Source organism: Pseudochaenichthys georgianus, chromosome 9 (assembly GCF_902827115.2).
Source record: "Pseudochaenichthys georgianus chromosome 9, fPseGeo1.2, whole genome shotgun sequence".
Lineage (NCBI taxonomy): Eukaryota > Metazoa > Chordata > Actinopteri > Perciformes > Channichthyidae > Pseudochaenichthys > Pseudochaenichthys georgianus.
The window spans coordinates 20,161,452-20,233,540 of NC_047511.1; the positions used below are offsets into that span (position 1 = coordinate 20,161,452).

General features: G+C 43.9%; 1 protein-coding gene across 1 annotated transcript; it reads right to left on the minus strand.

Moving 5' to 3' along the window:
- Positions 1 to 24,168: 24,168 nt before the first annotated feature.
- tars1 (threonyl-tRNA synthetase 1) lies at positions 24,169 to 44,544 on the minus strand. The gene is made up of 19 exons (XM_034091078.2): positions 44,291 to 44,544; positions 43,443 to 43,520; positions 42,713 to 42,903; positions 42,040 to 42,163; positions 40,687 to 40,814; positions 39,875 to 39,992; positions 39,730 to 39,794; positions 36,948 to 37,026; positions 36,070 to 36,216; positions 35,327 to 35,425; positions 32,764 to 32,930; positions 31,924 to 32,086; positions 30,439 to 30,576; positions 26,535 to 26,612; positions 26,350 to 26,450; positions 25,880 to 25,984; positions 25,652 to 25,724; positions 24,864 to 24,978; positions 24,169 to 24,746 (listed from the first exon to the last, which is right to left on the minus strand). Exons 1-19 carry the CDS (start codon positions 44,348 to 44,350, stop codon positions 24,598 to 24,600), a joined length of 2,178 nt encoding a protein of 725 aa, XP_033946969.1. The 5' UTR covers positions 44,351 to 44,544; the 3' UTR covers positions 24,169 to 24,597.
- Between the last annotated feature and the right edge of the window lie 27,545 nt (positions 44,545 to 72,089).

Consider the following 72,089-nt stretch of genomic DNA (forward strand, 5'->3'; position numbering starts at 1 on the left):
CGGGCGCTCGCCAGCTACTCCTTCTGCTTCGCAGGAAGACGGTAGTACTAACGCCGTTAGTACTTAAAAATCGACCTCGCCCTTCTCTTCCCGGGAAAGTAAGGTAGGTCCAATTTTTTAAGCTAGCAGCACACCTGTTGCTAGCTCGCTCCCTCTCTACCGACACCACGGTAGCGAGGACGTTTTTTCTTTTCTCCTCTCCACGGAGGGGAAAAGGATTAAAAAGGAGCATACTGTCACACCAGTCAGTATTCTCCGGGAATAAAAGACCCACACCGTCCTTTTTCTCCGGATTAAGGACAAGGTGGTAATATCTTTTTCTCCCGTCCCACCTGTCGAGAGCGGGCCCTCTCCACGCCACGAGGCGACCAAGATGGACGCCCCTCTCCCTCACACCAGAGGAGTCAGGGACTCGGTGGCTCGACAGGTCTATTCGTCCTGCCTCGGGCTGGAACACGCCCGAGGCGCGATCGACAACCCCGGCTCATGCGGACATTGTGTCCGCTTCACCGTTAAGAGCCTCCGCCGACGGTTAGCAAGACAAGCTAGCCTGTCGGAACAGGACCCCCCCATGTCCACGGACCCGCCGGCCGGCAGTCAAGACATGGGGGCTTCCGCCACAGAGAGTGAACCCCTCTCCGTGTCGGTCTGGGGCTCACTATCTGCTATGGCTATAGAACCGGAATCCCGCTCCCTGCCAGGCCGGGACCCGGTGACGGCAAGACACGCGGGAACGGTTTCCCGCGCTCCACCAAGCTGGGGCTCCCGGTTAGACCTCACCATGGTCTCACCCGCGGAGGATGTCCTCGGGCTGGACTACGAGGAGGACGAAGAGGAGGACGCCTTGGCGTTCCTCCTTTCCGAATCGGATGAACAGGAAGAGGACACCTTCATGTCACCGGCTCAGGCTGCAAAGCCTGAGGCAAGTGCTGCTCTCCCGGGCGATAGCACACCAGCTTCGCCCGGTCTGAGCATGGACCTGCAGGCCGTGTGCAAACGCACTGCGGTCAGACTCAACGTTCCGTGGCCTGAAATGGCCAAGGAGACCTCCAGGTCCCGCTACGAGGGGAAACACCTTCCCCAAGCAGCGGGCAAAAAGAGGCAACTCCTCCCGGTCTTCCCGTAAATGTTGGATCAACAAGGTCCCAATCCAGGGTGCCTCCTCCCTAGACTGCGACGGAATGGAGAAGCTTGGCCTGCTCCGCATGCCGCCCATGGAACCGCTGGTAGCGCCTCACCTTCTACCAAAGGTGGGCCCATCACCAAGCAGGAACCCCACGCTTCCAGCAAAGTCGGACCGTTTTCAGTCAGCAATGACTGAAAAGTCCTACAAAGCTGCAGCGTTGTCCGCCAGGGCCCTGAATGTGTCCTCGCTGCTAACCGCCTACCAAGCGGAGCTCTGCGAGGACCTGTCGGGTAACCCGGGGGCAGCCACTCTGGACGAGATGGCAGCGGGCACGGACATTTGTCTCTGTGTCCAACGCTGCACCGTCCAGGCCAAGGGCAAGGTAATGGGGATCATGGTGGTGCAGGAAAGAGCGAGATGGCTCAACCTCACCACTCTCCCAGACCGGGAAAAGGAGGATGTGCTGGATATGCCCATAGTTCCCGAGCAAATTTTCGGCTCCGCTCTCGCCTCCATGCAAAGGAGGTGTGAGACGAAAAAGAGGGAGGACGAGGCACTCCACCTCTGCCTCCCTCGAAGGGTCCAGCCGCTGCTTTCGCAGCAGCAGTAGTCCTCTGCCCAGGCTGCCTCGAACTTTGCTCGGTTTAAAGCACCGAAGACGCCGAGGCAGCAGCCCACCCCGAGTCCCCAGCCCAGGCTGGAGACAAGGGCAAGCTGGCCTAGAAATTCTCCGGTTCCGGCTGCAGCCCAGACTCAGCCAACCCAGAATTTCGGCCAGCAGTTGAGGAAGAAGAAGCGAGCGGCGTGACAGCCCCTCCTTCTTCCCTCCGTGAATGTGTTCCCGCCGCCTCGAGAGATGCCTAAACACCATCCTCAAGTCCTCACAAACACATGTCACACGTTGATTGATTCCTCTGTCATAAAACATTTGCCGCTGACGCATCCAGGCATCAGACCGAGGGCGCAGCTCAAAAAGATGAAAAGAAAACCAATAAACAGCCCGCCAATTTTTTCCCCTTTTGAGAGCAGCTACGGCATCTCTCAAAAGGCGGATTATTGACGGGTCTGTGAAGGCACCACCGCCACGCGCACGCGCAGTGCCGGCTGGGGCTTTAAGGGCACCACCGTCACACGCATGCGCAGTGCCGGCTGGAGCTGTAAGGGCACCACCGTCACGCGCATGCGCAGTGCCGGCTGGAGCTGTCAGCGTGACATCTCAGCTGGCTCTAAGGAGCATACAGCAGGAGATACTCACGACATCTGCCTGGGTTTCTCAAAACAGTAACACATTATCTGTTTTCACAAGCCCAGAGAGAGTCAACCCATATTCTGGAGAGAGAGGTTATCTCTCTCTTGGAAAGAAGGGTTTTATCTATAATGCCCGCCGAGCAGAGTCAGATTACGCAGACAAATGTCCTCGTAAAGCACCCGCTCAACATGGGTCTCATAATAAAACTAAACCCCGCGCGCCATGGCGTGCGGAGAGTATTGGTTATTATGTAATGCGTAGTGGCACTACACCCGACTTTTCTAGTGCGGGACGCGCCTACGGGTGCTGTCCTTTCACGGAAGGTGGTCACCACGGACGCATGTCTGACAGACTGATAGGGTATTTACGAAGGTCGCCCGGTGAGAGGTCTCTAGAACAGAGACCTCCAGCGGGCACACGTAAATCACCCGGAGGTTTTAGCGGTGTTCCCCACCCTAAAACGCTTCCTACCTTCTCTCAGAGGACACCATGTCCTCGTGAGGACAGACAACACGATATCGTGTATGAACCGCCAAGGGAGGTTGGGTTGTCTCCAGTCACACACACTGGCACACAAACTGATCCCTTGGAGCGGCAGACGTCTCCTCTCTCTGAGAGCGACACAGGTACCAGGAGTGATGCACCTCGAGACAGAACTACTGTCCAGAGGTGCACCACTCTATGCAGACTGGACTCCACATCCAAGGATCGTGAGTCCGCTGTGGGTGCGTTACGGCGGAGCCGCATTAAATCTGTTCGCATAAAGAAAAAATGCTTAATGACAGCTGTTCTGTTTAATGCACGATTTAAACGCACTGTTAGGCGGGGACGCACTCGTACACGATTGACCTCCGGGTCCTCTGTACGCGTTCCCACCCCTGGCTCTGTTACCCCCAACTCTGGCCAGAGTGAAGGAGCAACGCCACACACTTACTCTGATGTTTCCACCCTAGCCCGCAATATACGGGCTGGAGGGGATATATCAGCTGTTGTGCGGGCAGTCATGGCAGTCCCCACCACGCAGGGACAGATTGTCTCAAGCGGAGGGGGCGATCCTTTACCCAGGCCCGGAGCGCAGGGCACTATGGGCCTGACCCGTGAGTGGTACAATCTGAATACAGTGGGACTCCCTCAGAAGGTGATAAACACTATTCAGAGTGCGAGAGCTTCCTCCACCAGGTCTCTTGACGACTGTAAGTGGAGGGTGTTTGAGGAGTGGTGCCTTCAAGAAGGACACATCTATTTTCAATGTCCTGTCGGGGTGATTTTATCATTTCTACAGGACTTGATCGAAAAACACAGAGCTTTCTCCACGATCAAGGTGTACCTGGCTGCTATTGCTGCATGCCATGTGGGCTTTGAGGGTAAGACAGCTAGCCAACATCCTTTGGTTTGCCGTTTTATGAAGGGAGCTCGCAGGCTCCTCCCTGTCTCCAGGTCGCTGGTGCCCTTATGGGACCTGGCAGTGGTTTTAAATGGGCTCAAAATGACCCCATTTGAACCCCTGGAAGGAGCTGACATGAAACATCTGTCACTCAAGACAGTGCTGTTACTGGCCCTGGCATCCGCCAAGCGGGTCAGCGATATCCATGCACTGTCTGTACATCCCTCATGCACTCAGTTCGCCCCAGGGCAAACGAGAGTGTTGTTGAAACCCAACCCTGCCTTTACACCAAAGGTGGTTGGTTCGTGTACCCCAATTGACATTGAGGCATTTCCTCCGCAGCTGGTTTCCTCCGGGGAGCAGCAGCAGAATCTGTTGTGTCCAGTCCGGGCTTTACACACATATATGGACAGATCAAAAGAGCTTCGTCTTAATGACCAACTCTTCGTGTCCTGGGCTAAACCTCACAAGGGTAAGCCTGTTACTAAGCAACGACTATCCCACTGAATCGTGGAGGCGATTGCTTTGGCCTATACGAGTCAGAATCTGCAAGCACCTTCGGGTCTGCAGGCTCACTCGACTCGGGGCCTGGCTACATCCTGGGCTTTGTTCAAGGGTGTTTCCATCCAAGACATCTGTGCAGCGGCAAGCTGGTCTTCGCCGCTCACTTTTTTCCGCTTTTACAGGCTAGACGTCTCCGCTCCAAGCGTGGCCCGAGCAGTGCTGGGCACCTTGTTGAGTCGGGACTCCACCTGTTAAATTCTGGTTGATCGTGATCTTCGAGATAAGCTCGTCTGGCAATACGGGAGCTACAATATCCCATAGTGAGACATCGAACGGAGTGTTATGAATAGGGTTGGGTACCGAGAACCAGTTCCGGTTCGGAACCGGTTCCAACATTTCGATTCCAACGGCATCATTTAGAAATGTGAATTTCGGTTCCGCTTTTCGATTCCTGAGGAAATGTTTCTCTCCGCTCTCCGTAGCCTACTGCATGACTGCAGCGGGGCGGGAAATGTAGCGTTGTATCTACATTTCCTACAGTGTAACCTGAGACCAGGGCCGGCCCGTCGCACTGGCATTATAAATGTTCGCCTAGGGCGCCAGATCTTTGGAGGCGCTGCGCTGACAGCTCTGGGAGAAAAAATAAATGTTTTGACCGTTGGTGCTCATCCTAATTTTCGGCCTTGATGTAACAACATTCATAATTAAGTAAATGTAACACCCTTTTCATCCCGGTTACACTTTTATTTGCCCTGTACGATGGGCGCTGCAAGTGATGAAAATGGGGGATGTTGGCTTATCTGGCAACCGCAGCTCATAGCCAAAGTGCGCGTGAGCGAGGGAGAAAGGGAGGGTGCACTGGAACCGGCGCTGTTGTTATTAGCATCTGGTGCTAGCTGCTCTAACGGAAGAAGAAGATGTTTCTACAATGATGTGGAGGGAGAGTCCTCTCCAGTCAGACTGAGAGGCTGATAACTTCAGCTCAGTGAGGTAAAGGACTCTGAGTGTTTAGATAGTTCACTTTAGTCTAAGTTATCTCAGTGGGTCTCAAACGTTTTGATCACAATTTACGTAAACACATATTTCCAAGGCACTCCTTTATAATGATTGGGATAAAACAGGTTTGAAATCATTCCAATGTATACTATAGGACAGTAAACCAGACATATCGTTTTAAACTGGAGAGATAAAAAAATATGCATAAATAAAATAGTAAAATAAGATATGAATGAACAACAAAAATAAAATGCGTTACATGTAGGCTATTTGTTATTTAATTATTAAAATGTAAACCGATCTTTTTCATATGGGTGTTTAGAGTTGTACCCCCTAGATCTAGTCTCTAGTAATTCTGCGTGTGCACCAGATTGAAGCATTTTACTTCAAAAATGTTCAAACATTTCTTCCCGGTATGCCTGAGAAGGCAGATATGCTTGTTTTTCTCAACAAGAACTGTTTTTAAAAGTTGGACTGTTGCACTGTTGTAGCTTCAGTGGTTCTCAGGTTACAGTTACATAGCAGTGAATATAAACAGACTGATTAATGTGAATATTACTGTAAACTAACCTGTGTAAAAGTTTCTCGAATAAATGTAATTTTTTTGGTGGAAGAAGCATGTATCATTTTTTTACCCTGCCCCTCAAAGAACCGGAATCGAGAACCGTTAAGAACCGGAATCGAAAAGTAGAATCGGAATCTGAATCGTGGAAATTCAAACGATACCCAACCCTAGTTATGAATGAGAACTATAGGTTACTTACGTAACCCCAGGACTTAGAGTAACATGAAGTGAGATGTCTCACCAGACGGCCCTCCTTGCTATGGTGAAGCGAGAAGAGGTGCTTATTTTGAATGACGCATGCGTCGTGGCGCAAGCTACTTATAGGGGGTGGATTCCCCTGATGTTGACGTCAAGATCACCAGCCAATCAGGATTGGCGTAATGAGATTGATGCTTCTGTTTGCTCCGCGATGAGGCGCATCCCATAGTGAGACATCTCACTTCATGTTACTCTGAAGCCTAGGGTTACGTAAGTAACCTATAGTTCGCGGGCGAGAGCCGGCTCCCGTCGTTCACTATATGATCCACCCCTATACGATCCGCCTCCTTGCTGCGGTCTGCAGCCAGACTCTATTGGCTTGGTGCGGTTCATTTGGGTCGGTGTGAACACAATCCGAGACCTCTTAAGTGAACTAAACAACCGGACTCTGGTCCGCTAAGATAGGTGGTCTCGGAGCGCTTGCTTGCGAACTCTGGAGCGCTTCATTGCTGGTGTGAACGCAGTCCGCATCAAAACATAGGAAGCGTAGTATTTACGTGTCACAAGAATGCGGATATCTTCAAAATCTTTAGCGAAAGAGTCTTTCAAGACATCCGCGGTTGTTTAGTTAAAGAGTGAAGCAGAATTAAGTGTTGAACAGTGTCGTGTAAAGTAAAAATTCTCCGTAAAATGTTTTTTAACGGACATTGTCTGATTATATAATCATATGCGCGGGCCGCTAGTGTCTGTTAATCTCCAGATTAACAGCAGCATGAAAATAACCTGCCGATGCTCCATGGCGGAGGCTCCGGTAGAAATTGCCGGGATTTGCGTTTTTACCCCCTTAATGTCTGACCAATGGTTGAACAGCATTTCCGTGCACATGACTTGTGTTTAAAGTGTATAGTCCGTTTGAGTTTTGCCCGTGTGAACGCAAACCGAACCTTCTGAAAAATGAAACAATGTAACAAACTGTCGTCTGGTGCGCACCAGAAAACGGACTATTAGGTGTGAATGCACCCTCTTGTTGGCTTGCTATACATTCAGGTTTCCAGCCCCTTCATTGACTACAGTAGGAGAAGCCGCAGTCTGCTGGCAGCGTGTGACTGAAGCGGCTTCATCCTTCTCTCATCTCCCCTCTAATCTTCTGTTTGCTCAGCTCTCTGACTTGTCAGGGTAGTTTGTTTAGGTCTTACGCCCGTCAATACAGCTGTATTCCTCTTTCTCAAGGCAAAGATCATTTGCGATAGATTTTCAGGCAGAACATTTCCTCAGCCGCTTTGTAAAACGATTAAAGAGTGTTTTACCTGAACAGCAGCAAAGAAAACATCTTAATGCTATACTGAAAATCTGCAAGTTCCCTTTTTTGTTGTGACTGCAGCAGAGAAGCATTTTCATGCACCTTTAAGTGCAATATGCTATTCACTGTAAGTGTAATGTAATAGTTCTCTCTTGCTGAGAGTCGGAAAAGAAGAACAATACCACTAACGTTTGTGAGGTAAGTATATCTGGTCTACAGTCGGTTAGCTTAGCATAAAGACATGGGGAAAAGGCTAGCTCCTCTATACAGTTTTAGATATAAAGCCAACTTGGCCAATAAGTGAAAACACATTTAGTACAGAAATCATGTCATTTAGAACAGGGTCTCCATTACATAATTTGTCTACCAGACACACTTGATTTTTCAACAGTTAAATGGCCCATTCAGTATGTCATAATGTTTTTTAACAAATTAACTGTAGTAAAAAAGTGGTATGTTTAATCTGTAGAAAAAGTTAATTTAAAAACAATTTATTTTTAGATGATGTGTTGGACTGAAGCAGCACACTAATGAGCTTTAGAGGTGCCAGCTGATTTTTATGCTAAACTCTGCTGGCTCTTGATTCATATTTAACATGTATACACACATTAAGGTATCATTTATCCCATCTCAATTTCAAGAAAGGGATTACATCAATTCGTTTTCCAAAACGTCTTTGGCTTTAATGTGCAGTCTTCTTGATATAATGTAAACAGAACTCTAACATAAAGTATGAATTTAAAAAAGGTGAAACTCAGTACGTTTATGTTGGCCTCTGTGGTGTAAAAACCACTAATGGTGTGTGGTTATAGTTGTGCTGATTTAAATAATGGCAAAGAAAAATGCAGAAATATTAACAGCTGAGTACTTAAACAGGCACAATGAATAATGAATGCTAGGTGCTCACTGACCAGCCCTGCAGCACGGCACAGAGAAAGACAGCGTTGTTTCCTCCGTCCTCGGCAGCTAATGACTCACTGGAAGGTGTTGCCAACAGACAGAGCTTGACAGTTTATTATTTATGCTGTCAATTCCCAAAACTAACCTTGGTAATTAGGGGAGGTGATTCCGGACAGATGTGGAGCGAGGGACAAAAGACCCTCTTGTTTGGCTCTAGTGAATACAGCCACCTCTCCCATGACAACATTTAAAAGCAGGCCTAAAGTCATTGGCAGCTCCAATGTTGGCTGCTCCACGTGCTGCATGAAGTCACATTTCTTCATGCCATGATGTCACTTTTGGGTGGGACGTCACGTCAGGCGACATGCTGTTGACTGCAGAGTAGTTAGCAGCATTTCATCAGTTTAGAAGCTGAAGATCGCAATTCAATATTTTGCCAACAGTGCAACTATAAATACAAGCAGGTGTGTGAAGCAGTTACAGTGACGGGTCTGTAAGCAAAGAGGTACAGGTGCTATGTCAACACCAATATACCTGAGTGCAGACGGGACACTGAACTACTGTAACTGCTTTACTGTAAGCAAACAATGTTTCAATTCTTAATGGATGGATGACTGGATAGATGGATTGATAGATTAAATTATGTAGTTTATTTAGTCGGGAAATGATTGTGTTACAACAGCAGCAGGTTATCAAGGCATTATGCAGTGATACAAAACAACTAATACATATATATGACATAATCATAAGAGACAATGACAACTTTGCAGGCAATTAAAACATATTTTATTCAGACATGCAGGGCTCTATGTCATCAGAGTGCGCCATTTTACAATTAAAAACTCAATGTTCTGTATTTACAATAACACCTTTACAGCAATAAAAAAAAATGTATTCCCAGTATGGAGTGATATACTTTCTTTGTTTTCACTTTTTGAGACAGCTTTATGTTTTCCTTACCATATCATTGATGGCACTGCCCCTTTTTGTCTATTAACTGGATCAGCTGGAAACTAAACATCATGATGAAAAAGTGTAAAAGTCTTTGCATAAATATGTGCATAAACCAAAATACATAAATAAATGGACACATAATGGTGAATAGATGTCCAACACCAACCACTTTCCTTCATTGACATTAAACTGTGGTCATTGGTCAGCCTGACAACCCCGGCCCGGCCTCTGCTCTGTGAGAACTGTCTGACCGCTGACAGTAACTCTGTTTTCCCTCCTAACACCACACACACCACAAGCTGTCCACAGTAAGATTCGGGTTGTTCAAATGTCCAGACATCAGTCACACTCTCAGGCTAATACTGATATTATTTTTATTCCATTATCCAATCCCTTAAACCTTTAAAAGAGGGAACATCTGCACGTTGAACTACTGTATGAGCAGAAATGTGAAAACATTTAAAACTGAAAATTACCATTCAAGCTTTTCAAGGTTCCATATTTTTTTCACGAAACAAAGAGAACCCTGATGCTTATTCAACACCAGAGATCAGTATTCATAAAAATCCACCCACACTGCAAATTCCCCACACTGATTATCAAGGCAAAGCACACTCAGTCAAATGTAACAACTCCATTGCTGACATCAACCAATAGTGTTAACCACAGACTGGGCTAATCCTCCGGTAACGTTACTAACATCAACATCAGTTATTGACTTTTCCCCACGTCAGCAGAGAGAGTGAGTGGAGTACATAGCTGCCATAAATACTCAGGCATTATCGTCAGAGGCAAACACTGCCAGGAGTCATTTTGCTTTCTCTAGTTTAATGACAGATGACCTCAAGCCATTTATAGGCTGTTAAGGACCAGAGTTGGGTGTAATAATATTACTTTTGTCGGTAACGGAGTAGTGTAACGCACTACTTTTATAATTCAGTAATCACACTACAGTTACTAACATTGCCCGACACGCGTTACTTACTAAAATCAGTCATCATCAAACCTCAACAAACACCTGCAAAGAACACATGCTAAGGTGAAGCTAACGCACAGCTATTTGTTGTTTGTTTATATCACGTAGTCTGTTCTTCTTCTCTGTTTTCCGGTTGTTGCCTTTTTTGAATGACGAATACACACTACCGCCGCCTGCTGGTAAGGAGAGTTATTGCCACTCACGCATGCGCAGTTCGTACGTGCTAGGCTGAAGTCTTTGCGGTGTCTGGTTCCAGTGCAACACATGGCCAAGATGCAGGAGAACACGCCGACGCAACAGCGTGAGCAGAGATAGACTGCGCAAAATATACAGATAGCAGGAGACGGAGGACAGCCATGATAGGAAAACATTCAGGATCTGGATCTGGACAATGGAAACTGAACTAAAGAGAACATTTGACACTTTAGCAGTCTGCGTGATCTGCCTGCAGGGAGGGGCGTGTGGGCCGGCCCTGCGAGTAAAGTAACGAGTTACTTTATGTAGAGAATAACGAAGTAGCGTAATATATTACTTATTTTTTTAAAGTAATATGTAATATATTACTTTTTTTTAAAAAGTAATATGTAATATATTACTTTTTTTTAGTAACGACCCTATCTCTGTTAAGGACAGGCTGTAGCGGCTTAAGTTAATCAGAGGTGCAGTGTAGGCTACGCGCGGTAAAAGCAGAAGACATGCGATTGGTCAGGGGGGAAGGTTTACAGACAAAGACTCTGAGCAGCATGCTGTAAAGAAGTACATTCCAGGTGTGATCTTATATCTAAATGAACTGAGGCAAACCCTTAAATGAGTTGAAAAACATATGTTCCAAGTGTGGTATTAAAGCATGAGGCTGCATGATTTTCTTTCATCCCCAATATTTGGTTGATTATGGTCTCTGCAGGAGATTTGTTATTGGTTAACGATTTTTCTCTTCTTTTTTTTAATCCTTGTTTTGCCCTTTTAAAAAAAAGCTGAAGTTTTGTATCTCCAGCCTTAACTTATAATCAATTATCTGCATCAATTAACTTATTTCTTGAATAACCTTCAGTTGATGTGTCTATAAAGGGTACACAAAAACGTCAGAGTCTCCTGAGCAGAAGCTGTTCCTTTAAGTGGGTTGTTTTGTCCAATGAACAGTTAAAAAACAAGATATTTAGTTTGCAATGATATAATATAGAACAAATAAAATCACAGGAGCATTAACAAGCACATCTTGGCATTATTGCTTGCTCAAATAATAAAAAAATCCATTATAAATGTATATTTGTCTATTTACCAACAGTTATTAATCATGCCGCTTTTAACATTTCAGCAATCTGCTATTGCTATGCTAACCAAATATAACTACATGTATGTTAGAGGTGTCCCTCGTACTGACCAACCCACAAAGAGTCTGACTGTTCAGTCTATTGTATTATTTTTCAACGTCTTTCATAATGTAGAGCATTAAGAAGTTACATTTGGTTTTAAATATAAAGTGTATTTTAGTTGTTAGAATTTGTTTATTAATATTGCATGTCTCTGGTGGGAAACAGATTATATTTCATATACATGGGATACAACAGAAGCTCAGATGTACTATAAAACCTGGAGAAACAGGGGGTTGGGGATTGGAGAGGGGGGGGGGTGTCTTTATTCAGTCTCCAAATGTATTGCACAATCTGATTGCACAGGGGGCCCTTCACTTAAGGTGGGGTTGTGTTGTGCTTAACCCGGGGATCTAGGCCTGGATATTGACAGCTTTGTGCGATGGGGGTCCGCCCCCTCATGCTCTGCCTGTGTTTTATCTCCCCTCTGACAAAGGAAGAGGCCCTGCAAACAGCCACCTTCACACCTCTCTGTGCAGCTCCACTGAATGAGCTCAAGCACCTCTCCATTCATACGTGGAAATATACTACGCACAGAAAAAGTAGTAATGGTGAGCGTGCAGCCCTTTCTCCTCACTGTGAAGAGAATCAAAACCTATGCTAAGACTCAGATTTGAAAGAAGCAAAAGCACAGGCTGCTTTTCTGTTACTGGCATAGAAATGTTTATAGGTTTTTCCGAAAGGGCGATTGAGGGGGGAAGCATTCGACAATACGCCCGAAAAAACTCCAGCAGCTTGGAACCTTTATGAAAGTTCCAAATATGAATCACTGCACTGCGGATGCCAGGCGGGCCTTTCCTGTGTTGCTAAGAGAGCCCCTTGCACTGGAACAGGCCGGGCTGCTGGGGGGGGGGGGGGTTAAGTGTTTCGGATGGCTGTACAGTGCTGCACGCTAGATATGACTTGATGCTCCTATTCCTGCCCTGCAGCATGGGTGGTCTGTGCTTGATTTTATACTGCCACCTATTAGCACCATGAGCCAGTGATTTATGCAGCTGTCAACTTCAACTTCATCTGCTCCGTCAGCCACTGGTGAATTGTGGGTATGCTGGCAAAGCCTTTCCTCTCTGCACCTCCTACTTTGGGGTGAAAGTAAACCACCCCTGAGAGCAGAAAGAAGGGAAAAAATGCTGTTGAGGAGAAAAATACAATTTAGATAAATAACAACCGTGCATACCACTGAGGCCTCCTCTGTGGAGAACTTCCAGTCTAAACATCTGGCTGGCTGCATGTAAGGAAAATACTGTGTTTGAGTTAAAGCAAGGTGAGAAAGGAGGAATTCATGGTCGCAACAGTCAACTAACAGCCAAACTGCTTTGGGATCACATGTAGAAATATTAAAGGCAAGTGCTTCTGGGAACAGTTCTGTGCACGCAATGGGAAAAAGCTGTATTTATGGCAGTACATTTTCTAAAAGAGCATAGGTATCGCAGCTGGATATTGTGCTTGAGGAAAGAATCGGAAAATCTGTTGAAAACTAGTCGATTAAGTATTGAGTTTTGCATCAGGTCGTACATTATGAAGTGATGGAAACTGTGGCTAACAGCTCTTATTCGCGGGTTAATGAAGAAAAAGGTGTTATTCCCTGTGGGCAGAGCAGAGTAATGGGCTTTGCCTTGGTCATAATGAGGCTGCTAGATTCATGCCGGACTGGTGCTGTGGGCCAAATTCAACAAACGCAGGCATGAAAGAAAGGTGGACTGTCCATATGGGTGATTTACAGTATGCAATTATTTACCATAAGGAGTATATTAGCAACAACAAAGAGCTTTTGGCTGCTACTGTGGTGCTGAAGGCACTGCAGTTGAGATTAAAATGTGGATTTGTTGAAAAGACATTGAGGTTTTAAAGTGTCAGGGGCTAATGGCTTTTACTGCAGTTGCAACCAAAGAATGTTAAACTGTATTAAACACCTGGTAAAACAATACTTGTCACAGTGAGTGTGTGAGAAACGTCATGTTGGATAGATCGGAAAGGAAATTCTTAAGATGTACTGGTCTTGATTAGAGATTCCCAAACTTAGACCCGAGGGGTTACAGGTGTTAGAGGATGAGTGGAAAGATGTTGGAGTAGCAGAATTAATGTATTTTTTTTTTTACATATATCCACATAGCACCTTCCACCGACAGTCAGTTATGGCACCGTAAAGCATTCAACCACATAGGTACCAAAATAGCTAGCAAGAGAGTAAATAAGCTACAAATTGTTAGCTTCAATTGTACAGATAAATTGTTAGAATAGTAGGCTAAAGTAATAAAAACAATATATATTGTGAGCCGTATGATTAAACAACTGAAAGTAAATAATGTAAGCAAATTTAATTATCTACTGAACTGATAAGCTAAAGTGTATGAATACAGTGTATTCATACACTTTACGTTTTGAACTAATCTATGGAAATACTTAACCTAAAATAATTGATCACTATATAAATAACTACAAATAGTTGATAAATAGGATCCAGCTGATGGAACTCAAAATGGTGGTGGGACTGCAAACCTAACTATTTGAGAAAATAATATAACAATATTTCTTCAAATGGGGTTAAAGTACATCACATAAAAAAAGGATCATGATTTGAAATGTATATGACATGTCATCAGTTAGACCAGATTTCTGCTACACACTGTAACAGAGAACCTGTCAACTGCTGCCACAGATCTATCCTCTGTAGTTCTCATTCATAACACTCGATGTCTCACTATGGATGCGCCTCATCGCGGAGCAAACAGAAGCATCAATCTCATTACGTCAATCCTGATTGGCTGGTGATCTTGACGTCAACGTCAGGGAATCACCCCCTATAAGTAGCTTGCGCCACAACGCATGCGTCATTCAAACACCTCTTCTCGCTTCAGAGCACATCTCTACAGTAGCCGGACAAGCTTAACGGTCCACAGACTGAACCCAAATATAACCATTTCGGTCACCGGGCGCTCGCCGGCTACTCCTTCTGCTTTGCAGGAAGACGGTAATACTAACGCCAGTTAGTATTGAAATCGACCTCGCCCTTCTCTTCTCCGGAAAGTAAGGTCGGTCTGATTTTTTCAAGCTAGCAACACACCTGTTGCTAGCTAGCAACACACCTGTTGCTAGCTAGCAACACACCTGTTGCTAGCTAGCTTCCCCTTACTACCGTCACCACGGTAGCGAGGACGCTTTTCTTTTTCTCTCTCACGGAGGAGAAAAGGATTAGAAGTATATTGACACACCAGTCAATATTCTTTGAGAACAAAGGACCCACACCGTCCACTTTTCTCCGGATTAAGGACGGGTTGGTAACACTTTTCTCTCAACGACGTACCTGTTACGAGCGGGTCCTCTCCACGCGGCGAACAAGATGGACGCCTCTCCCTCTCACACCAGAGGAGTCAGGTACTCGGAGGCTCGGTCATGCGGCTGCGGGTTGAAGATAGCAGGCATAGACTCACACCAGGTCTGCTCGTCCTGCCTCGGGCTGGAACACGCCCGGGAGGCTATCGACAACCCCGGCTCGTGCGGGCATTGTGCCCGTTTCACCCGAAAGAGCCTCCACCGACGGCTAGCACACCAAGCTAGCTTGTTGGAACAGGACTCCCTCATGTCCACTGATTCGCCGTTTGGCAATCAAGACACGGGGCGTCCGCCGCAGAGACTGAGCCCCTCACTGTGTCGGTCTGGGGCTCACTAACAGCGGCAGTTGCGGATCCCACGCCGTGTCAGGCCGGGACCCGGTGGCGGCAAGAGACGCAGTAATGGAGCCCCACGCCTCACCAGGCGGGAGCTCTCGGCGAGACCTCACCATGGTCTCACCCGCGGAGGATGTCCTGGAATTAGACTACATGGGGGACGAAGAGGACACCTCTGAGTCCCTCCTGTCTGATTCGGATGAGCAAGAAGAAGATATCTTCATGTCATCGGCTCAAACGGCAAAGCCGGGAGCGATGGCTGCTGTCCCGGGCGATAGCACACCAGCTTCGCCCTGTCTGAGCATGGACCTGCAGGCCGCGTGTCAGCGCGCTGCGTCCAGGCTAGACATCCCGTGGCCAAGGAGACCGCCAGGTCCCGTTACGAGGGGAACCATTCTCCCCAAGCAACGAGGACAAGGAGGCAATTCCTCCCGGTCTTCCCGGAGATGTTGGATGAGGTGTCGGTCTCGTGGAGGGACCGACCCTTTAGCAACAAGGCCCCAATCCAGGGTGCCTCCTCCCTAGACTGCGACGGTATGGAGAGGCTCGGCCTGCTCCGCATACCGCCAATGGAACTGCTGGTGGCAGCCCACCTCCTACCGAGGATGGGCCCGTCACCAAGCAGGAACCCCACGCTGCCAGCGAAGGTGGACCGTTTCCAGTCGACCATGACTGAACGGTCCTACAGAGCCGCAGCGTTGTCCGCCAGGTCTCTGAACGTTTCCTCACTGCTAACCGCATACCAAGTGGAGCTCTGTGAGGATATGTCGAGTAATCCTGGACCGGCCGTTTTGGACGAGTTGGCCGCGGTCACAGACATTTGTCACAGACATTTGTCTCCTGACTGGCCACAAAAGGCGTGACCACATTACCCCCATTCTGGCCTCACTTCACTGGCTTCCAGTTCGGTTCCGAATAGATTTTAAACTCCTTTTATTTGTTTTTAAGGCCCTAAACGGGCTGGCTCCGGCTTATATAGCTGACTTAATCCAGCGATACACCCCAGCCAGAGCTCTAAGGTCTGCCGACCAAATGCTGCTGGTAGTGCCGAAAACCAGGCTAAAAACTAGAGGGCACCGAGCCTTCGCAGCAGCTGGTCCCAGGCTCTGGAACACTCTGCCCTTACCTGTGAGGTCGGCCCAGACACTAGGGGCTTTTAAATCCTCTCTAAAAACACACTTTTTCTCTCTGGCCTTTTAAAAGTGAGCAGAGCATGACATTTTTCATTTTGTATTTTAACTGTGTCTGCCTTTATATTTGTTGTTTTTAACTTAAATGCTACAAATTGCAATATGTTCCGTATATTTTTTATTCATGTACAGCACTTTGGCGCGACCGAAAGTTGTTTTAAAATGTGCTTTATAAATAAACTTGATTTGATTTGATTTTTGTCTCCGTGTCCAACGCTGCGCCATCCAGGCCACGGGCAAAACAATGGGGATCATGGTGGTGCAGGAAAGAGCTAGATGGCTCAACCTCACCAACCTCCCAGACCGGGAAAAGGAGGATGTGCTAGACATGCCCATCGTTCCAGAGGGAATTTTTCGGCTCCGCTCTTGCCTCCATGTAGATGAGATGCGAGTCGAAAAAGAAGGAGGACGAGGCCCTCCACCTCTGCCTCCCTCGAAGGCTCCAAGCTGCCCCGAACCCTGCTCAGTTCAAAATACCGAAAACGCAGAGGTTGCAGTCCGCCCCGAGTCCCCAGCCCAGGCAGGGGACGAGGGCGAGCTGGCCTAGAAAATCTCCGGTTCCGGCTGCAGCCCAGGCGCAGCCAACCCAGAATTTCGGCCAGCAGTCTGTGACAGAGCTGGAAGTCTACGGTTCCCCAGCTCTAAATGTGTTCCCGCCGCCTCGAGAGATGCCTCAACACCATCCTCAAGTCCGCATAAACACATGTCACACACTTATTGATTTTTCTGTCGTAAAACATTTTCCGCTGACGCATCCAGGCTTCGAGCCAAGGGCGCAGCTCGAAAAAATGAAAAGAAAAACAATAAACAGTCCGTCAACTGTTCCCCTTCTGAGAGCAGCTACGGCCTCTCTCAAAGGGCGGACAATTGACGGGTCTGTGAAGGCACCACCGTCACGCGCATGCGCAGTGCCGGCTGGAGCTGTAAAGGCACCACCGTCACGCGCATGCGCAGTGCCGGCTGGAGCTGTAAAGGCACCACCGTCACGCGCATGTGCTGTGTCGGTGAGGATTGTCGAAATGGGGCACCACAGTGCTCAGACACTGGAGGGCCCCATAACTCAACAAATAGAGACTCAGAGGGGAAGAGACGTGACATCTCAGCTGGCTCTAAGGAGCATACAGCGGGAGATGCTCACGACATCTGCTTGGGTTTCTCAAGACAGTTACACGGAGCTACAGACTCCAAGTCACCGTCACCCCCCCTCGCTTCTCGGGCTATCTGTATTCACAAGCCCGGAGAGAGTCAACCCATATTCTGGAGAGAGAGGTTCTCTCTCCTAGAAAGGAGGGTTTTATCTATAATGCCCGCCGAGCAGAGTCAGATTACGCAGACAAATGTCCTCGTAAAGCACCCGCTCAACATGGGTCTCATAATAAAACTAAACCCCGCGCGCCACGGCATGCGGAGAGTATTGGTTATTATGAAATGCGTAGTGGCACTACGCCACTGGTCGCACCCGACTTATCTAGTACGGGGCGAGCCTACGGGTGCTGTCCTTTCACGGAAGGTGGTCACCACGGACGCATGTCTGACAGGCTGATAGGGTATTTACGGTGAGGGGTCTCTGGAGCAGAGACCTCCAGCGGGCGCACGTAAATCACCCGGAGCTTTTAGCAGTGTTCCCCACCCTAAAATGCTTTCTGCCTTCTCTCAGAGGACACCATGTCCTCGTGAGGACAGACAACACGATATCGTGTATGAACCGCCAAGGGAGGTCGCGTTGTCTCCAGTCACACACACTGGCACACAAACTGATCCCTTGGAGCGGCAGACGTCTCCTCTCTCTGAGAGCGACGCATGTACCAGGAGTGATGTACCTCGGGACAGAACTACTGTCCAGAGGTGCACCACTCTATGCAGACTGGACTCCACATCCAAGGATCGTGAGTCCGCTGTGGGTGCGTTACGGCAGAGCCGCGTTAAATCTGTTCGCATAATGAGAAAATGCTCAATGACAGCTGTTCTCTTTAATGCACGATTTAAACGCACCATACACGATTGACCTCCCGGTCTTCTGTACGCGTTCCCACCCCTGGTTCTGTTACCCCCAACTCTGGCCAGAGTGAAGGAGCAACGCCACACACTTATCCTGATGGCTCCGCCCTGGCCTGCAACGTACGGGCTGGCGGAGATATACCAGCTGTTGTGCGAGCAGCCATGGCAGCCCCCACTACGCAGGGACAGATTGTCTCAGGCGGGGGGGGTGATCCTTCACCCACGCCCAGAGCGCGGGGCACTATGGGCCTGACCCGTGAGTGGTACAATCTGAATACAGTGGGACTCCCTCAGAAGGTGATAAACACTATTCAGAGTGCGAGAGCTTCCTCCACCAGGTCTCTTTACGACTGTAAGTGGAGGGTGTTTGAGGAGTGGTGCCTTCAAGAAGGACACATCTCCTTTCAATGTCCTGTAGGGGTGATTTTATCATCTCTACAGGACTTGATCGATAAACACAGAGCTTTCTCCGCGATCAAGGTGTACCTGGCTGCTATTGCTGCATGCCATGTGGGCTTTGAGGGTAAGACGGCTAGACAACATCCTTTGGTTTGCCGTTTTATGAAGGGAGCTCCCAGGCTCCTCCCTGTCTCCAGGTCGCTGGTGCCCTTATGGGACCTGGCAGTGGTTTTAAATGGGCTCAGAATGACCCCATTTGAACCCCTGGAAGGAGCTGACATGAAACATCTGTCACTCAAGACAGTGCTGTTACTGGCCCTGGCATCCGCCAAGCGGGTCAGTGATATTCATGCACTGTCTGTACATCCCTCATGCACTCAGTTCGCCCCAGGGCAAACAAGAGTGTTGTTGAAGCCTAACCCTGCCTTTACACCAAGGGTGGTTGGTTCGTGTACCCCAATTAACATTGAGGCATTTCCTCAAGCAGCTGGTTTCCTCCGGGGAACAGCAGCAGGATCTGTTGTGTCCAGTCCGGGCTTTACACACATATATGGACAGATCAAAGGAGCTTCGTCTTAATGACCAACTCTTTGTGTCCTGGGCTAACCCTCACAAGGGCAAGCCTGTTACTAAGCAACGGCTCTCCCACTGGATTGTGGAGGCAATTGCTTTGGCCTATACGAGTCAGAGTTTGCAAGCACCTTCGGGTCTGCGGGCTCACTCGACTCGGGTCCTGGCTACATCCTGGGCTTTGTTCAAGGATGTTTCCATCCAAGACATCTGTGCAGCGGCGAGCTGGTCCTCACCGCTCACTTTTGTCCGCTTTTACAGGCTAGACGTCTCCGCTCCAAGCGTGGCCCGAGCAGTGCTGGGCACCTTGTTGAGTCGGGACTCCACCTGTTAAATTCTGGTTGGTTGGTGATTTTCGAGATAAGCTCGTCTGGCAATACGGGAGATACAATATCCCATAGTGAGACATCGAACGGAGTGTTATGAATGAGAACTATAGGTTACTTACGTAACCCCAGTACTCAGAGTAACATGAAGTGAGATGTCTCACCAGACGGCCCTCTTTGCTATGGTGAAGTGAGAAGAGGTGCTTATTTTGAATGACGCATGCGTCGTGGCGCAAGCTACTTATAGGGGGTGATTCCCTGACGTTGACGTCAAGATCACCAGCCAATCAGGATTGGCGTAATGAGATTGATGCTTCTGTTTGCTCCGCGATGTGGCGCATCCATAGTGAGACATCTCACTTCATGTTACTCTGAGAACTGGGGTTACGTAAGTAACCTATAGTTCTCTATGTTTTCCATCCTCACGCCTAACTTAACAGTATGCAGCTGTGTGTGCAGATGCTCCAGACCTACATCAGACAATCCCAGTGAGTTGTTGATGTTTGCTACATGCAGGGTGTGACTGGTGGCGAGGGCCTCTCCTTGGTGTAAAGTGGTTTACTTAATTTATGCTGGGTCAGAAGCAAATGTCATACTTTGGGATGAGAAAAGACTCCTGTTAAGGTCACACGCAGGCTTTCCAAATGACAGAAAGTGTGATCAAACAGTTCCCAATTAGAACCATATAATTTGGTAACATTATGATATTAAAGATGGCAGCTTGGTATTCCCAAGCAAAACTAACTTCACAAGCGGCTGACCATAATTCGGGGTTGTGTTGCATTTATGCAGAGGGGAAGGAGGTGTGTGTGTGTGGTAGTCACTGCTGACTATTAGTGCCCAGAGAAGAAAACGGTTTGTAACCATTCAAATATGCATGTTTTTAGTCCAGAAGCAACATGACTTGGGAATGATTGTGTGGAGGCGAGGTAAAAACACGAGTGTGTCACAGGGGAGGCTGTTTAGATTTTGGCTGTAACTGCTGGAAAAAAGTAGTGAGAAAAGAACGTTAACATACATCTTACAGACTGTATATACAACTACACTGACTTCTGCCTGTCGCCATGGTGAGATGAAAAAGTAAACAGAAAAACATTGACAACAAGATGTTACCTCTGAGAAATAAAGAAAAATACACATGTGTGATGTCTCTGCGTATGTGATGTGCTTAAAATGGATGGTTCAACATTTAGTGAATCACACTGGAAATACTTAGCCTAAAATAAATGATAACTGTTTAAATAATTAGCTAAAAATAGTTGATAAATATTTGAAAATCCAGCTGTTGGAAGTCAAAATGTTGGTGGGACTACAAACCTAACTAAACTATTTGAGAAAATAATGCAACAATATCTCTTCAGATGGGGTTACAGTACATCACATAAAAAAGGATGATTTGAAATTCATATGACATGTCATTAGTTAGACCAGATTTCTGCTACACACACTGTAACAGTGAAACCTGTCAACTGCAGCCACAAATCTATCCTCTGTAGTTTTATTTTCTATTTGGCCAAAAGACGAAAAAACAACCTGTTAACCCTGCTAAAATAGCAAATTGTTGATTACTTTAGTTTGTGTGTTAATTAGTTAGCCTTAGAGAGGATGCCAGCCTTTTTTCGCTCTTTACAATCTTTATTCAAATCTAACTGGCTGCTGGGTCCAGCTTCACTTTTGCCAGGGTGATTGCAGATATCCTGCAGTTAATATTATTTCACAACTCATGAAGACATAAAGTCTTGGTATAGTTTATTTAAATATAAAAAGGTAATATCAATTATAGTAGGCCTATGCCATTTAGTCAAAGTATGGTAGGCAATAGGCTACCATAAAAATCCTCCCACAAAAACTCATAGTAAAATGTCCTAAAAAAAGCTCATACAAAATTATGGTTTATCATGCCATTAAAATGTCATGAAAATTCATAGTATAGGATGTCATAAAAAAACATTGATAGTATAGTATGAAGCATCCTAAAGTGAGGCCCGCCGGCTAGAGACGGCCTTCAGATGTTTTTAGTGCGGTCCCTGGTTTATGTGATGAATTAGTGGTGATGCTTTAAATACCAGTCGAGGGTAATTGACAGCTGTTTTGATTCTTTTGGAGAACCTCACTGATGCGACACACCTTTTCTTTGCTGTTCTTCTCATTGTAAGGTCAATCAGGGCTGGTGAATGTGCATCGAGCTCCACAAAAGTTGAGATATGTAAAATTACAAAATGAAAGAAACTACTACTACTACTATGGACTAATAACCTGCATATCCCATCATAAAAAAAAGTTCACTTCTAAGATTTTCGTGTGATTTATCCCATCATCATCTAAGTAAAGAGCGGCAGCAGTGGGACCTTTTCTAACATTTGAATCGATACCGTTAGAATGCATGTGTGGCTAGAGAGAGAAAAGTTTGCTCAGTTCACTGAAGCGTTGTGACCCTTCATGGCCAGGTTGTCAGTGAAGCATTCAGGAAGGATCCAACGGTGCGAGAGAGCGGGGATTCATAGGGAGGCTCAGAGTCAACAGCCGCCTCCCAGGAGACTTCTGGCTGTCTCACTCTGTCTGTTGACACTCTCCTACTCCATTGACTTTTTTCATTAACCCCTTATCAAAATGTTTTTTCTCCCACACTCCACTGACATTAGCCCCTCTCCTTCCCCCACCCCCACAAGATCCTAGTTCAGCTGTTCCACCTTGTGGTTAGAATCGATGAGGGTTACTTTTCCCCCTCTATTATTTTCTATCGCTTATTTCCAGAAGCAAACCTAAATAATAAACATCTCCGATAGTCATGGTACTTTAAGGAATAGGAAGGCATTGATGTTTACATTTTTTTTTTTATAGGAGGGATGAAACCCTCTTCAATGGTCACATGCAGAGCACACAGCACACAGAGTGAAATGTGTAATCTGCTTTTAACCTATCCTAGTACTAGGAGCAGTCGGCAGCTATTGTACAGCGCCCGGAGGGGGTTGTCCGGTGCCTTGCTCAAGGGCACCACGGCAGGGCCCAGGAGGTGAACTGGGACCTCTCCAAGTAGCAGTCCACACCACCATTTTTTTAGGTCTGGTCGGGGACCTGAACCAGCGACCCTACGGCTCCCAGTCCAAGCCCCTACCGACTATTTTATAAAACTGAAACCCTCACATCCCTGTCTCAGGTACATTTTGACCAACAGGAAACCAAACCTGTGAACACATTTTATTTGGTGCTGAAAAGTTCAAGTTGGCCAGAAAACTGATGGGCTCACTTATTTTAATTACCTGCAACTTGTAGAGCAGCCAAAATCAATGTTTTCCTTTGGCTGCATTCAGAGTGGAGCGCCCACTGCCTCTTCTGCAAGGGTGAGTACATCTTTCACTCCAACCTTAGTGATAATGTTCCTACTTAGATGAATGGGAGAAGTCTGCAAAATGTCAATAATTCACTTCCAAATAAAACATGTAACAGTAAGCAGTTTCAGGGCAGGAGTTTCCAAATGTTATAACTGTTAAGTACTTCATGAACACTGAACCTTAGTATGCATATAGACAATTATAAAGATGTTGTAGTCCCTCTTTAGAGTTTTTCACCTTAACATGAAGTACTTTAGCACTGATTTATGTAAGAGCATTTCTTCACAGATGTTAAACTGCTGAAGCACATTGCTCTCACTGTTGGTCTGTTGCAGCTCCATTACAAAGACATGGCACCCACTAGTGGTGGGAATAATAATCGAAGACTGAAAGTGTCATTAAAAACGGTTAAAAAACGAAGTGAAGTGGGCCAAGTACATTTCCACGTTACGAGCAGAAATAGAAAACACTGGAGAAATCTGAAACTGGAGCATTACTACTAATATGCACATATTTGCCTTATCTCTACTTCACTTTTCATCCAGCAATTTGACTCATTTTCTTTCCACGAAAGACGTTGTATAAAGCCTAGTAGACTTAGAATTAGTAGAATTAGGATATATAATATCCCTCATACCTGGATGTGATGATGCAGACAGCAGAAGTAAATGGTCTGAGTTCAGGCAGCATGTAATAATGAGAAGCATCAGCTGTTTACCCTCCAACACATCAACAATTTCCTTCCTGGTGATTCACTACTGGAGGAAGATAAGGCTCCTTTTCACTGTAGCGGAACAGCATCACTCAGAAACTCCACCTCTCTTGTGGAAAATTAAATTTTTCCACTCTAACAATTTCCACTTTGGTGTGGAAATGCAGGATCTCAAACTTGTGAGTTGAGTTGTGGTTTGAAAAACACATTTCACAAGTTATGTAGATTGCTATAGGAGGACCTATAACTTCATATTTGACTAATTTTTCTAGATCTCAGTAACTATTGAAAGCTGCACAAAAAAATGTATTGCTATAATTATGTAATATTTGTAATGCCTATAATAACTCATGTTAGGCTTGTTTGCTGGTGCTCAATTATGAAGAAAATGACACCTACACTACCTTTTAGAAAATGACAACAAAACATCAAATAAAACACAACAAAAAGATTAAGAATAGATCTTGTATTAACAAAATTGTAACTCGTGTACGATTCCCTGAAGAAAGAATGACCGTTCGGACAGTGTAACGAACCATTACCCCTCTGTTTTAAATCAGCCTATGCATCAGCTGTTCAAAGACCTGATCATATAGGAGTTTACCTAAATGTATCTCTCTAATCAGATGGGTTATGGACAGAAATATTGATTCCAAGGAAAACTCAATACCGAATATGATACAAAATCATAGCGACACTGTAAAGAGGTGAAAGAAGACACAATTGTCAAATCAAAGAAAAGTGATTTTCCAACGGGTAAGAAGCAGAGACGAGGCAAAATGTGATAGCAGTACCACAAACTGATTCAACCACATGGTTCTTCTAAAGTTAAAAGCTCTAGATCCTGTTGAGAGCGAGCTGATATCTGAGTGTGGGATGATCAGAAGTCCTCCTCAGCGTTCCGGCTCTTGCAGGTCTTCAGCTGCTGCAGACGCTCGATGCACTCCTCCACAGTGCGCTCGCCGTGCACTTTGTTGTCCCGGGTGCGCACATTTACAGTGTTGCTCGTCTTCTCCTTCTCTCCCACCACTTTTCCAAGCATGCAAAGAGACAAAAAATAAATCAAATCAATATCTAGATGGACAGCGAGCAAGAGATGACAAAGATAAAGAGACAGGGGAGTGAGAGACAGAGTGTTGCACTGACCCAGGATGAAGTTGTACTGCGCCAACTGAGCATTTCTGATCTTCTTGTTCAGAGTGCAGCCGGGGTCCAGGTCCACCTCAGACATGAAGCCGTTGCTGTGGAACTCCTGCTTCACCTGCAACATTTACAACAAATAGTTAAGGCCTCACCAGCATGTGTCAAAAGCTAAATCATTTTGATTAGACTTCTAAAAATTGTTGTTTTTTTCAAATGAGGACTAAAACATTTTGTACATGTTGGCAATTTGGCTGCAATGATGATTGTGTTTCTGCAGCCGTTATGATCACACTGTGTGGACCTGCTGCTTTCTGCAATTACATGGCTATCAGGACTGTGCAGCTGCTTATTTCACAAATTGACTTTTTGTACATACAACACAAAAAAAGACTAATTCCAGGTTCCACGCATTTTAAAAAAGGCAAACAAAGCCTGTAACAACTTTTCTTTTATTATTGCTGGTCTGGCCATCAGTTAAAGAGGAAATGAACAGGTTTTAAACAAGCCAACAGATTAGTCAAATGTGTTTGGAAGTCAAAATGAAGGCAAATAATAACATGATTTATAAAAATAGAAAGAAAGCACAACTCTACTGAGTACTGTCTCAGTTCCCCAAAAGAGAGGAAGGTGATCTCGCTAAATAGAGCTTGATCACATCCCATATGGTCATGACTTTGCCCCATTGGACGTAATTCTTTATTCTTAGCCAACACTTTTATGAGTTCAATGTATGATTTATTCTTGTTTTTGGAGCGGGAATGTGGACCGTAGTAGCTATGGTCGGTGTTTACCTTCTGAGCGTACTCCTCACAGGTCGGTCCCACAGGCACCACCATCACCTGGTTAGGAGAGAGCCACAGAGGCCTGAAGCAGAACATCACACATTCCACTGGTTAGCATTAAAAGCAGTTATCGGTATAAATAAATGTACCGTAAGTCAATCTGAAAATCATTCAGTGCTCAGGAGGAAACAAAAATAAACTTTACAAAAGAAAATAGTTTTATGATTGTTAACGAACCATTTGCCGCCGTAGTTTTCAGTCAGAATGGCGATCATCCTCTCAACCGATCCCAGGATAGCTCTGTGGATGATCACTGGTCTCTTCTTGTCGTCACTATCATGGCTACACAGTTATTTAAAAGGATGGGAGAAAATTAGGAACACACACAAAGAGAGAAGGAAACAGTTTTCTTAAGACAGTAAAAACAGTTACAGGTCATTACCATACATTTTAAATATATAGAGTCTTGAAAATATACATCTCCATAAATGCACATCATATAGTTTAAAGTTTAATTTAAGTCTATCCTATTATCCTATCCTATATTAGCTTTAGATGTTTTTCCATCATCATCCGTCATGAACTAAACTATTTGTTGTCCATCTCTGATAATGCTATGATGTATGTGCATTTGCAGGATCAAACATTTTTTCATATTCCTCTGCCATTTTATTTTAAAATGTTAATAAAAGCAGCAGTAGAGCTACCCGACGTAGGTGAGGTTGAAGCGGATCGGCAGCTGGAAGTCCAGCTGAATTGTGGCACACTGATGGTAGCGGCCGATGGCATCCTTGATCTCAATGTCAATCTGCACAGAAACGACAAGCAATCAGCGGAAGCCCTCCTGCTGTTTCACAGTGAAAGCACATCATTACTGCAGCACACAGCTCACCTTTGGTCCATAAAAAGCTCCATCACCGGGGTTCAGAACCCATTTCTCCCCAAACTCATTCAAGCTGTTCTCCAGTTGCTGGAAAAACAAACAATTACTGTTTAGTTACAATATCAAAGGCTGACCAACATGCAGATAACAGTGGTGTTAAGCACAAGCTGTATACTTGGACCTGACATTTCCTTCATCTGGAACTAATCCCTGAACTGAGAAATGTTAACGTCTCAATAATATTTTATGGTTGCTTGAGGGAGTTAATGAGGTGAGGGAAACATGCAGCAAGTTGTGTTCCAGTCACTGGACCAAGTTGGAGAGTCACACTTTCTTGTATATCATTTTCCACTCCAGCACAAGCACACACAATCAGAAAAAGCCAGTGCTGAATTTAGAAAATGTTTTACTCGGCGAAAAGTGGACTTGCACGTCAATAAAAGCTCTAAACCTTTAAGGCATCTATAATTAACTTTGTTACTGCTCCAAATATTTTATTGCAGAATGTTATTCTTGTTTTGAAGACTGTGACTAACTGAGAGGTGTACAATTATAATTATTATTATGCAGCAGCACAATATCCATCAACAGGTGTTGATTTTTAAAAAGTTACTGCGGCCACTGGATTGATTGTTAATAAAACATGATAAAAAAAAACTCCCACTGCCGCCAGTGGGAAAAGACATTGAAAATGAAGTTACAATAAAACATGAGGACAGACCAATCAAAACACTGACTATAAAACAGGGGCGGAAATTAAAAGGAACTATTTAGCAGTTATAAAATACCAATAAGTACCCGTATACATATTTGACTATTCCCATTGAGTAATTGAGAACATATTAAAGTATGAATGAGAGGACAGTCCCCTGCGGGCCACAGTGTGTGTTCTGCTTCCTCTTTTATGTCATCTCAATAAAGAGAGAGATGACAAATGATTGGGAACAGTGAGGCATAAAAAACCTCATCTTATTCTGTAATGATTTTTCAAATGCATAAAAATAAACTAAATCACTGCCTGCGCCAACCAGAAAAGGTGCAGTCCACATCCATGTCCGAAATGTCCTCATCATTTCTTAGACAGACAACGTAAAAACGGCGATGTGGAGAGGAACGCAAACGTGCTTGTGGCTCGAATCAAGCAAACCATTGCAACCTGCACTTTATGTATGTACTTCTAAACAGTGGAGGAAGAAGTACTTATTTTACTTAAAGGTGGGGTAGGTAATTTTCAGAAACCGGCTCGAGATACACTTTTTGTTATATTCCATGGAATGCTCTTAACATCCCGATAGCAATGAATATTTTAAGTGCTTTGACAAAAAAATCCATAAAAAAAAATTCATCTGTAGAAGCCGTAATACTGTAAAAAGTACAACCAAAAAAAAAGGCCATCCAATCCGTTTAGCCGGCCCGGCTAAACGGATTGGATGGCCTACCTGCCTGTCAGCCTTCCATCGGGGCACAAACTTATCTCGTGCCCTCATTGGTCATGTGCGCGTTCGTGTGTGTTGGAGGAGGTGCTCTGTAAGGAAGTGGCAGATTTTCTCCGGTTGTGTATTTTCAAATTCTAGCGATCTCGAGCCGGTTTCTCAAACTTACCTACCCCACCTTTAAGTTTGAGTAGAAATAATAGAGTGTAAAAATATAGTTACAAATAAGACTGTTACAAGTAAAAGTCTTACTTAAGTAAAAGTACAAAAGTATTGGCATCAAAATGTACTTATTTTGCATAATGTCCCATTGTATAATTATATATTAAATAACTGGATTCACTAATGTGTTTATCACAGCTGGAAAAGTGAGTCTACTTTTAATAATAGCTAGTAATCTGAATTAGGGCTGTGCAATTAATCGTATTTACGATTACGATTATGGCTTGCGACGATTATGAAAACAGCATAATTGACAAAATACGATTATTTTGCTGGGTGCGCTTTCGCCCCTCCCTAAAAGCCCACTCGGCCACGTGGGAGTGACATGTGTTGTGAGTGTTCAGCGCGAGCGAAGATGTCAGAACAAGAGCAGCAACTCGTTAAAAAGAAGGGTAAAACTATTTCCACTATTTGCAAGTACTTTGTCATTACATTTAACATCGCTAAAGATATGTGCCCAGTTAGCACTGTTAGCAACCAGGGCTTCAAGCAACTTGTCAACACGTTGGACAAGCATTACGCGATGCCGTCTCGGAATTATTTCAGCAGGTCTGCGCTGCCTGCACTATATGACAAATGCCGTGAGGAAGTTGAGAGAGATGTGGCTTCAGCTGACTACTTTGCTACCACAACAGACCTATGGTCTAGCCGAGAGGTGCCCAACCAGTCGATCGCGAGATGTGTCTAAAAATAGAACAACAATATTCTGTTTTATCGTTAATGTCCTGTAACATAATCTTCCTGTGCCAGAATAATGCACTTGAACGCATCACAGCTTTGTGATTGGCCGGCGTCACCCCATGTGCGTGGCTGAGGGTCTTCAGTCCAGGTGGCGATATTGTCACCTGCCTGCGCTCATCTCTGAAACCAGACCATGTAAACAGGCTGGTGTTTCTTGCAAAAAATCTTTAAGAGATGACATGAGCAGCCTGAGCAGCCTTACCAGCATTTGCCATGGTGGCCTAAACATTTTTATTTGGTCTTAAATTGTAGTTCAACATTTATTTCCTGTTACTTCTGGACCATGACGGTTGGCCAGCCTTCAACGTTTAACTGAGTGGAATATGTTGAATATGTTTTACCAACATGTTGGCTATATGTTAAGGAGTTTTCAGCAGGTTGTGATAGTGCACTGCATCATATTTGATTTAATTTATCTTGGTCTAATTTATTTTTATTTATCATATTAATAATATATGTTTAGTATGGTTTTGGAAGTGCGCTCCAACATATTTGTTGATCTTGTTTATTGGTAAAATATTATTTGTTTTAAAGTTCAATAAATGGTCAATGAATAATCGTCAAAATAATCGTGATATCAATTATTGACCCAAATAATCGTGATTATGATTTTTGCCATAATCGCACAGCCCTAATCTGAATATATAAAAGTAAATGATCTAAAAGTAACTAGTAACACATTTTCTCAATTAAATGTAGTAGTGTGTACATTATTGGCTTCAAAATAGTGGATTACCAGTATTAAGTAAAATATATATCCTCAAGTAAAGTAACCCAAAATTGTCCTTAAGTACAGTACTACCTATATTACACAACTGCCTCTAAACAATCAGATCAAGAGAAAAACAAATGTAAATACATTCTCGTCCTGCTGTAAAATTCAAGGCATGCTGCATGTCATTAAGAGGCTTGCCTCACTAAAAAGTATTTGTAAATACTTCATATACCGATGCTACTGATACAACAATGGAGTTAACTTGTGGCGCAGACCTTTATCCAACAACTGTCGTTTAGTTTTACAGATCCATCTGTTAGACTTGGAGTTGTCCCAAGAGACACTCATGGTGCAGAGAGCCCAGAGAAATAGACTCATTATCACTCAGTTTAAATGACTCACTCTTGTTATTACTTTCTTTAAGAGTTTAAAACACTGCCTGCTCCATCCCAGAGAAGCATAAAGCTAAACCAAACAAGATGTCAAATCTGGAGCTGGTCCACAGAGGGTGAATTTCATTTGACACCAAAGGCAGACAGTGACAGCACTTGTAGATCCTCTGGAGATGAAAAGGCATTTTCTGCTTCAGAAACTGATATAAGCTCTGCCGAATAAATCTCATTCATTAACATATAAATGTTATCTGGGTTCACACGAGCATTCGCTGTCTGTGAAGTGGCTCCAACATTTCCATTTTGATAATATCACAGATCATCTTCAATATTCTTCACTGAGGCTTTGTGAGAATGTGCCGTTCACATTCCCATTCCCATATGACAGAAACAAGAGGGCTTCTGATTACCTTTTCTGCTTGTTCCCAGACCTCCGGCTCTCCCAGGTACTTCTCTGGTCTTGTGGAGAGGTTGAGTTTGAAAGAGAAGCCAAACACGTTGTACACAGTGCGCAGGAAGTCCAGGCAGCCTTTGATCTCTTCCTCAATCTGGGGTCAAAAACAAAATGTAAGAGGACTAGCATTATCTCTTTTGACATAGCAACACGTTTCATTTCTCATGTAATGATTGCACCTTTGTTTGTTTTGGTATTTGCAAATAATTAAACTATGTGATGAATCAGAATAATATAATATGATAAAAGATCTTCCACTACATGTGACCAACCATGCAACTGTAATTGTTGGCAGCCACAGTGAGCTCGTAGATGCAGCACACCTCCATCCACTAGCAGTTAGCCAATTATTGCCTGACTTCCTTTATTAAATTACAGCAATAGTTGGTTTTGCTGCCAGTAAAAATGTTGTGTTAAATCAATCAGGAATTAAATATAAAAGATTGCCACTTAAACAGGCAGTTTGCTACACCAGGCTGTAGAAGTAGGTGTAGCAGTAGGATTCCTCACTCTTAACCTAGGAATGTGACTCACAGCAGTGCCTGATTTGATTTCAAAAAAGAAAACTGTGTGCCAGCAAGACCCTGATGTACTGAGAGCCTTCAGAACTGTGCTTCTCAAACAGGTTTAAGTTCTTTGCATATGTATATATATTTTTTTTATTATTTATGTATTTTTTTCTTTTTCTGGCTTAGTTTCAACCAAAATATATATATAAATATATATATGCTAATAATAGTAATAATCGATTATTATTCGCCAGGGCTGCCGAATAATCGATTTTGATCATGGTCAGTTTCTGGCAACCCTACCCACAATCAGGATATAATACCACTGCGGCATGTCACTGAACATTTCTAACGGCCACTATCTTCTGAAATCTGTGTACACTTTACATTTGTTTATAGTGAGTCACTGTTACCAGACACTATTACTGTATATGTAAAGTTTCCTGTAACCCTAATCTCTGATTTAAAAAGGTTTAAAACACAGTACTCAAGGTGAGGGGAATTGTAATGTTGAGCTGTGGGGGAGAGAAGGATAATCACATTTTCTGTCATGTGAGTTAAACACTGTGATGGAAATGTTGCTTATTAGTGGTTTTAATATGAAGGAAAGATGTTATCTATTGAGACTTAATCAACAAGGGGAGTCTATGGGAGTATAGCTTACCCAAAGGGAATTCTATATAGCTTGGTTCCCACTTTAGTTAATTACTGTACAGGGAACCAGCATGGTCCCTGGTAGACCCCCCCACAAACACAACAACACAGACTATATATATATATATATATATATATAGTCTGGATTTGGGCCTCGGGCGTTGAGTTTGACACCCCTGCTCTAAATGTAGAGGCTTCATCAGTCATCTCTTTTCATCAGACTCCAGAATGTGTGAACTTGGAATTTGAACTTGTCAGTGCTTGAGTGCGGGCCTCACCTGGTCCATGGTGCAGAAGATATGAGCATCATCCTGCTGGAAGCGGCGAACCCGGGTGAGGCCTGTCAGCGTGCCTGACAGCTCGTTCCTGTGCAGCACGCCGAAGTCGGCCATGCGAATGGGAAGCTCTCTCCAGGAGCGTGGTCGGTGATCGAACATCAGACTGCAGACAAACAGACATTGTGGAAAAACTGCACAAATTACAACTGCCTACCTCGACCTTGACTTATTGCAATAACTGCATATTGCTCTACTGCTTCAATACTGCTGTGGAAGACTGCATTCAATATTTGTTTAAACTGACATCCAACACATTGACAAAGTGTTTTCACGCTCAATTTCCATTTCAGTGTGATCTCCAGAGGGGCTACCGATGTGGATAGCACAAAGATTGGTAAAAAGGAGATAGAAGATTTGACTACAAAGAGCTGCAGCCTGGCTCTTTACACTGCAATGCAGCAGTAAATTGAACTGGGTCATTCAAAAACTGAAAACATGAAGAGAGCGTCAGTCTATCTCAAGTTAAGTGGAACTGGAGGACAATCTATTGTAGCAGTAAAATATGAACCTATTGGAACTATGGATCCATTTAATCAAAAACTGTCTCAACTAAAATAAAAACTGTGTAAACGTTGAAGCTATTCAAGAGTGGGTAACCTTGAGTCTTTTCTCTCATTAGAGGCAGAGACCAAGTCAAATATGTATTTCACACCATAGCATGGCCTGATAGCCCATGTGGAACAGGAGTGGGTGTGATATTTTTTTTATTTTTTTATCTATGATCTTGTCTAGTGTATTGCTTTCAAACATCATCTGAATGTGAGGAAGAGGAGGCCTCACCAGTGTCCCGGGCAGTTCATGGGTTTGAGGGCGAAGGTCTCCTTCTCCACCTCGAAGGAGAACATGTTCTCGCTGTAGTGCTGCCAGTGGCCGGAGGTCTGCCACAGCTTACTGTTGTAGATGTTGGGCGTCACCACCTGCTGGAAACCCCTCTTCCTGTACTCACTCTGCCAAAGACAGAACAAAGGTTTTCTCACAAAGATGATTTTAAAATAAGACTGTTTTGAGCTACTGGCACCTCAAGCAACTCGGCTTCATAACCCTCGCTACACATCACACCTACAGTTTAAACTGCTGTCTACTCCTGGGGTTTGCTGATGAATAGTGCATATCCTCTAAAACATGTATAACTCAAAAAGCAAAGGCTGAGAATTAAAAAAAGAAAACTACCTCTGAGAATGTTTAAACGCTGGTAATGCACCATCAGTTGTCTGATGTCAGTGTTAACATTCAAACGATGTGAGAGAAGAAAAAAAAAGGCAATTTATTTTAGATCCCTACGGACCCTACAAATACTTGGATGCTGTAGGTGTTCTGTTGCTTGTACAGGCAGAGCTGTTTAATAAACACATCTCATTACTCCTCAGTCAGAAATCTATTGTTACCACATCAAAGTAGAATTGCTTTCAACGTGTGCTGCTTTAGGACTGCAATGAATGGAAATCAAGAAAGAAAGTCTTTAAACTAAGAGCAATTCTGTGGCGCTTTATAACAAAACTGCTGCAGCTTTTCTTCAAAGCTGTCAATAATATTTGTTTTACATGTTGTAATGTATTCCAAATACATTCGTCACCACCCGCTTGGACTACTGCAATGGTGTCCTGTTCGGGGTTCCCAACAAAACCCTGGACAGGCTCCAGTATGTCCAAAATTGTGCAGCTCGGGTCCTCACACACAAAGCCCTGGCAGCACATCACTCCCACCCTCATCCACCTCCACTGGTTGCCGGTCAAGTTCCGCATAACTTATAAAGTCCTCCTCCTGACCTACAAGTCCCTCCATGCCCTTGCCCCCCAGTACCTATCGGACATCCTTCACCCGCATGCCCCACCCCGGAACCTGCGGTCTTCAGACGCTGGCCTGCTCACCACCCCCCGCACCAAACTGAGAACCTTCGCGGACAGAGCCTTCAGTGTGGCAGCCCCCACCCTCTGGAACGCTCTCCCTGCGGAGATTCGCAACATCCCCACACTGGACGCCTTCAAAAGGGCCCTCAAGTCCCATCTGTTCATCAAGGCTTTCGGCCCTTAAATCTATCTGTTGTTATGTCTGTCTGACCTTTGTTTTGTTTTGTTTTGTTTGTGCTTGCCCTATTCCTGTAAAGCGACCTTGGGTCCCTTGAAAGGCGCTATAGAAATCCCAGTTATTATTATTATTATTCTGTCCTGGGGGTTGTCAACATGGATGTTAAAATCACCAACAATGACTAGACGGTCAAAGTCAATACACACTATAGGCAGCAGTTCAGTAAAGTCATCAAAAAAGCTTGCACAGTATTTGGGTGGTCTATAGATATTTAGGAACAGAGCTCGAGAGGAGCATTTCAGCTGAAGGGCCACATATTCAAAAGAAGCAAAGTTCCCATAAGATGTCTTCCTGCATTGAAGGGAATCATTGAACAAAATAGCAACTACACCCCCTTTCTTTTGCATTCTTTCCTGACTCATAAAACTGAAGTTGGGAGGGGTTGATTCGATAAGAACAGCTGCACTGTTATTTTGTTCAATCCAAGTTTCCGTTAAAAACATAAAATCGAGATTGTGCTCAGTGATAAAATCATTGATTAAAAACGTTTTTCCTGCCAATGACCAGACATTTAATAAAGCTAGTTTAAGTTTGTTAAATACACCATCAGTAAGTTGTTCTGTGACAAGCTGTGGCTGACATGGAGTCACTGCTAAATTTGATGAACTCACACAAACGTTTGAGTCCTTCCTGTATCTAAGCTGATTCACCGATCTCAATCTATTACCTATCAACACAGATATCGGCAAAGCTACTGGCAGGCAGGGCCCCGGCTTGTCCTGGAAAGAGTTGAGTGCCATACACCCTTGAGCCTGGACCCAGCACATATCAGTAAGAGTTTGCTGCGTTTTGTACACACACATCCTTATCAGGCTTCGGTGACCGCAGATGGTGTCTTGAAGGGGAGGAAGGTGGTTGACGTAGGCACAGTGATGAAAGCGATATCATTATTGTGGGAATAGAGGGAACAGATAAGAGATTTGGCAATAATTGATTATATATGCTTGGCAGCTGGTTTTTAAGAGTTTATCCATATGCCCATCAGTTTCAAGACCTTGACATTAAGCTATATCATTAACATACCCAATCCTTTCCTATTCCTCTGTTAAAAAACAATATGACGCCATACATCATTAAAACTATAAACTTGTAAATATGTGAAGCGGTTATAATTGCATAGCCCTTCTAGAGGACCAAATCTGTCTGTTCTTCCTTCTCCCCATGTCTGTCCAATTTGAACTTTCTAAAATGTACTCCTTTTCTCCAGTCTTAAAGTTTAGAGTGAGATCCCAGCAATGGTCAGACAGCTTTGGCTTACTTGGATGAACTCAATCAGGCTGTTGTAGATGAAGGCCCCCTTAGGCAGGAAGAAGCAGCTCCCTGGACTCAGGTCATGGAAGAAGAACAAGTCTTGCTCCTGAACAAATAGATTAGAGAAATCAAAAGAGCAACCACGCAGGCAAAACTGGTTTCACTTTGAAATAATGAAACAGCTCAGCACATGTTTAATGTTACCAGGGTTTGACAATGTACTGCTCAGATCCCTGTAACACTCTGCTTTAATACTGGCAACAACAACAACAAACACACCCTGAACTGTCAATTCCCCAATTACAATGAAATTCCATATCATTTTACAGTATATAAATCACGTAACAGTTCGACAAAAGTTGATGTCACACAACTGTTCCACAGATTGTAAAGTCCCTCTAATTGAATGCTGCATTATCACTCAAATCTGAAGATGGGACACGGGTTAATTTTTTATAAATGCTATTCTCAGCATTTCTTCTTAGATTGATATATAAAATAGCAATTCATGAAAATTACCAACTTTTACAAATTCACTCAGTAAGTGATACATTCTGAATAGTTGTAGGATAATGAGTACTTCACTGTTCAGAAATGGCTTTGACTATCTTGTCTGTTGAAAAGGCGTAACATCAAACACATTCCTGGCTACAAAGGTAGTATTTTACCTGTATTTCATAACATACTGACATACACTTGCTTCTAAACTTGTAAGAGACTTCTCTACTTTTCTGACCGATAGCTTCTTACCCGGCCCAGTTTGCGGTGATCTCTGTTCTTGGCTTCCTCTTGAAACTTCTCCCATTCTTTGAGCATTTTGGGGTCAGGGAAGGAGATTCCGTAGATCCTCTGGAGGGTTTCCATGTCCGCCTTACCCTCCCAGTATGTAGATGAATTCTAGCACACCATAACAAGAATATGTGAGCTTTCATCAGTCTTATGGGTCCACCAAATCCCTTGGGAATACAATATCAGGTAATGCTGCTCTAGAAATGGGGACACATGTATGGTGGCCCTGAGAGCTCAACAGAGCGTACACTAGGAAAATAAAACACATTTGAATAGACACAACGCAAAGAAACACCAACATAACAGCATTTAGAACAAGCGCTCCAAATAGAGAAGATCACAACAGAAACTATTTCTAGCAGACAATAAAAAGTAGTTAAAAACTGTATTTTTTTTAAGTTGTTCTGTCTGTTGTGTTATGAGTTTGTTGCAGTGCTTATTTTCAAAGCTGTGCATCGATGGATTTGTGTGTTGTCAAATTGCTGAAGATATTTCTCTATTTGCAGTGCATTGAGCTAACGGCCATAGTACATATGTGTTTAATAGATCAGAAGCTCAGAATCAGAAACAGGTTTATTACCAGGTCGTGGTGCATAAAAACAAGAATTAAAAACGCAGGTAGAGAACTAGAAACATATATAGTAAAATATAACATTTACATTGCAATGGAATGGAATGAAATAAAATACAGCTGTAATACAAAATACCAACCATTATTGGTATATTAATAGCAACCATTCAGAGCACAGCCTAAAGACCTTGAAATATTTCCTGGTTTATTTTGCAATAAATACACATACAGTAACCCGTCTGCTGTACATAATGACAGAAAACCTCACCTTGTGGATCTTAAGGGCCTTGATTTTCCCTGTATGTCTCACATGAGGCCCGCGACACAAGTCAATCAGGGGACCACACCTGAAATGCAGAATGTTAAAAGAGTTAATGCATTAAGGGCTATTGTAATAATTACTCAAAAAATAAGAAAACTGTGCTTTTATTTGGGGCCTACAAATGTGCCTTCCTTTTCAGAGGAATCAACATGTTGGTCAAAATGTACATGAGACACAGGGATGTGAGGGTTTCAGTTATATAAAAATAGAAAAATCCCAGAAGCCCCGCAACAACGGTGCCTCACATCCTCAACGTAATCGACTATTTTTCAGACGTGTCAGGTTACAAAATAAACTGGTCAAAGGTCTGAGGCAATGCCCCTATCGAGACTGCCCACCTAGTGTTAGACGTGGGTTGCGGTCGGATAATCCAAAAATCAGCTCCTAACGTCTAACCCTATCGTCTATTCCTTGACCTCTGAGTGAAAGGTCACGGGGTTAAGGAATAGTGGATAGGAGAATTCAAAAGGACTTAGGAGAAGAGACTGCGGTACTTTAGAGAATCCGACTGCACTTTCACTATCCGACGTGTTTATGATGCACCAGCGGACGTCATAAATGTGCGTCTGCTGCTGTGGGGAAACTATGGAAACTACAGTTTTCTATACAGCGGACTAGGGGTGGGCGATATTGAAAAATATATATCACGATATTTTTTCATGTCGGTTATTATGGTTATTTTTCAAGTTACTTAACAGTACAAGCACCTACAAGGTAACAGAAACTAAAACAAAAAGGAGTAACAGACCAAAATAGCATTTCAAGCTGGTTTTATTTCTGAAATGAATCCCTGCATGAACTTCTTATTATGGGAAATACGAAAACGTCTTTTAAAACTACAACTCCCAGTAGAGATGTGCCACAGATAGAGAACATGTTGCGAAACACAATAGCCAGCATGTGTAGTTCTGGGGACGGGGTGGGGGAGGGGGGGACGCGGTGGACCCGTTCAAATCCAGTTTTGCTGTGGTTCCATCCCATTTCAAGTGCTGTTCTAACCCTCAGAGCACACTCTCCAATCACAGAGCTTGAGGACTATCATGGGGTTTGTCAAACAGAGCACATGGTGTAGTCCAAACGATAGCTGGGGATTCTGGGTAGTGTAGTGTCTTCTGCCATCCTTTACTCCGAAAAAATATTTGTTTCGCCGAATCGAAGGGGAAAAATACAAAAGCATTGCACACAATTTAAACCAATCAGTGTTGTGTAATTAACAAGGATAATCTGGTGTTTTTTAGTCGAGTAGTGCAGATATCACTGTAAAATCAATCGACAGTAAGAGGAATACTTACTTCCGGGTGTACAATTCTCCGTTATCCAATGAGAATGGACGCTCACATTGCCTTTAAGAGCAGCCGACGCAAACGAATGCCGTGCTTCCATGAGCGTCAAATCCCGCCACAGATGGGAATACATTGCAATCAGTTGAGAGCTATTTGCTTCCCTTTATGAAGCTGAAGGAGCCTAGGAGCGTCACAACTACACGCCACGGACACTGTCCAAACGTCGCTCCTGGACGATTATGGAGTGAGAGTTTGTTGGCTAACCCTAACCCTAGCCGTACAGGGGATCGTGTCCGTCTCTGTGGCTTCAGGCTTGATCGCCGTTCAAATGACAGTTTTAATGATCTCAATGGGAATGGTTAGCGTTTCATATGCACGCAAATAAAATAAAATATAAGCCAACAGAATCAACCAAGACAATAAATGAAGTGCAATACTGTCTGAATCCTGACTAGACAGCTTTAGAGCATGTCTTTCACATCAGTTTTTTTTTTTTTTTTTATCACGATAGATACGATATCTCTGAAAAAGCATATCGTGGAGACCTAATATCGTCACGACGATATATATCGTCATATCGCCCACCCCTACAGCGGACTACAACATGGATGTATAATAAGAACGAGGGACTTCTGTAAACTCATCTAGAGACTCTGCACCGTGCTCTGATGCTGTTGTTTTATGCTTTATGAACGTGGACAACAGAGAAACATATTCTTCATGAAAGGAAAAGTGAAAGTGAAACTTATGTTCGTCACCCTCTCCCTCCGGTCCACATTAATACAAATGATCCCAATACGTATGAACTATGAACAGATCTTAAAATCAATACAAATGTATTTATTATAAACGTTAGTCCTTAACATCTATCACTGTGTATATCACCATTCAAACATCTTTTAAAAGTTGAACAAACCCCACACAGCTCAGTAAAGACTGTGAAATGTTGACTTTATTTGATCATTTCAGTAAAAACTAACGTTCATATTTCTCTTTTTGATTATAATACTGATGAATGTTCAAAACAAAGCACTTTGGCAAGTTACCACATACGTTTTAAAATGCTTAATAAGCACCGTAACTTTCATGATATAATTTCTCGGTCATAATTGGTTGTTTCCGTGAATGGCCGACTGTTGTGTGACGGCAAATGCTGCGGCTGCAAGGCATTGTGGGGCAGCATTTTCTCCTCTCCTTTCGTCAAGGGAGGTCCAGTGGTTCCTAAGCTAAAGGAGGTTATAAAGGAAGTTTGAAACCTCCTTTCCTTTCATCTAGAGAATTCGAACGGCACTTATAATGGCTGCCACTGAGGGACTTCCGGGTCATTTCACTCCGTTAGGAAGGTTCCTAAGCTAAATGGACTATTCCATTTAGCTTACTGTTAAGCTAACAGTTTTTTACTGTTTGAAATAAAAAACATTTGAGTGCATGGGGCCACGACTCACCTGTACACTGTGGTGGTGGGAGTAGTCACCTTCTCATTGAGAATGCGGCACTTGAACTTGTTGTACTGTTAAGGAGAATACATGCTTTTAGAGTTGAGATAATTATTAGATGTTTAGTTTTTCACACGTTTGTGTTTTCAAATACCTTGAACATTTCCAACAGAGTTTCCTTCTTTATCTCCAGCCTCTCAAAGGGCTGCTTCTCCTTGATAATTTTCTTGCACAAGGTCTCCAGTCCTGGGAAGTCATTGCTTGAAACACCACTGTCAAAGAGAAACACAACAAGAGCATTACATACAATGACTAGTCCTACATTAACATGCAAAGTGCACACAGTGCTAAATTAAGTCAGCCAGGGTTTATAAAGGGCATCATGGATGAGACCAAGGTTTGTTCACCAATGTAATTCTTTGACCTCCAAAAACTTCTAACCTCAGCCAAGCATGGGCAAGTATTTAAAAGTCCTTGGCTTGAGGGGCTTGAGCAATGTCAAATATCCTAGCAAAAATCGTCTCCAAGAAACCATTAGCATAAAAGGACTTCATTAGGGAGGTTGTAGAATTAATTAGACAGCTCTCCTCGCGCTCTCCTGCAGCCTGAATCAGGCAGAAATGCGTCTGTTTCAGGAAAGGTCAAGTGAAAAGTTGTTTACTGAGAAAAAATGCTTCTTCTGAGGGTGTCTCAACACACTTTCAAAGCGCTGGTATTGTTTTGAATAGATTTGCTTTTAGACTCAGAATCCTGCAGGCAGAAATTGGAAGATGCAATTTAAAATCCACACCCAACGAAAATCAGGCTTAACAGCATGTGTGTCATTACAATCCACCCGTTTTGTTTTGCCAGACAGTGAACCCAACTGACAGTTGCTAAGGCTTGAAGTCAAACTAAAATAACAAAGAGCTTATTAACACAACTAATTATACCGACAAATCTGAAAACAAAGCCTGTTTGACTTACTCAGCAGTGCTCTCCAAGAACATGTCGTAGTAGAAGCCGCTCTCGATGGGGGGGCCGTAGCACAGGCAGCCTCCATACACCTTCTCCATGGCTTCACCCAGGATATGTGCGCTGGAGTGCCAGTAAACCTTAATAATATAAAACAAGATATTTCCCGATTAGCAAAAATAGTAGTGCAGAACATCCCTTTGTTTATTAATAATAGGATGCATGTGCTGGCAAATTGGTAAAATGAGACTCTTGAATATGTTCAGTGCTTCAACTGACCTTTTCTTCAGATAAAATATTTAACACCTTTCAGACAATGAAACTGAAAATGGAGATTATAATAGAGGAGCTAGTCTTGTGATTTGCTTAAGAGACCGGTTGCTGCCAATTTTATGACAGTACAATACTGCAGCAGTATTTTACATTCTCACGTCTCCTCTTAATGTCTTTGCTGCTTGGACACTTGGTAAACCACGGAGCTTTGAGGTTTATTATTGATTGTAAACCTCTCATTCATCACTTTAACCTTGCCTTCACTAATAACATGTCAATAAGGTTGAATGAACTCTGCATGATGATGTGTACTGCAAGTAACAACCGAGAAAAAAAGGAAATTATGATTTCATCTTTTAACAAATAATAAAAGTCTAACTTTAGGATATAATTACTATGTTTAAACGTGGAAAACCGGCTAAATTGTTGTATACTACTTCCGAACATGTTTGGGAGACATCAGAGGGGAGTTATATAGTATATGACTGTTTATGAATATGTATCTCATATCAAGTTATATTGAGCAAAATGTATGAAGTACCCTCAATATGAACTTGACCTCAGCATGTACACTATTGTGTAACTTGGAGCCATTACTTAATTTACTAAGAAATTGCAAGAACATGACTGAAAACCCCAGCTGCAAAATAGTACGATTAAATAACCAATGTTTGATTCCAGGGAAATAGGGAGGCGAAATTATGTAGAGTAAAGTTATGCAATACCTGTGACTATAAGAGATTGTGATTGGTATGTTTGATTTTGTTGTAATAAAATATGTAGATTTGGAAGCTACTGTTTCCAGTCTTTTTCTTTTGGTATCCAGAAATGTATACAATTGATAAGCTTTGGGAGACTCAAACATAGTCTCCAAGTTAGTACCATCAGAGAGCACTTCAATTAAAACAAATATTAATTTGTCAAGATATTTCATCATTGTTCCATTTCATAGCATTTGAGTTAAATAAAAGCAGATATGTTTTTAAAAAGGGGGCAAACTATGCATCTAAAATAAAGGGGTTAAAGAGTAATTTACTACAGCAGGAAAAAACAAATAAGCAATGAGTCAGCCAAGGGATGGAGTTGACTTACAGCTTGAGCCTCCTCATCATCAAACTTCAGCAACTGAAGGCTGCAGTCCTCCTCCAATGGTCGGTCCAGATCCCACACACCGTTATTCACTTTAGCAATCACTGTGTTGTCAGCAAGGCCTTGACTGAACGTAAAACAGGAACATATCTCAAAATCTAATCATCAATTCATTGTGTAGATGTAAAAAACATCAATATTATTTTGAATTTATACCAGCAAGACCAATTCATACAAAAAGCTAATTCAAGAAGTCATTCAAATTATGCCTGAGATATTGCATTCAGGACATTGGGATGGACAGTCATCCCAAAAACAATGAATGAATGAAGCAATGCAGCATCCACTCAATAATAGTAATATATCTGCTTACATGTCCTTTTGTTTACTGTGCAGTCTGGTCATGTAAATAAATGTTATCAACATTTAATTTAACATTAATTCAGTCTTGGCACCTGTTGCATATAGACTATCCAACGGCAAAGCTTCTACGACTTTTACTTTAATGAGGCCTTTTGAATGAAGGATTAAAGGCTTTATAAATAAAATTGACAGTTAAAGTTGGGAAATTAAATCCCTGAACCACCATTATGGTTTTCCTTCTTTGTTGTGCTGCATGAAAACGGGCTTTCAATGTAATCATTTAAAGTGACAGGGATCCTATCATCACACTGACCTGATTCCACAGGCCACCTGGTATGGTGTAGTCTTCCAGGATTCGGCATCCACCACTTTCCCATCAGGCAGAGTCACCTTGATGGCCCGGCTGTCCTTCGCAGCCCTCTCAGCCATCAGAGCGTCATGCTCGGCTTTCAGCTTGGTGTACAAAGAAAGACGCTTGTCTATGTACTCGGGGGCTGGTGTAAGCTAGAGGGACACAACAAAAGTAATTCAGGATACAAAACAATGCTGACACTGTATAACTTTCATTGAGTGTCAAGTTTTTTTTATTTAAATGAAATATTTTTCTCTTAGACTAGCCAATATATTATTTTTATTTATCAGCTTGTCTGAGGACATAACAGTGCGAACAAAAAGACAAACCTGCTGTGTTAATGGGCATTACATGTTTAAGATGACCAAACTATTTTCTGTTCTAAAACTTGTATCCATTTGAACTTTTAGCTTTAACTGGGCTATCTCAATGTAATGCCATTGATTCAATTTGACCTCTTATTCATCAATGCACATGAAAATATGAGAAGGGTTTCACCTTATACTTGTTTTGACTATACAAGTATCTGATCAAAAGCTCAACAGCCATGAAGCCAGTGGGAGTCTGCTTTGAGATGTATGAGCATGCAATGAAATGCATCTATTACAATACAGTTATTGTAAACATTGCTTTATTATGATACCTAATAAAATCCTCTTCATTATTTCTGAACACAAATTGAGCAACTTACCTCGGCCCTGCCTGCAGATTGCCCAACAGCATTTTTAGCCTTTTTCTTTCCTCCATCTTTACCGCCTTCAGTCCCCCCCTGTCAGAAAATATTAATAAACTTTATAAAGAAAAAAGTGAATATAGGACACGCTAATTTTCAAGCTGTTTCAGACATAACTTCCTTGATATGAATTACAAACAGATGGTAAAGGTGCGTACACAATATTTTACATTACAATAGTAACATGTAATACTTATATTAGGCACATTTCTATTAACACTGTAAACAAATATATTATTTTGAAGATACCTTCCTCACTGGTAATTATATCGCCTCAAAGCAGAACAATATGGGATTTACAAAAGGTGTATGAAGTAGTCTTCACCACATGACAGAGCCAACCAAGTTGTAAGGCACACTATGGTTATTATTAGAAAGTTGGGGTAGTACCACCCGTTTTAAAGAGATTGCTTTTATATCACAAAGGTGATAATTGCAAGTCCATAAGTGTTGCCTAACGTATCCAGAAACAATGAAACATTCGATTGTCGGAATTTTGCATTGAGTTTGGCGTAAGGCACTCTCTCGAGCTAAGTGTGATGGCTACAATGTCCCAATTCAAACCCGCCGACCAGGCTCGCTTATCTGAATTGTGACTCCATTTTCTTTAACATATTTAAACACAATGAATGGTATCTTTGGAGTTACATGTTAGGCAAAGTCAACATAACTTATAAAAGCTAGGCAGCCGCAATACTAGCACCGCATTGCTGGTGGCTAAATCAATGACAGCATGAATCTGGCTACAGCCTAAGCTAGCTGCTATCTCGCTAATATAACTTTTAGACTCAAGAATGAAGCTTCACCTTTTTTTTCTCGTCCACTTGCATCTCGCTCATTTTCTCCACGACGGCCTGGTCAGCCATAACAAGTGAAAAGCTACCTCACTTTGAGAGATAACTTTAGCACGCCTGGGCAATGTGTGAGTTTATACTGTCAGCACAGCAGTGAGGATACCGGTAAAGGCTGATGACGTGCCCGGATATTGCAATTCTGATGCAATGTTGCCATTGAGGAATTGCTTTGTTTGGCAGAGGCCAGAGCCATATAATAGAAGAGTTACGACAACGGAAGTCCAAAAACGGTTATCGTCACGTGGTTCATGTAGACGAGGATCGTTCCCCGGAAGTTCATGGCGGGCAATGTGAATGCATTGATAACAGGAGATAGAACTACGATTTTTGGTAATTATTAGTGAATAAAGGTTTTGATTTGCAATATTTATACAACAAATCGATATGTGTATGTATTTACATCAATATGTTTTAAAAAATAAAATCGAATTTGCTAATATTAAGTGATAATATTAGGATTAGTGTGAACAACTAGTTTACATGTTAGGCTAACAGTGCCTTGGTTAAAGAGCCTGTTGCTGTTTATTTATAGCTTTGAATTCTTTAAAACCAATATTATCTTCTTAAACTTGTATGGTAGTCAGGAGCATCACTTTCTAATGTTTATTGATATATTTAGAGGGAGGGGATCTAAAGTAATGCTTTAAAATTCAGATTAGATTCATTTCTACCATTTTCTTAAATTCATGGTAGTTTCAGTAATCCCATGATAATTGAGGACACAAGTTATCTAAATGACTAATGTCATCTTTATGGCTTTCAGAAAGGACAGGAGACCGACAGGTGACTATCAAAGGACTAGCAGCAGCAGCATATGATGATGATGATGTTAAATGTGTTGCTTTAGGAACATCCATTGCAAATACATGGAATTCAATAAACATTGAATAGCATATCATGCAGTTTGTCGGTGCCTTTTCCTCCGTGTTGTCCTGGTTTGCTGTGCTGCCTCCTAGTCACCACCATGGTTTGCTGTGCTGCCTGGGGATGCTCAAATCGCTCAGAGAAAGGAGTACGAATGTACAGCTTCCCCACTGACACAGAGCGGAGAAAAAAATGGCTGGCTCAAGTCAGCAGGAGCAATTTCACGACCAACAGCAAAAAAATATGTGATGTAATTATATACAAACACTGCATTTGCACTTTTTCACAAAACGAAAACCACACCATTGGGAAAGCTTAATGTTTTGTTTAATACAAAAAAACAGGGAAAGGCTTGAAAAACACTGAGAGTTGAGACTCAGGGTGCAGGGTGAGGGTCTCAGTGCAGGTATTCAGGCTCCATTGAATCCCCCTCTGGTTCTTGTGCTGAAAGAGGGAGTAACAGACAGGAGAAAGGGTTATACACACACAGCACACCTATTGAATGGGAAATGCCTTGGGGAGATAAGGTGTTTACTTATATAAAACAGTAGTATTAAACTTACCTTGTGTTTTCACTCTCACTTAAGTCCCTCTCCCTTTGCCATCAATCCAAAATCAGCTGAGCTGCAACATTATACAGACAGGTAATAATCAACAGAATCACAAGGACACAATATGGCTCTGCTAAAAACACTCACTCTTACACGCACCAAAGTTATATTTATCTAATATTTAACTCCCTCCACCCCCGCATACAATCCCGTTTAGAAGCCCCTCTTCTCTAATTCAACAACGTTGGACGAAATGACATTAAGAGAACGGAATTTACAATTAAAAGGCTGTTCAACGTGTGTTGCTAACTTGCTTCGGTATGCTAGCATAATCTGTTATCTGTAAACGTTCCCTAAATCTACTAAATTAGGGATAATCCACTGACATCCTTTAATACACATGTTAATTTGAATCAGATGTACTGATAATATCCGCAATATAAATCTTTAAACTTCTTCTTACCTTTAAAAGTCCGTCACGAACGGTCTATTATGCTGCAACTCTACAGCTCTGCCAGCCTTGGCGATAACTTCCGGGGAACGATTGAGAGGCTCCACGATCCGCCATTGCTGTAAAAAAGTGGTCCATTGGAGTGAACGGAGATGTCATAACTCTTCTATTATATGGCATGGCAGAGGCTAACATCAGCCGTCTTGTTCTAAAGTACCGTTGTTTTGTTTTTTTAACCTGATTTGAATTCAGTGCTTGATTTAAAAAACGTTACAAGGCAGAACAAATGTAATTATTATATTATTATTATAATACACCCATCTTCAAATTTAACATTGCACACCTGTAAAGTATAATGACACCAAATTGGGCCAGGCCCCATGTCTCCGTTGCTCGGACTATATTAATTTAAAATGTTGTAGTTTTTTTTTTAGTAATTACACATCTGAAAAGTAATTTTGATGTATCTTGCATGGTGGCAGGGCCGTCCCTCCCTACAGGCCGATGCAGAGTGCGTGGGGCCTCACCTTGCGGAGGGGGCCTCATCTTGAGGAGGGTGCCTCATCTTGAGGAGGGTGTCTCAACTGAGCCGAAAATGCGGCGCACCATATGCGCTTATGTGGCGCAATTATTGGGTCACGGTTTCGCCACTGCGAGGCTCCAAATAGCATTGATTCTTACTTGAAATAATACATGAATACACTTATTTGGCCATTGTTGTCTATTATTATGGAAACTCAATTTATCACACTTTTTTTAAACCAAAATGATTAATGAACATTTTGAAAGTGATTAATACCTTAATGCTTAAAGGGGACCTATCATGCAAAATGCACTTTTGTACGTTTTTTTTCTACATGAAGATGTGTCCCCGGTGTGTCAGGGAACTCACCAAGTGTCAGAAAACACAACCCTCTCTCCATGCCGAAATCTCTAAAAACAGGGCTGCAACGGAGCTGATACAGACGTTAATTTTTCTGACGTCAGAAAAGGTGTGCTCCGCCTATTTGGGCAACTCTCCAGCTATCAGGGTCTAGACCTAGCAGTGTCCCCGGTAGAAACCGGGTCAAATAGCCAAAAATAATAATAATAATAATAATAATAATAAAACCGGGGAAAATAGGGGGAAAAGTGAAAAAAAGTGTCCGAAAATAGGCACTCGTGAGGCGGGCAGAGTCCCCTGTCAACTCCCATTACATTCCTCCATGGTGTCATATAAGCGAAAAATGGCTGAGTCAACTTTTACGAGAACCATGCTGGGGGGGGTCAAAAGGGCTTGTCCAAGGCCAACCCAAAGTGCACGGTGGGCGGACTCATCACCTCCGTGATGAGTCTCCATTGTGATTTGAAAACTTCCATCAAACGAGTCTTTCCTGGGGCACGGAAAAAACTTGTTCGTCAGAATCGTCACTTCCTGTACTGACAGTGCAGGTGTCCTGAGAGTGCAGCCTACACCGGAACTGTCCTTAGACTGCAGGCAGACCCCTCTCGCTCTGTGTGCCATGGAGGGGTGTTCTATATTGGCTGTCACAGGTTCTCTCCTTCACCCAGCCTCAATCAGAATGGCTTGGCAGCTCAGGGTCAGGTATTAGCTTTCCATACAACATTGGCCTGAACGTTGTCCTAATTGATGTGTTGCCCAAGCACAGACTTTGTATAGGAGGTTCTCCAGAGCTGTTGTCCAGCTTAATTTACTTCCATATTATCACTCGTCCTACCAAACATCAACAACACAAAGTGCTTTGTGGTCTCTCTCATTACCTGTCATCTGAGTCACAGTCCATTTTATAATACCTGGAGAGGTGCCAGTTTAATTTCTTGGCACTGCCAAGGTACCCTTGAGCACATGGGTATCCAACACTGCTCGTAGGCCGCTGTATATAAAAGCAGCTCACTGCTTCTAATACTAGAATGGGTGAAATGTAGAGCCTAAATGGTGTGCTCTGCTGTATTCATGACTTAATCCAATGTATTAATCCAATGACTCGATCCAATGAGCCAGTCAAATGAACTATGTTCTATTTTATATAAGTAGGATGTCCTTCTCTTAAGCATCAGGTGCATTTCTCATTAGCATTTGAGTCTCATCCCTGCAGAGTTGTCAGTAAGTGTGAGTTATATTCTGACAGAACTACTTTTGAATATATGATCATCTCTGTGATTATCTCCTCAATGCAGAAGAAAATGGAGGGGTTGACGCCCACTATGCTGCCACAGTTAGTTTTAGTTGAGCGTTATGTTGCTAGGAGCAACCACTCCTGGCATGGATCCATAGCAGTTGTAGTGTTTGTTACATCCATATTATATACATTGACATAAAATGTTCCAACAAAGTAATTTAATAATACATTAATGATGATAAAATTGAGATAATTACCACTTATCTGTCAAGCTTCTGCCATCCTAAACTCCGAAAAAACATTTGTTTCTCCGAATCGAAGGGGGAAAATACAAAAGCATTGTACACAATTTAAACCAATCAATGTTGTGTAATTAACGAGGATAATCTGGTGTTTTTGAGTTGATGAGTAGTGCAGATATCACTGTAAAATCAATCGACAGTAAGGAGAATACTTACTTCCGGGTGTAAAATCCTCCGTTATCCAATGGGAATGGACGCTCACATTGCCTTTAACTGCTGCCGACATGGACCGATGCGGTGCTTCCCTGAGCGTAAAATACCGCCGCTGATGGGAATACATTGCAATCAGTTGAAAGCTCTTTGCGTCCGTTTATGAAGCTGAAGGAGACTCGGCGCGTCACAACTGCACACCAAAGGACCCTGACCAAGCGTTGCTATTGGACTATCAGGGAGTGAGACTGTGTTGGCCTGGGGTCTGCCCGTCAGGAAGTTCAGGATCCAGTCACAGAGGGCGCTGTCGAGCCGGAGGTCACTGATATTGATGACCAGCTTGGAGGGCACAATGCTATTGAATGCTGAACTGTAATCAATTAACAGCATTCGCACATATGTGTTCCTCTGGTCCAGGTGTGAGAGGGCAGTGTGGATGGTGAGGGCTATGGCGGCGTCTGTGGACCTGTTTGCTCTGTAGGCAAACTGCAGGGGGTTCAGAGAGTCAGGGAGGAGGTGATGCAGGTTTTGACTAACCGCTCAAAGCACTTCATTATGATGGAAGTGAGTGCTACTGGGCGGTAGTCGTTGAGGCTGGTGATTTTTGTCTTTTTGGGGACAGGAACGATGGTGGAGTGTTTGAAGCATGTGGGGACTACAGACTTCAGCATGGGACCTGTTGAAGATGTCTGTGAACACCTCTGCCAGCTGAACTGCACACACCCTGAGAACACGGCCAGGGATGCCATCAGGTCCAGGAGCCTTGTGTGGGTTAACCCTTTTAAAGGATTTGCACACATCTGCCCTGTTTAAAACAAAAGGGCAGGGCTCCTGATCCTTCTGTGCCTCCACAGCCTGGCTCCTCTCAAAACGTGCAAAAAAAACCTATAGGTTACTTACATAACCCCAGGTCTCAGAGTAACATGAAGTGAGATGTCTCACTATGGGATGCGCCTCATCGCGGAGCAAACAGAAGCATCAATCTCATTACGCCAATCCTGATTGGCTGGTGATCTTGACGTCAACGTCAGGGGAAATCACCCCCTATAAGTAGCCTGCGCCACGACGCATGCGTCATTCAAAATAAGCACCTCTTCTCGCTTCACCATAGCAAGGAGGGCCGTCTGGTGAGACATCTCACTTCTGAGTGCTGGGGTTACGTAAGTAACCTATAGTTCTCATTCATAACACTCCGTTCGATGTCTCACTATGGGATATTGTAGCTCCCGTATTGCCAGACGAGCTTATCTCGAAGATCACCGATCAACCAGAATTTAACAGGTGGAGTCCCGACTCAACAAGGTGCCCAGCACTGCTCGGGCCACGCTTGGAGCGGAGACGTCTAGCCTGTAAAAGCGGACAAAAGTAAGCGGCGAAGACCAGCTTGCCGCTGCACAGATATCCTGGATGGAAACACCCTTGAACAAAGCCCAGGATGTAGCCAGGCCCCGAGTCGAGTGAGCCCGCAGACCCGAAGGTGCTTGCAGATTCTGACTCGTATAGGCCAAAGCAATCGCCTCCACGATCCAGTGGGATAGTCGTTGCTTAGTAACAGGCTTACCCTTGTGAGGTTTAGCCCAGGACACGAAGAGTTGGTCATTAAGACGAAGCTCTTTTGATCTGTCCATATATGTGTGTAAAGCCCGGACTGGACACAATAGATCCTGCTGCTGCTCCCCAGAGGAAACCAGCTGCGGAGGAAATGCCTCAATGTCAATCGGGGTACACGAACCAACCACGTTTGGTGTAAAGGCAGGGTTGGGTTTCAACAACACTCTTGTTTGCCCTGGGGCGAACTGAGTGCATGAGGGATGTACAGACAGTGCATGGATATCGCTGACCCGTTTAGCGGATGCCAGGGCCAGTAACAGCACTGTCTTGAGTGACAGATGTTTCATGTCAGCTCCTTCCAGGGGTTCAAATGGGGTCATTTTGAGCCCATTTAAAACCACTGCCAGGTCCCATAAGGGCACCAGCGACCTGGAGACAGGGAGGAGTCTGCGCGCTCCCTTCATAAAATGGCAAACCAAAGGATGTTGGCTAGCCGTCTTACCCTCAAAGCCCACATGGCATGCATCAATAGCAGCCAGGTACACCTTGATCGTGGAGAAAGCTCTGTGTTTATCGATCAAGTCCTGTAGAAATGATAAAATCACCCCGACAGGACATTGAAAAGAGATGTGTCCTTCTTGAAGGCACCACTCCTCAAACACCCTCCACTTACAGTCGTAAAGAGACCTGGTGGAGGAAGCTCTCGCACTCTGAATAGTGTTTATCACCTTCTGAGGGAGTCCCACTGTATTCAGATTGTACCACTCACGGGTCAGGCCCATAGTGCCCCGTGCTCTGGGCGTGGGTGAAGGATCGCCCTCCCCGCCTGAGACAATCTGTCCCTGCTTGGTGGGGGCTGCCACGGCTGCCCACACAACAGCTGATATATCTCCGCCAGCCCGTATATTGCGGGCTAGGGTGGAAACATCAGAGTAAGTGTGTGGCGTTGCTCTTTCACTCTGGCCGGAGTTAAGGGTAACAGAACCAGGGGTGGGAACGTGTACAGAGGACCCGGAGGTCAATCGTGTACGAGTGCGTCCCCGCCTAACGGTGCGTTTAAATCGTGCATTAAAGAGAACAGCTGTCATTGAGCATTTTCTCCCTTTGCGAACAGACTTAACGCGGCTCCGCCGTAACGCACCCACAGCGGACTCCCGATCCTTGGATGAGGAGTCCAGTCTGCATAGAGTGGTGCACCCTTTGACAGTAATTCTGTCCCTAGGTGCATAACACCCGGTACTTGTGTCGTTCTCAGAGAGAGGAGACGTCTGCCGCTCCAAGGGATCAGTTTGTGTGCCAGTGTGACTGGAGACAACGCAATCTCCCCTGGCGGTTCATACACGATATCGTGTTGTCTGTCCTCACGGGGACATGAAGTCCTCTGAGAGAAGGCAGGAAGCATTTTTGGGTGGGGAACACCGCTAAAAGCTCCGGGTAATTTACGCGTGCCCGCTGGATGTCTCTGTTCTAGAGACCTCTCACCGGGCGACCTTCGTAAGTCCCCTGTCAGCCCGTCTGACCTGCGTCCATGGTGACCACCTTCCGTGAAAGGACTGCACCCGTAGGCGCGTCCCGCACTGGAAAAGTCGGGTGTAGTGCCACTACGCATTTCATAATCACCAAAACTCTCCGTAAGCCGTGGCGTTCGGGGTTTAGTTTTATTATGAGGCCCATGTTGAGCGGGTGCTTTACGAGGACATTTTCCTCCGTAATCTGACTCCGCTCGGTGGGTTTTACAGATAAAACCCTTCTTTCTAGGAGGGAGAGAACCTCTCTCTCCAGAATATGGGTTGACTCTCTCTGGGTTTGTGAAAACAGATACATTATAACTGTTTTGAGAAGCCCAGGCAGACATCGTGAGTATCTCCTGCTGTATGCTCCTTAGAGCCAGCTGGGATGTCACTCTTACGGCTCCGACCGGCACTGCGCATGTGCGTGACGGAGGTGCCTTTACAGCTCCAGCCGGTACTGCGCATGTGTGTACCGGTGGTGCCCTCACGGCTCCAGTCGGCACTGCGCCTGCGCGTGCCGGTGGTGCCCTTAAAGCCCCGGCCGGCACTGCGCATGTGTGTGGCGGTGGCTTCACGGACCCGTCAATAATCCGTCCTTTGAGAGGTGCCATAGCTGCTCTCCAAAGGGGAAGAATTGGCGGGCTGTCCATTACAGCTCTAGCCGGCACTGCGCATGTGCGTGACGGTGGTGCCTTCACAGACCCGTTTATTATCCGCCTTTTGAGAGAGGCCGTAGCTGCTCTCAGAAGGGGATTTATAGTTAACGGACTGTTTATTGTCTTTCTTTTCATTTTTTTTTTGAGCTGCGCCCTTGGCCGGAGCCTGGATGCGTCAGCGGAAAATGGTTTATTCAGACAGAAAGATGTGACATGTGTTTTATGCGGACTTGAGGATGACATTGAGGCATCTCTCTCTCTCTCGCGGCGGGAACACATTCACGGAGGGGAGAAGGAGGGGCTGTCACGCCGCTCGCTTCTTCTTCCTCGACTGCTGGCCGAAATTCTGGGTTGGCTGAGCCTGAGCTGCAGCCGGAACCGGAGATTTTCTCGGCCAACTTGCCCTCGTCTCCAGCCTGGGCTGGGGACTCGGGATGGGCTGCGACCTCTGCGTCTTCGGTGTTTTAAACCGAGCAGAGTTCGAGGCAGCTTGGGTGTCGTGAGTATCTCCTGCTGCATGCTCCTTAGAGCCAGCTGAGATGTCACGCTTACAGCTCCAGCCGGCACTGCGCGTGGCGGTGGTGCCTTCACAGACCCGTCAATAATCCGCCTTTTGAGAGATGCCGTTGCTGCTCTCAAAAGGGGAGAAAATTGGTTTTATTGATTTTCTATTCATTTTTTTGAGCTGCGCCCTCGGCCCTCGGCCTGGATGCGTCAGCGGCAAATGTTTAATGACAGAGGAATCAACCAACGTGTGACATGTGTTTGTGCGGACTTGAGGATGGCGTTTAGGCATCTCTCGAGGCGGCGGGAACACATTCACGGAGGGGAGAAGGAGGGGCTGTGAAGGAGTTTTCGACTACTTTCCTCCGCGCCGTTCCTAATGAGCTTGCTTTAAAAGAAGAAACACTCAAAACAACCAGGACGAGGGTTAAACAAAAATCTGTTTTAATCATAAACGGTAATAATGCAATACCATATATTACATTACCATACAAAGCCATCATATGAGTAATGTCAGGAGTATGCCTACTCCTGGCCTTGTTCACAGGCTGCCCCGACCTCCCAGTCCGGGCGGCGCGTGAAGAGAGAACGAAGCAACCGGTTGCACGTCCCAAAACCAACAAAGGGGTGGAGTTTCATTTGGGAGATACCAACACGCTGTCTCACAGGGAATTAGCGCGGGCAGCTTTGAAAGCCACAGGTGTTGGGAAGGTCTGCAGGATGCACCTCATTAAAAATCAGGGGAAATGTCCCTCTCTGAAGAACCAGCACCTTACCGTGGTAGAGAGGTTTGTGTGCCCTGATGAACCTGGGGGCTGTGTTGTCTGGAACCTTGTGTTCCTGGTAGGGTCTCCCATGGCAAATTGGTCTCAGGCAAGGGGCCAGACTAAGATTGGTTCAAAAGACCTCATGAAAGGAAAAACAAGAAGTGAGGATACCCGGCCCGGAGGAAGCCCGGGGTCCCCTTCTGGAGCCAGGCCCAGAAGGAGGACTCGTCGGCGAGCGTCTGGTGGCCGGGCTTGCCACGGAGCCCGGCCGGGCCCAGCCCGAAAAGGCAACGTGGGCAACACCTCCGCTTCTCTGTCCCGCGGGCCCACCACCTACGGGAAACATCGATGGGGTCGGGTGCGCTGCCAGACGGGTGGCAGTAAAAGCGGAGGGTCTCGACGGACCAGACCCGGGCGGCAGAAGCTGGCTTTGGGGACGTGGAACGTCACCTCTCTGGGGGGGAAGGAGCCGGAGCTTGTGCGGGAGGTGGAGCGGTACCAGTTGGATCTGGTTGGGCTCACCTCTACGCACAGCGTCGGCTCTGGAACCTTACTTCTGGATAGGGGTTGGACTCTATTCTTCTCCGGAGTTGCTCAAGGTGTGAGGCGCCGGGCGGGTGTGGGGATACTCACAAGTCCCCGGTTAGGTGCTTCGTTGTTGGAGTTTACCCCAGTGGACGAGAGGGTCGCCTCCCTACGCCTGCGGGTTATGGGGGGGAAAACTCTGACTGTTGTGTGTGCTTATGCACCCAACAGCAGTTCAGAGTATTCGGCCTTCTTGGAGACCCTGGAAAGAGTCCTGTATGGGGCTCCTGAAGGGGACTCCTTAGTCTTGCTGGGAGACTTCAACGCACATGTGGGCAATGATGGAGACACTTGGAGGGGCGTGATTGGGAGGAACGGCCCCCCTGATCTGAACCGGAGTGGTGGTTTGTTACTGGACTTCTGTGCTAGTCATGGATTGGCCATAACAAACACCATGTTCGAACATAAGGATGCTCATAAGTGTACGTGGTACCAGAGCACCCTAGGCAGAAGGTCCATGATCGATTTCGTTATCGTATCATCGGACCTGAGGCCGTATGTTTTGGACACTCGGGTAAAGAGAGGGGCGGAGTTGTCAACTGATCACCATCTGGTGGTGAGTTGGGTCGAGTGGCGGGGGAAGCCTCTGGATAGACCTGGTAAGCCCAAACGTGTAGTTCGGGTGAACTGGGAACGTCTGGAGGAGGCCCAAGTTCAGGAGGCCTTCAACTCACACCTCCGGCGGAGCTTTTCGGGCATTCCTGTGGAGGTTGGGGACATTGAACCAGAGGGGTCGGTGTTCAAAGCCTCTATTGCCGAAGCCGCGGTGGGGAGCTGTGGTCTCAAGGTCTTAGGTGCCTCAAGGGGCGGTAACCCTCGAACCTCCTGGTGGACACCGGTGGTCAGGGAAGCCGTCCGACTGAAGAAGGAGGCCTTCAGGGATTTGTTATCCCGGGGGACTCCCGAAGCAGTTGCAAGGTACCGACAGGCCCGAAGGGCAGCAGCCTCATCCGTGGCCGAGGCAAAGCAGCAGGTGCTGGAGAAGTTCGGAGAAGACATGGAGAAGGACTTTCGGGCGGCACCAAAGTTGTTCTGGAAAACTGTCCGACACCTCAGGAGGGGGAAGCAGGGAACCATCCAAGCTGTGTACAGTAAGGATGGGACGTTGTTGACCTCAACTGATGGAGTGTTGGGACGTTGGAAGGAACACTTTGAGGAACTCCTGAACCCGACAACTCCGCCCTCTATGTTAGAGGCAGAGCTGGAGTATGACGGGGGATCAACGCCAATCTCCCGGGGGGAGGTCACTGAGGTCGTCAAACAACTCCACAGTGGCAAAGCCCCGGGGGTGGATGAGATCCGCCCGGAAATGCTGAAGGCTCTGGGTGTTGAGGGACTGTCATGGTTGACACGTCTCATCAACGTTGCGTGGAAGTCGGAAACGGTACCGAAGGAGTGGCAGACCGGGGTGGTGGTCCCCCTTTTCAAAAAGGGGGATCAGAGGGTGTGTGCCAATTACAGAGGCATCACACTACTCAGCCTCCCCGGGAAAGTTTACTCCAAGGTACTCGAAAGGAGGGTCAGGCCGATTGTCGAACCTCAGATTGAGGAGGAACAATGCGGATTCCGTCCTGGTCGTGGAACGACGGATCAGCTTTTTACTCTCGCAAGGATCCTGGAGGGGGCCTGGGAGTACGCTTATCCGGTCTACATGTGTTTTGTAGACTTGGAGAAGGCGTATGACCGGGTTCCCAGGGAGTTACTGTGGGAGGTGCTGCGGGAGTATGGGGTGAGGGGGTCTCTACTCAGGGCCATCCAATCTCTGTACTCCCAAAGCGAGAGCTGTGTCCGGGTCCTCGGCAGTAAGTCGGACCCATTTCCGGTGAGGGTTGGCCTCCGCCAGGGCTGCGCTTTGTCACCAATCCTGTTTGTAATATACATGGATCGGATTTCGAGGCGTAGTCGTGGGGGGGGGGGGGTCTGCAGTTCGGTGGACTAAGGATTGCACCACTGCTTTTTGCAGATGATGTGGTTCTGATGGCTTCATCGGTCTGCGACCTTCAGCACTCACTGGATCGGTTCGCAACCGAGTGTGAAGCGGCTGGGATGAGGATCAGCACCTCCAAATCTGAGGCCATGGTTCTCAGCAGGAAACCGATGGACTGTCCACTCCAAGTAGGGAATGAGTCCTTACCCCAAGTGAAGGAGTTCAAGTATCTCGGGGTCTTGTTCTCGAGTGAGGGATCAATGGAGCGTGAGATGGGCCGGAGAATCGGAGCAGCGGGAGCGGTATTGCAGTCGCTTTACCGCACCGTTGTGACGAAAAGGGAGCTGAGCCGGAAGGCAAAGCTCTCTGTCTACCGGGCCATTTTCGTTCCTACCCTCACCTATGGTCATGAAGGATGGGTCATGACCGAAAGAACGAGATCGCGGATACAAGCGGCCGAGATGGGTTTCCTCCGCCGGGTGGCTGGTGTCTCCCTTAGAGATAAGGTGAGAAGTTCGGTCATCAGGGAGGGACTCGGAGTTGAGCCGCTCCTCCTTCGCGTCGAAAGAAGCCAGTTGAGGTGGTTCGGGCACCTAGTTAGGATGCCACCTGGGCGCCTCCCTAGGGAGGTGTTCCAGGCACGTCCAGCTGGGAAGAGACCAAGGGGTAGACCTAGGACCAGGTGGAGGGATTATATCTCTTCGCTGGCCTGGGAGCGCCTTGGGATCCCCCAGTCAGAGCTGGTTGATGTCGCCAGGGAAAAGAAAGTTTGGGGCTCTCTGCTGGAACTGCTACCCCCGCGACCCGACCACGGATAAGCGGGAGAAGATGGATGGATGGATGGAAATGTCCCTCCCGATTTGCAAAGCCTATCGATGGTTTAACCCAGAAAACATTCTCAGGGATAATCTTTACACTCAAAACAGAAATCACCATTAATTCTGCATCTTCCTTCTTCACAAATAGCTTAAAACACTCTTTTGATAAACAGGTAAAAAGTCAAAGAAAAACTATTGTGCTCATCTATTTTTAAGAAAAAGGGAACATTGTTTCAGAAATCTATAAAAAACCTCTCTATATGGTAGAGGAAAAATGTACTTTTTGTTCCTTCAACTATTAACACACAGGAATGTATAAACTCACACATATACTTATTCAAGATATATAGACTTCTCTGAAACTTGGCCTGCTTGAGATCCTAAGCAGAATATATTCTCCCCACACCAATCACCCTGTTTTACATATCTCCACCTCCCCCACAGCAATAAAACCCTTAACAGCCCTTTGTCTACCGCCATTTTAGTCCTCACATTTATGAAAGGATAAAACAGAGAAATCACTATAAAACACAAACACAGGTATTGCCTGAACAGTATTCACTTAACTGCTACTATTGAAACTCAAAGGACCTCTTTCAGTGTCTGGAAATTGCAACAAGACTTTCTGCCATTTCAAATGTAACACACTTCTTTGGTACAATATCTCACATCAATTTCCACAATTCCCTCTTTTGCACTCTTAAAAAAAGAGTGCAACTTACACAAGGCACTCGCTCCTCTCAACATTATATCTAGAGCCCTTTAAACATTTGAAAACAGTCCTTCATAGCAATTTCTTATGGCAGAATGAGAGGGAGACCAAAACATGTCAAAAAGCTGCATCCTTGTCTGCTGAGTCTCCATACTTGTCCTCTCCCTCCGAGACACAGGCCAACAGTGTCAGGAGGGGGAGAAGCAGCTTTTCCCTCAATGGTGATACAAATCCCTCAAGCCTACGCTCCGGGCTCTGGGGCCCTCGGCTGTTTGGCCCACCAGTGCGTGGCCACTTGGAGCCTGTTGGTGGGGTGTCTTAAAACAACAGACGTCTGTGCACAGGTTTTCTAAATTAATTGTGCAGCTTCAGAATCTTAATACTTGGACTGTGCCAACTAAATAAGAACCCCAACATCTTTAGGTAAACTAAATAACATATTTCAATAGCTCTGAATTTCTGACAAGCATCTGTGTTTATTTTTAAATGAAATCCTTGAAATCCCATTAAAAATCTAAATATGATTTGAACTGCTAATGTTTCTGGTAAAGAAACACACCAATGTTATGGATTCAAAAACAACCAAAATCACAATAGTAACAAAGTGAATGGCTTCCTGGTGATACTGCTTTTACCCGTCAGTTCTTAGATATTATCCCGCTGAAAAAATGAATACAGAATTCCAACAAACTGTCCTCAAATGTCTTTCTATTATAATTGTAGATGAAATGTATATCCCCATAATGACCTAAACAATAAAGTCTATGGCTTTTACTTCTTTACCAGACTAGTTACATGATGTTGTTTAAATTACATTACTATATTTTAGCTTTAACTGTAAATATGTTCTTTCTACATTTCAAACCTCAGTTACTTTAATACCTGTTGAAACATTAGTTGAAACATTACTCACAGGTCAGCTTCTTCAGTATTCCATTCTGGACTTACATCTCTCTGGTAGCCCCTTGGCCACTGATTCTTTATCTGTGTTACCTGCTATAACTCAATCAATATTAGAGACATGTCAACATTCATCAAACAGCCTCTTATCCCCAGATATGGAGCAGGTCAATTCTAAAACTGTCAATCAATGGTCAGATTGAACAATCGAGTTGGGGCAGCAGGTTCCTTTCAGTCCCTAAATAAAAAAAAAAAAATGTACATTGTGAAGTTTACACTCCCCCTTTTTTACACATTATCTCATGTGTAAACAAAATCCTGTATGGGAAGAAAACCTTCAGGTCATAATGGATTATAAGACAATACCAAACATTTTTCCCAAATGTACATCCATCATTTCCACAGTAAACACTTAAGTGTAATGAAGTGTTTCTCTCCATCTTTCAGTCCTAAAAGAAACAGAATCTTCATGTTTTAGTTTGAGCTTCACATTCTGCAAACTGCCACCTCCTGTGGGAGTGAAATATCATCAAGCAGATTAGAAACGGTTTCCCCTGTTGTGCAATGTTAGGAAACCTCTCATTTCACACATTATTATCACACAAAAATAATGTGTTAGTCCAAAACATGCTTGATTAGTCATTGTTTTAAATCATGCAGTTGCACTGATCAGATGCAGACATACACTCACTCACACTGTCAGGTTGTAAAGTCAGGTTTGGTCAGGTACACCTCAGAGTCAGCCATTGACAGTGCCTTCCCAAGTTACCCTGTCGGTCAGGGTCAAAGGTCAGTTGGTCTCAGTCTTTTTGGCCATGTGTCGTGCTCTGCAGAGACTCCGATCTTCCAGCACAGGCCAGCATCCTCCGTCTATAAAAATCTGTATATATGGAGCGCCATCATTTATTAATTCACAATTCCAACTATAATGTTCAAGATATCTCTGTTTTCCCAAATTCCCTGAAAAGTGTTAGCTAAAAAATGTCACTTCCTTATTGTACTACTACTGCCGTTCATTAACACCTAATCAATATCAACACGTCTAATAGATGTAATTCAGAAACTTGTGTACATCACTATTATCTTGTGTCAAAACATTATCAGGATCTGTAAAACTCTGCTATGTATTCCATAACTCATTCTATTAATTTATCTTCAATTCTGGTGCACTTAAAGAACAATGTTACCCTCTTTAACAGTGAGTGGAACCCTGGGTGTCCTGAACATGTAACAATCACTCCTTCCTTTATCAAGGACCTAAAAACAGAAGTAATTTCATCAATGGTTTGTAGCTGAACTTAGGAATCATCCCTCATGGTAGGTATGTTTTTACTTTTTAACATCTCTAAATGTCAGTTAATTACTAACTAAATGAATGTCCATTAGGAGGTGGTGCCGCTAGTCCTCTAAACTCATAATCTGGTGCCGTGCGCTTCCTGTGAAGCTGCAAGTAAGATTTTAAAAACCCACTGCAGGGTGGGTCGAGTGACCCCTCCTCCCTATTGGTCGTCAATAATATGCACCCTTACAATGGGTGATTGAAGGCCCCACATTATTTCCCATTTCAGCATCAGCCCTCTTTACTCTAAAATTACTTTTTAAATAGGAATATGTAGAAATGGAACAAATATTCAATCTTCAGAAAAGTTCTTAACCAATGTCTATCTGGTGACTAGCCAACATATTTTAAAATGTCAGATGTATAAAAATAAGCCTAAATACTCCCTTACCATCAAAGTCCAAATCTAGACACAAGGTGAACAGTTTTGGTAACGGACAATTTAATCTAAAAACAAAACAAAATTGGACTTGTGTCCTTGTTTTTTGTTCTTCAAAATACATTAGCAAATACCCTGCGAAGTATTCGCAACCTAACTAACCCTCCCTAGGATATGAAATCCATTAATCCCTTTACTCATAGTTAGTTTATATGTCTAAATTATTATGTGTGACCTAATAATCAGATGTCTTGTTTGTCAACCAAGAATATTAAACTTTAATCTTTTCAGTATTCCAGACCATCGTTTAAACAATCAGCCTCCCTTCTCAAACACTAATGTTATTGTTGTACACCACCCTCTGGAAAACTCTTGCACAGTTATGCTGTCAAATCATCGCATAATTTCCTCAGAGTCTGAACCGTCTGAGACCAGCCTGTCTCAAGATCTTGTCACAATGTGAACAGTCAGTAATGCGTTGTCCTCTGCAGCTGTAGCCAATAGGATCAATGAAACTCTTGCACTGGGATGTCCTGAGGGGGAAGGCACCTCTGGATCAATGTGCTACAATCCGCAGACACACGTTGTCCTCTGCACAGCAGGAATCCCCAAAAACTGCTGTTCCTCTTCCCACCACTGTTGCCTTGGCAACGAGGTACACGCAAAATGTCAAACCCTCCTCAGATGCATTCTTTGCACAGTTCTTCTGTTTCTGTAGTGAGCAACTCTTCACCAACACACTGATTCAGAGTACAACCCAAAGGTGGCGCACAACTTTCCAGTGTCGCTGTAATCACAATAAATCAGCAACTGGAGATAAACTCAATTTAAATCTCTCCCCCAAAGGGTTACAAAATAAAACGGCTGAGTGTCTATATGGTCAGGAATGCTGAAACATGTGAATGTTAAAACAAATCAATGGCAGTAGTCTACCCAGATTCTTTACTCCATTAAAAGTAGTAAAAACTCATTGTAAAATCTCTTTTGTCTAGTTGAAGTCCTGCTTACTTCATCTTTAAAATCTTCTTTAATTTGAAACCAAAAAAGGTCTTTAATGGTATCAATTGTGGACTTCCTTAATATGAATTGTAAATGCAACATATGTTCTCTTTAGAACACAGATATGACAGTAGCTGCTGAAACTGGTTAATAGCAGTTTTCTGTCAACCTAGTTAAGCATGTTGTTGTTATATCTAGTAAATATATTTTTATTTCATGTTTACTCACAAAACAATATGGCATTATTTAGAATCAAGTTTTACTCTCCCTGAACTCTTGAAAACATCTACTTCTCTTGTGTCTCTCAGTTTTGCAGCTGCCGGCTCAAGTTTCCCCTCATCAATCACCTCTGTGTGTTTGTGCAACACCTCTGTCATGCGTAACTATTTAGCAGATTCATTCTGACTGACAACCTTATAACAACCTCCCGTTTACTTTCTACTCTTTCTTCATAAACTTACAAACACAATTAATGTCTACTAATGATATTACAAAAACACTAGGTGGAATAATCCACTATTATGTTCAATTTGAATCAAACTTTAACCTGCTTCATATACTCAGCAAACAGTATTATTACTTTCCCTCAACGTTACTGTATGCAATAAATGCCTCTGAAATATAAGTAAACTTCTCAGTAAATAACAAATACCACGAAATTCACAATGCAATGTTTCTTATTTATTTAAATATCTACGACACATTGATCTATTAATCTTCAATGTTATTCCCTCCTTTTTCAGAGGAAAGCTGTGAAGTGGGGGCTTTCTCGAACCCACGGTATCCTTCCAGCCTGACTTCGTATGTCTTTATCTGACTTTTCTCCCTATCTTATTAGTAATTATTCACAGAAAATTATTCCCCGTACAGTCTTTCGAGCTTTTTCAGATTAATAACCCCACAGAACAAGAGAACGAGATTCCGTTAGTTTCAAAATGGCTTTTTGAAATTTGCGTATCTCTCCCTTAGATTTATAACATATAATACACTCCAGCTTCCTATGAAGCTGAGGAAGCATTATTCAGATTCGCCCTGGATGGATATCTTTTCAGGAAACCCACTGGACTCGCACCGACTGAAATTGCCGACTTGATTTCCCTAAAACCAACGGGGCATTGCACCATAATCTTACATTTCTCGTCGCTTCACGTGTAGCATCTATCCGAGGTTCCTAACCGTTGCTTTATCAAGATGAGTAGTCCGTCGTTACCTACCTATTATAATGTATTTGCATTGCATCATTTTACCGCAGTCCTTTGTTACCTACGGATGCAATATAAGCAGTCCTTCGTTACCTACCTATGTTATTTACATTTCTACATTGCACTCTTTACCGTAAATGACACCTGGAAATATCTTTGACAACTCTAAAATTTAGCTTGAGACAATTACAGACCTTCGATAGAAACAGGCGTCCGTTTTACCTTTCAGTTGGATCCATAGTTGTCAAATATTGTTCCAGGCATTTCCCTTCTTCCGCTGGCTGCCGTGTTCCTCAAAACAAAACACTCATGACGTCACCACGTCGGCACGTCCTTACGTCTCCACGTCATCACGTCGGGGTCACCATTTTGAAGGAGTTTTCGACTACTTTCCTCCGCGCCGTTCCTAATGAGCTTGCTTTAAAAGAAGAAACACTCAAAACAACCAGGACGAGGGTTAAACAAAAATCTGTTTTAATCATAAACGGTAATAATGCAATACCATATAATACATTACCATACAAAGCCATCATATGAGTAATGTCAGGAGTATGCCTACTCCTGGCCTTGTTCACAGGCTGCCCCGACCTCCCAGTCCGGGCGGCGCGTGAAGAGAGAACGAAGCAACCGGTTGCACGTCCCAAAACCAACAAAGGGGTGGAGTTTCATTTGGGAGATACCAACACGCTGTCTCACAGGGAATTAGCGCGGGCAGCTTTGAAAGCCACAGGTGTTGGGAAGGCCTGCAGGATGCACCTCATTAAAAATCAGGGGAAATGTCCCTCCCGATTTGCAAAGCCTATCGATGGTTTAACCCAGAAAACATTCTCAGGGATAATCTTTACACTCAAAACAGAAATCACCATTAATTCTGCATCTTCCTTCTTCACAAATAGCTTAAAACACTCTTTTGATAAACAGGTAAAAAGTCAAAGAAAAACTATTGTGCTCATCTATTTTTAAGAAAAAGGGAACATTGTTTCAGAAATCTATAAAAAACCTCTCTATATGGTAGAGGGAAAATGTACTTTTTGTTCCTTCAACTATTAACACACAGGAATGTATAAACTCACACATATACTTATTCAAGATATATAGACTTCTCTGAAACTTGGCCTGCTTGAGATCCTAAGCAGAATATATTCTCCCCACACCAATCACCCTGTCTTACATATCTCCACCTCCCCCACAGCAATAAAACCCTTAACAGCCCTTTGTCTACCGCCATTTTAGTCCTCACATTTATGAAAGGATAAAACAGAGAAATCACTATACAACACAAACACAGGTATTGCCTGAACAGTATTCACTTAACTGCTACTATTGAAACTCAAAGGACCTCTTTTAGTGTCTGGAAATTGCAACAAGACTTTCTGCCATTTCAAATGTAACACACTTCTTTGGTACAATATCTCACATCAATTTCCACAGCTGTCACGACGCTCGCTTCTTCTTCCTCGACTGCTGGCCGAAATTCTGGGTTGGCTGAGCCTGAGCTGCAGCCGGAACCGGAGATTTTCTCGGCCAACTTGTCTAGTCTGGCCGCAGCGCGCTGACACACGGCTTGTAGGTCCATACTGAGACAGGGCGAAGCTGGTGTGCTATCGCTGAGAGAGCAGCCATCGCTGAGAGAGCAGCCATCGCTCCCGGCTTTGCAGCCTGAGCTGGTGACACGAAGACGTCGTCTTCTTGCTCATCCGAGTCAGACAGGAGGAACTCAGAGGTGTACTCTTCGTCCTCCATGTAGTCTAACTCCAGGACATCTTCCGCGGGTGAAACCATGGTGAGGTCCAGTCGGGAGCCCCAGCTTGGTATAGCGTGGGGCCCCGTTCCCGCGTTTCTTGCCGCCACCGGATCTTGGCCTGATATGGCGCGGGATTCCGGTTCTGCGGGTGCCGCTGTCGGTGAGCCCCAGACCGCAGTGAGGGGCTCCATCTCTGCGGGAGACGCCCCCGTGTCTTGATTGCCGGTCGGCAGATCAGTGGACATGAGGGGGGTCCCGTCCTGACAGGTTAGCTTGTTGCGCTAACCTTCGGTGGAGGCTCTTCACGGTGAGGCGGGCACAATGTCCGCACGAGCCGGGGTTGTCGATGGCCTCCTGGGCGTGTTCCAGCCCGAGGTAGGACGAACAGATCTGGTGTGAGTCTGTGCCTGACACTTTCAACCCGCAACCGCAGCGCCGAGCCTCCGAGTTCCTGACTCCTCTGGTGTGAGGGGGAGAGGCATCCATCTCGTTCGCCGTGAGGCGTGGAGAGGGTCCGCTCATGACAGGTACGTTCGAGAAAAAAGTATTTACCGATCTGTCTTTAATCCGGGGGAAAAAACGACAGCGTGGGTCTTTTTCTCTCAAGGATATTACCTGGTATGGTAATATTCCTGTAATCCTTTTCTCCTCCGTGGTAGAGAGAAGGAGTGTCCTCGCTACCGTGGTATCGGTAGTGAGGGAAAAAACACAAGTTAGCAACTGGTGTGTTGCTAACTTGAAGTCAAAACCTTACCTTACTCCAGAGGAAGAACGGCGAGGTTGACTATAATACTCCTCTGTGAGAGAATAGGGTAGCCGGCTAACGCCTGTCGACCGAAAATTAGCTTTGGGTTCAGTCTGTGGACTGTTAAGCTAGCCCGGCTACCATTCGAGATGTGCTCTGAAGCGAGAAGAGGTGTTTGAATGACGCATGCGTCGTGGCGCAGGCTACTTATAGGGGGTGATTTCCCCCGACGTTGACGTCAAGATCACCAGCCAATCAGGATTGGCGTAATGAGATTGATTCTTCTGTTTGCTCCGCGATGAGGCGCATCCCATAGTGAGACATCGAACGGAGTGTTATGAATGAGAACTGTTCAGCTCATCTGGGAGAGATGCACACGCAGACACTCCCGCAGCACCCCTCGCTGCTCCTTTGTAGTCTGTCATTGTTCTTAGTCCCGCCTACATGTTTCGGGTAAACATTTTTATGTGTTCATTTTTCGGCATATCTCACAAAATGTCAGCTCCTTATGTAGATCTTAATTGCTCTTATTTTATTTTCTTCTGCAACTATAGAAACGTAATTATGAAACCTTTTACATATGCTCTATAATGAAAATATTAAACATTTACCTAACAACACAACACTATGTTCTTATATCTTTAATAACAAGAAGCAATTAATTTACACTCTCGGTTCGCACTCACAATGCATCATCAAAATAATAAAGAGCAGATTAGTCTTGTTGCTGATTAGAATCATATCACTGATTGCTCTGCTTACCGGGAGAGGGTTTGAGGTTATGTTTGTTCTATGTTTTCTTTCCGTTCCTTGCTCGAAGGCTCCACACATCAGACAACACGTGCATTTCAATTACACTCAAACAGTGGTTTTAAACTACTGACACTCTCCGAGGGAATAAGGAAGAAGCTGAATCACACTGTGCTATCTGTCTGTTCTTGGCTTCTTGTGAGAAGAGGGAATTCTTGAATAATTAACCTTCAAGCACTCGGAAAGTAGGCACCATATACTATTTTTTGGCTCTGTATTCGTCCTGTTCCTACTCAGATACTCATAGTATAGTTGATGTATAGATTAAAACAAAGCATATTACAGTAGAATTTAGAATAACAACAAAATGTTTAGGAATGTAATCTGAATATTTAACTATGGGTATACATTGTTCTGAAATAAGACCAATAATAATCACATTTTTTCTTATATGACTTCTTATTTAATTTCACATTCTAAAAATAGAAGTGGGACTCCGATTAAGAGTGTCAATAGATGTTTAAAGGTTTCTGATTCAATAATGTATCGTGAGAACTAGAATAAGTAAAGTACCACTAAAGTACCACTAAGCATGTTCTTCTATAAATAACACAGTACATAAATGTGTGAAAAAAGCTGATGAGGAAAGACGAGGATGCTTAATATTATTTATAGCCTGAAAGAGAAAAACCAATGTGTCAGAGGCAAATACCCCATAAAGAATTATTATTCAGCATACCCTGGTGTTATGAGGACAAGATGTAAGTGTCATGTATATTTATTCTATAATTATTTGGAGAAATCTTTGATATTTTATATCTCAATAACCATTAGGTGTCAGTAGAGAAACCTTGTAAAGAACAACCCTGAGCCAGAATCCAACCCCAACCAGTCTCAAACAGTGTTTCCTGCCTGCAGTTTGCACTCCCCCACAGTTCAGCGGCTGACACTGTCACCTCCCTCACTGAAGTTTTGATATAGCCAGCATTTGTCTGCATAGGCCTCTCTGGAGAAAGCAGCACAGAGCTCCTGCCTCTTTCACTCTGCTCCACATTCAAAGGAAATTGCAGAGGCGAATACATGATGGTCTTTGTTCCAAAAGCATCATAAATATTTCATCCGTCCATGGCAAATTCTTTCTTCTCTCAATGAAAAGTGTATAAACTCATCAGTCAGAGCTTTTGTCTGAAACAATATTGCACTATACGTCTTGTTGAGAGAATTTATAAATGTAATGGCTTAAGTTTGCCAAATTAAAACAGCCTCATTAAAGCCTCCCAAAGCCTTGAATCTGTGATGCATGACGTAAAACTTTAGGTTGTAAAGAATGAATGAGGACATATGATAAGATTGACTGTGATCAGGGTCGATGATAGATTGTAAGGAATGTAATGAGGCTCACAACCAATGCTGATTTAATGATACAGGTCTGTAAAGCCCCTATCACACTGTCCCGAAATTCACACCAATTCTGGTCTGTGTATGTTTTGTCAATTTGATTTTTCGGTTGAACCAAAAAACGAAAATACCAGCCTTTTGTGGTGATTGACATAATTCACCCATGGAACTGTGGGTTGGGGGTATTGTTCCGCACGGACACATATGTTAACTGTACTTACTGTGTGCCCTACTTTCTTTCTCTCCCCGGGCTTCAAACTGATCAGAAGCTATTGGTACCTGTTTATGTGGATAATTTTGTAAATGATGCTGTATGATGTCCTTTTGTTGTTCTGTTTATGCTTTTATGTTTCATGTGGAATTACTTGAACAGGTCTCCCTTGGAAAAGAGATCAATGATCTCAATGGGTTTTTATCTGTATAAATAAAGGTTTGAAATGAAATGAAAACTGATAACATGTGTGTTTCTGATGCTCAATAAAGCTAACTTAGTACCTTCGATACACCGCCTCCGACTCCCGTCTCTCGGCACTACATTGGTGACCCTGACATAAGTCTCGCAGAAGTATCCGAGACTGAACCCGAACATGGCAAATAACGCAGTTTTTCTCAAACTGCTGGAGTTTTTGGGAGAAGTCTGCAGCTGCATCGTTCGCACAGACTGAGGCTCGGTTCGCCCTCCGCGGAATGGCCAAGGACGACGCTCGCCATTTCCACATCGTTTCGGCACTGGGAGACAGCAAGCCTTCCGACCACATGGAGATGATGCACGACCTGCTAGGTACGGAAGAATCCGACTTCTTGTTCATGGAACTGTTTCTTCGGGAGAGATGCGGCCGCCTAGCAGAGGCTCCGGGGCCGCCGACAGCGACTGACGGCTAACTAGTGTTAAAACGAGACGATGACGAGACGGCACCGACGGCAGTAAACAATAACTGCGGCAACATATGAACTGTCAGGAAGACTCGGGTCTAACTCATGGTCTAACTAACCTTATTTAACAGAAAATAAAATGGCAACAACAGGGCTTGGGAGCAGTGGTCGCACTCGCGTTAACCGAATACCCCCCGTCAGCGCGAGTGAGTGATAAATTGTGCACTCGACGGATAATAATGGATTATGATGGAAATGTTACAAATTACTGACAACGAAAAAGTCTAAAGCCACCACTGCTTGGGAGGAAGAATACTGATGTATTTATTCAAAAACCATACTAGCACACAAGCCTGTTTTTTTGTGTTTTCAGTGTTTTCTGCGTTTCTGTGTTTCTGTGGGTGTATAATATGCATGTTTCAATACACATTTATCCTACATCTTCCCTGTTATCCTCCCCTTGTTATAATGAAGACAACAGTGCATATGAAGGACTGTAATACACATGTATCAGACACGCTCCCCTTGCTATAATGAAGACAACAGTTTTTAAATGTAAAAAACACTTTTTTTATTTTTTCAAAAATGTCCTATTTACATTTTATTTTTTCCACACACAAAATCAGTAGTTATACTGATTGTAACATCCCCAGGACCGTCTCCAGCTTAGAATTCCCCAGATTACTGGAAATATTATGATGGAGTTTTTTCACTTCAGTCAAAATATTCATGTGTATGCTGTTTTCGACACAAAGATGCATTACATCTACAAACAGAGCATACAATGAGAGCACATGATACACTTTTGATGTTTGTTTCATTTCTTCGGTAATGTTACAGAATGTTTCGGAAAATGAAGATTCCAGGACCACTTTAAATGTTTTGTTTACAATAGTTTCCCCATGACCCGGAATAGTACTGCCAGAACGAACGATATCCAAAATGTCTTCCCATTTATAAACTTCAGCCATTCTGTTTACACGGGGGTCACTACTCATTCTGTTTTCAATCGTCCTCATCACCACACTTATTAAAAGGGTATTGACTACATTCTGATCAATATATACAGAGCGTTTTGCATAGTAGTTTCCCTTTTTTATTTTACTTTAAAGAAAAGTCAAAGTATCGGAACAAAATATCCCCCGGCTGGTTATTAGTCTTCTTCTTCTCCACACAACTCGGTAAGGATATTTTCAAGTCTCTCCTTGAGGCGTCTGCAGTTTTTGAGATTGTGCTGAAAAGCCTCTGAAGCGTGTCGGATCCTCCGTTCATCCTCGCAGATGCCTTTATCAATAAGACTCTGGTCAATCACAGTAATGAAGTCGGCGAGCCAAAGTCTTTTCATTAACGCGTTGTAATTGTTTCTGAAGAAAAAACCGGGCATGTCATTCAGACAATCGTGTTGCCTCTGACCGGGGTGACTGACTCGGCATCCGTTACATATTTCTTCTCTGTACCGATACAGCACCCTCTCCAGAATATGAACCAACTCCGATTTCACTGTGTCCATAAACAGAGACGTCTTGGCCCCAGGAGTAACATCAGCAGCAGTAGTACTGCAAGATTCGGGTGTCCAAAATGGTGGTGATGATGGTAGTCCAGGAGTCTGTTCCTGGCTGCAACTCGCGGGGGGAGACTTGGTTTTTCTCAGATCCATGGCTAGTTTTCAATGGTCGTCTTAGTGGGGTCCTTGGTTTTATATGATTTGCTGAGTGGAGGATGGGACTTATTGCGTTGAATGGGGGAGTCATCTGTAGAATTGAGAGTTTTTTTAAAAGTTCTTTAAGCTTTGTAGCTTTTTCATCTATGTATCATACATCTTCCCTGTTACCCTCCCCTTGTTATCACAACATCAGTAGTTATACTGATTGTAACAACCCCAGGACCGTCTCCAGCTTAGATTTCCCCAGATTATGGGGAAATATCATGATGGAGTTTTTTCACTTCAGTCAAAAATATTCATGTGTATGCTGTTTTTGACACAAAGATGCATTACATCTACAAACAGAGCATACAATGAGAGCACATGATACACTTTTGATGTTTGTTTCATTTATTCGGTAGTGTTACAGAATGTTTCGGAAAATGAAGATTCCAGGACCACTTTAAATGTTTCGTTTACAATACTATTACTATATATGAAAGCAAAAATAAAACACATTTTCATTTTGTTATGGTTGTTTAATTGAAAACACAACATTCAACACATTTTCATAAAAACATATTACATTTTACCAAGTTAATGTCGTAGTGCATACAAGGTAATAGACTTAACGATTTGCACTGCTGCTTCTCTCCGTGTTTCATTTACAGTGATCGGTTTATCGTTCAATTCACACTGCCCAAGTAGATGTTTAGGGGTCTCTTGGAAGTATACAAATGCATTTTTTATATCAGATAAATGCATTAACATCACATGCAAATTCTCTATCCTTTCACCCGCAACGATTATAATCTGCTTTGCTTCTTCTTCGGTTTCACCATTATTAGCTCTGAATGTAATCCTTTATGGGGCTTCTTGTGCTTCTTGTGGTCTGTTGAATACCTGGCATAGGATTTGTTTAGCTGTAAGGACAGGTACCATATAATTGTCTTCAAAAGCTTTGTCTATGTCGTCACACGTTTTGGCGTATCCTTCGATGTAATGACAACCGATACTAGAATAGAGATCCTCCAACAGTCTTTTAATACATGTTCTGGCACTGTCGCCAATTTGGGCAATTCCATAGTATCGTGCTTTTTCTCTCATTATATTGAAGCAAAGCTCTGCCATTGCTTTTGGTATTTGATCAACACATTCGCAGCAGTCGGTTAGCGGTAGATGATCTATAAGATTATTATGATCCGGTAATGGCTCTACAACACCATCCTCTAGTTGACATTTCTTCACTTTGTTCTTTTTTCTTTTCACCTTCCTTCTTTTTTTCTTTTTGGTTTTCCGTACTATGGTCCCTTTTCTTTTCATTCGCATTCTGCGTTTGCTTTTCATTTTTCTTCTCCTTTTCATTTAGCTTTTTCTTCGGTTTTCTTTACTTTTTCTTTTCTTTTCTGCTAAATGTCGTTTGCGATCTTGGCCAGTGGTATGAGATATATTGTTTCTATAATGGTTATCTATAATACCATATTTTAAAGAAAGATATTCTTCATATGTCATGTTATCATAGTCCTCTTTTGTCCTAAAGACCTTACATGGATATGATATAGAGGAGAGCTCTTCTTCGGGAACATCCTCTCCCCTACTTTGTAACATCCAGTCATTAAGCCCATATCCGTTATCCTGGTGATAATAAGGGTAGGCTACATCAGACATCAGATCCATGGCTAGTTTTCAACGGTCGTCTTAGTGGGGTCCTTCGTTTTAGATGATTTGCTGAGTGGGGTGGGACTTATTGCGTTGAGTGGGGGAGTCATCTGTAGAATTGAGAGTTTTTTCACCAGTATAATGTCCCTCGCTGTTTGACTCTTTTTAAAAAGTTATTTTTCATCTATCATAAAAGTGTATCCTACAGTTCCTTTGTGAGAGAATTACACACACATATCTAAAAAGTAATGTTGGGTTAAAATAACATGAAATAAATCAAAGTAAAGCATCTAAAAAACATATATTTAAAAAAAGTAATGTTAGTCAAGTCAAGTTATCAAGACTGCATTGTTTCATCGAAACAGTGTTAAAATCACAAATTTGCCTTTTAGAGTCACAGTCTTTAAGAAAATAAAAGTTTTACACAGTGACTGACATTCTGTATGGGGGGTTTCACACCTGAGCTGCTGCAGGGGGGCGTTGAAAAGGGGATGAGTATGTCTGGCTCTCGGGGGGATGGTGTGTTAAGCCCGTGTGTTAAGCCAGAGGGTCCCCCCAGTGGACCCCTCCCACCGTTTTTTTTACGAGACTATGTCTCAGGGCTTCTTAACATTTATGAAACTATTAATGTTCCATACGCTTTTAACGGTAA

Excerpts from the sequence above, each read along its gene's own strand:
- tars1 (XM_034091078.2), bottom strand. The coding sequence starts at position 44,350 with ATGGCTGACCAGGCCGTCGTGGAGAAAATGAGCGAGATGCAAGTGGAC. Across the intron at positions 39,795-39,874 it reads CTCTGTTGGAAATGTTCAAG|TACAACAAGTTCAAGTGCCG; the intron begins GTATTTGAAAAC and ends TCTCCTTAACAG. Across the intron at positions 26,613-30,438 it reads TCTGGGAACAAGCAGAAAAG|CAACTGGAGAACAGCTTGAA; the intron begins GTAATCAGAAGC and ends TTGTTTTTCCAG.